We start from the raw sequence: 62,853 nt of genomic DNA on the forward strand, positions 1-62,853 counted from the left end.
TTGGGAAGAAAGGAGGGAGCAAAAAAGAAGAAAAAGAGTTATGATAAAATGATAAAGAGACGTCTGGGTTGCTTACTTCTGTAATAAGCCTAATTTTTTTTTCAAAATGACATCGTCTTTTTATCCTCTTGCACCCTATCAAAATATCCCACTGATGTCTCCTGTAATTTATTCAATATCATTATGCAGGTTTTGTTTTAAGAAAGGCCTTGCATGACTGACACTTTTTGTTATTTTTATATAATGTTACCATTGCTAAATGTATCTTAATTCTAATAAATCTCCCACCATATTTTATACAGTAAAGAAAGCAATATCTAATTGATGATAATAATACTATATACAGTAGCGGACCGTGACCCGGAGGAGACAAAGCATTGGGGGGGGGGGCACTGTATTGTTTGTGAACAATGCTGTGCCCCCCCCCCCAATGCTTTGTCTCCTCCGGGTCACGGTCCGCCACTGACTATATATGATATATGATATGTCATCTATATATTGTTTATGAAAATAAGGGAACAAAATAGGACCGATTCACCGTGGCGCCATTGAAGAATCCCCTAAAACCATCCGTCAGAACGGTTGGATTCTTCCAAAGCCATATTGTTGTAAATTATGCCAATAACATGTAACTGAATTATTAACGTATTCCTGCATTTCCCCCCTCAGATTTTGATAAAAGCCAAGTTAGCAAACCGCCGGGTGAAGGTAATTGGAAGCGGTCATTCTATGAATCGTCTAGCTTGTACCGATGGATACATGATCGACTTACAGGAATTCGACAAAGTTATCAATGTAAGTTGATTTCGTTGTGGTATCGATTTCAAAATTAATAAAAGCAAAGTAATGTAACATTAAAAATAAAACATTTCATTACACACTGTTCGAAAATTTATTCTTAAAATTAAAAAAGCTCCTGCAGCAGAATCTCCAGAACACCTGTAATCTTACCAGATTGCGTAATCTTACATTATATCATGTAAAATTACAGGAAATCGGTATTTGGTGTATGGAACCTTACCAATTTAAATAAAACACCCCTTTCCCCTTTTTAAAGAGACCTGTTCTGTTAAATTGCAAAAAATTCCTGTTTTATGAATTTACAGAATGATTCTGTTATTGCTTTCTGCAAAATCTTCTTTTTTTCTGTAAAATCAGGGTTTTTCTAACAGTGCATGATTTCACACATGCAAACCTCACACGTACTCTCACACACAAAAATATATGAAAAATATGATATTTTGTAAACAATGTTGTGTTATTTATTAAATACATACTGTGACCTTCGTATGAATTTGAGGGTATATCCAGCTTTATTACATGTATGTGGATATTTTTTTCATAAAAAAATCTTAATCTCATGATGTGAAAAGATTTGAATTATAGGGCTTTTAAATTATTCTATATTTAGTACTCTGGTCAAAGTACAACGTGAAATTTATTTCAAATCTAGTCTAGTGATTTACAATGAACAGTGTATTGGTTTTTTTTATAGCTTATTTCATCGGCATGCCTAATGGCTCATGGTTTTTTTGTTGTTGGAAGGAACTCGTCCACGTTAGCCTTTTTTACAGAAAAATAAACTACAAATATGTTAAATTCCTAACTTTTTCTTCAAACTAAATTCAAACAACCCCCTTGGATTTTAAACCTTAAATACAATTGTTTTTCAGAAGAAAAGGAATGCATATGTTTTGTTTAAAAAATAACCCCATTTTTATGTATTTGTAACTTTTCATTGAACATCTCTTTTCGAATATTTAAAGACATTCCCAATTAAAAGAAAAGTAGTTAACTTACATTTTGAAATTTCCATATTCTAGACAACTATCTATATAACCGTTGTCAAAGATAGTTAAACCTTTGGCTTATAACCACCTCATATTATCCTGTGCAATTTTGTTGCACAGAACAATTGTTGGACTCGCCAGGACTTCACCTCTTACACGACATTGCTTTAGTTCACTTCCAGAATTGCAAAGGCCTCTGAAATCTCCGAATATGTATATTGTTAGGTTTTCAAAAGGCTTTTGAACATGTTCAATGAGCTGTTCATTCAAATTTTATTATAACATCACTATCATGACTATGGTGTAAACATATGAGAACCCTTTACTGCATTGGTTTGAAAAATTGTGACAGAAAATGATAAACTTATATTGATGTCTCTTCTTAGATTAGAAAATATTTATCGGAGTACCTTACGGCTGTTTGCTAGGCCATTTACTTTTTTTTTCATTTTTTAAATTTGTATTAGCGATTGACAACATGTTTAAGTAAAAGTTTACACATTATACTTTTTTGCAGAAAATAAACATCTATTTTGTCTGGTTATACAATAAATGGATGGAACTTCTTAAAAACGGTTAAATACTAAATCTAGATCTGAACGTTATTTATTTCAAATAAGTCAACATCGGAGCGGCAAACATGTTATGATTCAATCTTATATATTCATTTTGAAAAAGGAGGAAAGGAAAAAATACTATTATTCAATCTCAGAGATTTTCGGTTATTTTTTGTTTTGTTTATAAATGAAAAACATGATTTAAGAAATGCATATGGCGCTTGTAATTGGTTCATTAAAACAGACTTTCCAAAATTGCCATTAATCATACTTCAATGATATGATATTAAATAAAAGTCTTGCAATAATATAACTGTTGTAATAATCTTTAGGGGTATGAGATTCATTGAAATCGATTAATATTCATGCAGGAAAGTGAAATAACTAATACTTCCGCAAGATCAGTTTCAGTTCATTTCTTTATTATATAAAAAAATATGTATAGACAAACTTTAATTTATATCAACAAAATAAAGTTTGTATAATAATTATTTCCTTTACATTTACTTCCTCAAACGGGCTATGATTAATTTGGGAAAACGAATTTCTGATTTAGTTCATTTAACTTATGAATGTGATAACTATCATTAAAATGGAATATACACTGTTGGTCATAAAGGTGGAATAAAATATTTTTGAATAAAAATCGACAGTTTTGTTGGTATTTGAAAGGCTACGCGTAGACAAAATGGTAATTGAGTATTCACATAATGTTTCCCCATTACACAGGTGACATTATAGCATGATAAATTTTGATTACGTAATATATTCTTTTGTTGTAGACTATAAAAGCCTATGCATATGATATTCTGTCCCTTTCCCTGATTTAGCACTGTGTATAAGAAGGTTGCATTTTTTCGAGTTCCTTGTACCGTTTGAAATAAAAATCGGTAGAGACGTTCCCTGGACTATGCCTGGTCCAACGGCAACAGCAACACGCGAGAGAGTGGTAGCACTGCGACAAGAGGGCTACAAGCAGACTGATATCGCAGAAGTCCTAGGGATATCACAGAGTGCAGTCTCTAAGATCCTGAAACGTCAACGTGAGGCGGGGAATGTGCGGCCACGGAAATCTCCAGGACGTCCCAGATTGACCACAAGACGAGATGATCGCCAATTGTTGAATTTCAGCCGCAGAAACCGGAAATTGCCCATGAGCCGTCTTCGTCGCTTGTAGAGGAGATATCATGGGATCAACGTTTCCCGGTCGCAGATAATCGCAGATTGCTCCAACATGGTTACCAAGCACGACGGTTGACCAAATGTCCACGCCTGTCTGTTCGCCACAGAGTTGCTCGTCTTCATTTGGCTAGGGAGCACAGAAGGCTTCATCCAGGACATTGGCAACATGTGGTCTTCACGGACGAGAGCCGGTTCATCCTTGACTGAAAGGATGGGAGACTACGAGTTCGTCGATTAGCCGGGGAAAACCTTCGCGATGAATGTATCCACGAGACGACTCAAGGCGGAGGCGGCTCAGTGATGATATGGGCCGGCATCCATTATGGAGGGAAAACGCCACTGGTGGTTCCGGACGAAAACGTCAACGCCGCCGCCTACAGGGATATCTTGGAGTTCCACTGTCTTCCCTATGCAAGACGAGTGTATGGGCACAATTTCCGACTGCAGGATGACAACGCTAGACCGCACAGGGCCGCTGCAGTAAGGGAATTCCTGGAGGCAGAGGGCGTCGTACAGTTGCCATGGCCAGCTTGTTCGCCGGATATGGACCCCATGGAGCATGCATGGGATGCCCTAGGCCGAGCCATCAACGACAGAGAGGTCATTCCTCAAAATCTGCAGGAGTTGGCAGATGCTCTGAGGGAAGAATGGGACGCTATGCCTGTTGACGTCATCAACAAGCTATAGTGGACAGCATGCCACGACGTCTGCATGCGCTGGTTCGTGCCAGGGGTGGACATACCCGTTACTAGTGACTGAGTAAGAACAATGACTCAAGTTTGATGCAAATTTGTCCATGAAATCACAAAAAAGAAGTCATCTGGAAAACTGAGAGAGATTGAAAATAAATATATCATGATCCTTTAATTTACTGTATATTGTCGTCATTGGTGTTCTATGCTCATGACATCCATCGCTTAGGACATAAACTTGTAAATATCACTGTCAAACGTGTGTAAAAGGCAGAATAATAAAGTAAAGTGGTTATTATGCACCATAAATGCCATATTCAAATCATTTTTTAATAATTACGCTGTGAAAATTTGGTGAAAAAAAATATTCCACCTTTATGACCAACAGAACAACGATTTGATATGCTGGATTCCAAATTGGAATCATTTATCTTACGATATTCATTTTTCCTTCTCCAATTGTTTCAAATGTTTCTCCTGTTTTGTGGGACCCCATGTCATTGATCATCCTCCTAAAATTCTTCATAATGTGAAATAAAAACAGAATAGATGACCGTTATTTCATATGCGTTCTTTGTTTATATGTAGTTCTTTTTTAAATTTATTTCAGGTAGATTCTCAAAATTTGACAATATGTGTGGAGGCTGGGATAAAGCTCACCCGTCTATGCGAAGATGTCTTACCAAAACAAGGCCTTGCTTTGTCTGTGTAAGTAGATCATTAATTCAGAGTTGTGTTGAATCTTTTAGTAGAAGTATGATTTTTCACTATTTAGTGTTATCTAGCAGAAATAAAAGCGAGAAGATAGATGTGATAACAATAATAATAGAAAGTCAAAAAGGGGCCTAAGCTTTCGATCCTAGCAGAATCTTCGTCGGAGGCAAATTGCCTCCGACGAAGATTCTGCTAGGATCGAAAGCTTGGGCCCCTTTTTGACTTTCTAATTTACTCCATTGGCTCTCTTTTATTAGATAAGCAGTTTTCAGCAGCTTATTTTTGCCAACAATAATAATAGTAAGTAAATAAAACAAATGAAATAATGAACAAACAAAAAAATAATTCAATTTCATGCCCTACACTTGTTACAAAAACCCATGCTTCCTGGCACAGAAGTTCTTCAAGTCAAATACATATCGGAAGTGTCTGCATGCTAATATATGATTTTTGTTTTTCCTTGGTCGATTGTTTATAATATTAAGGTCCCCATTCCACAGAGGGGAGACCTTTAAAGTATCTTTGAAAGACCAATAATTGGCAAGGTGCTACATCAGTCTCCAAGATCACTGAAATTTGGCATTTCTGTGGAATGGCTCCAAAAGAAATCTAAAAGAATGATTGATACTTCTTGCCTTACTTGACTTCGACTAGTCCTATAGACTAATAAATATTTCAATGGTCTGTTAGAGATATTTTTGTGCATCAAGTGATCTTTCATAATTCTTTCCATGGGCTTTTCCTTGTCTTTCAATAATCTGTCACGGTTCTTTCAGTGATCTCCGCAAAAATCTTGAGAGACTGTCGAAAGATCATGGAAAGACTTACAAGAACATTGAAAGTTCAATCAAGATCCTTGAAAGACTACTGAAAGACCACAAAAAACATTTTCTTGAAAGATCGCTGAAAGATTGTTTTGAACCATTTAAAAAAGTTTTTGGAATCATGAGGACCACGAAGACAATACTGAAATATTCATCAGGAATCGTTAAAGACCTCGGAGATCTTTGAATGTTCGTTGAAAGACACTTGAAAGATCAAGCAAGTTTCATGGTCTTACAGTAGTCTTTCAGAGGTCTTGCTCTCTTTGAAATGGGGAACTCAAAGACCCTTCTCCTCAAAACTAACAAGAATTTACAGACTAGGTTTTCTGTAAAAAGCTACATGTAGGATTGTAATTTCGTCTTCAAATAATGAATTGATGGAAATTATCTTAAAGATTTATTTTGCATGTCGCTGTCAAAGTTTGAAGTTGTAATATCAAATAATGATCGAGGTACAAGAATTTCGTTCACACTAATTTTACCGACTGTTTGGGATATTTAGAAGTTTTACCTAGATTGTATATGGTGCTCAACTGATGTTTCAGGAAACCCAACACTTCATCCATTGTTTTACTCCTTCTAAAGCTCTCACTGAATTTTCTCCCAGATTGAAGCAAGTACTTTGGTTTATTGCTTATCAATTTTGACAAGTTTCTTATCATTTCAAGGCTTGCAAATAGTTCCAACCTTGATAAAAACAATTCTCCAAATTTACTTTGGTCGTCTTACTGGGTATTGGGGAGTTTTCGCTTCCAGTCCCCGACGCACGACGGAGTCAAGGACATAGATAATGTGATGTCAAAGACCCTTTATGACAAAGCACTATCGAAAAATGGTATATAACAACAGCAGTTTTGTTCTGGAGCTAGACTCTGCACAAACGACAAATTTAGCATTTTTCGTCAGCTCGAAGACCTAGAACGAAATCGCTGTTCGGCTTCACAAATATGCCTACCTTCCAGTTCTTCATTTGGCGGACATCTTCAATACATTTGCTGTGTTTAACGTCCGTCCCCGTTGCAATTGCAAAAACTACCCATTGGGTTGGAGGGTCACAAATACAACAAAAATCAAATTTTGTTAACGCGGACCTCCCTTATAGTAACAAATGTCTATTCATGCAGGTTATCAGTTATTTCGGACCAGTCTCTCGGTGGAGCGATCTCTACATGCACACACGGCTCAGGTCTACATTTTGGGATAATGGCCTCTTACGTAAGAAAATTAGCTTATCTTAAGAGTGTAACACGACATTTGCTCCGGCGACAATTGCTCCGGGCTTTATTTCGTCTAAGATATAGGGTTAGGGTTATGGTTGAAATAGGGTTTTATGTCAGGATTATGATAGGGTATAGTGTTAAATACAGGGTTGAGTTTGGTCATTTTATTAAATGTGAGGAATTTGCAGCGGAGCAATTGTCGCCTGAGCAAATGTCATGGAACCCTTTAAATTTCTTTCTCTTTGAAAACAGTGAAATGTTTGCATTCCAATAATTTAATTAAACAAATGTGTTTTCACAGATTCCCTACCGTAGCTATCGCAAAGTTAATAAAGACTTCATGCCTGGATAATCGTCGATAATCGTCGACAAAACGGAGTGTTTAATAAGTCCGGCAGCTATCCTGTAGCTTAAACGCTTGCTTATATATAATAAAGTGAACTTCAAGCATTATTCAAAATAAGCAGAACATTGTTATTTCTTGACCATTTTATGTGATTAAGGTATTTTTGTGCTAAATTTATGATAAATCTCGAATTCGTGTTATTTGCTGTGATGCAGTGTATATTATTAAAGTACCCAAACACGTCTTACAATGTGCTATTTTACATTTTAAGTATTTAAATATGAATGTGAATTGCAAACCTGATATAAAGATAATAGATATGAAGATCATGACGTCATCTGGAGAGATAATTCGCTGCTCCAAGGATGAGAAGCCTGAGCTATTCAGTGCTGCGTGCTGCGGACTTGGGGCCCTCGGTGTCATCTTATCAGCCACTATCCAGTGCGAAAAGGCGTTCAACCTTCACGAGACGACAACGCCGATACGATTTGATGAGGTGAGTGGTTAAGGGGCTCTTAAAGGTCAAGTAAGTCCACCTCAGAAAAGTGTTGATTTGAATCAATAGAGAAAAATCAGACAAGCTCAATGCTGAAAATTTCATCAAAACCGGATGTAAAATAAGAAAGTTATGACATTTCAAATTTTCGCTTATTTTTAACAAAATAGTTATATGAACGAGCCAGTTACATCCAAATGAGAGAGTCGATGATGTCACTCACTCACTATTTATTTTGTTTTTTATTGTTTGAATTATACAATATTTCAATTTTACGAATTTGACGATTAGGACCTCCTTGCCTGAAGCACAAAATGTTAAAATAATGGAATTCCACGCGTTCAAGGAGGAATGAAACTTCATTTCACATGACAATGACGAGAAAATAATAATATTTCATATTTCATATAATAAAATACAAAAGAAATAGTGAGTGAGTGATGTCATCAGTTCCTCATTTGCATACCGACCGAGATGTGCATATAACGTTTTGTGAAATGAAGCGAAACTTTAAAATGCCATAACTTTCTTATTTTACATCCGATTTTGATGAAATTTTCAGTGTTATGCTTGTTGAATTTTTCTCTTTTTATTCAAATCAAGTTTTTGTGGGGGTGGACTTGTCCTTTAATAATGGGCATTGTTCCAATATGCGTGCCTTGCGATCTTCAGCAACATGTATACTGTAACCAACCTAACGCAGATGGTCGCAAACTGTGGCACGACCATGGAGCTAAGTATTCCTGGAAGAACAGCAAATTTGACGACATTGTGACCAAACTGTGTGGCCCGTATTCCGAAGTCGGGTTTTAATTAAACGTTGGCCTAAAGTTGTGGTCCGGGGGGGGGGGCTCAGAATATAACGCATAGTGGGTATGTCGCGGAGGGGACCCCCATTTTTACACTCAAATTTCCGTTCCAATGCATAGCATTTTTTTCTTATTGAGAAAAAGAACAAGAAAGCCGCTCCAAGCATAGCATTTTCTTCTTATCGAGAAAAAAAAAGAATTAAATCCGCTCCAAAGCTTCGCATATTTTCCGTTACGCCGTTCCGGTCGCATTGACATGATTGATCTGGTACAATGAGCCGCAATTTTGGTGGAAAGCGGCCGCAGAGCGCTGTCCGACCATCGCCTCTGCGGTAGCGCACCCGGCGTTCTTGCAGCCGGGCTAGCTGCATGCACGTTCCATAGGGACGCATACGCACTCACACGCAGGCGACCCGTTCCAAGGATCCCATTTTTCACAAACATTAGTAGTTCCGAAGCCCGTTCTGAGGACCCTTCTTTTTACAACAAGCCTGCTCCAAGGCCCCCGTTTTTTGTCTCGCCCGCGGCACATACCTACTACTTTTTGGGTCGAGGACCCCCCCCCCCCCCGGGGGGGGGGGGTGTGGTTTAACTATGGATATAGCCAATTGCAGCATAAGTCTCTAATGGAATAGGTTCAATGTGTCGGCTCAATTGCCTCTCAAATTGATCTTAACTGTCTAAGAAGGGTAAATAAGATATAACTAGGATAAAGCATAGTGAACATATTAAGAAACATACAATGTAAGCAAAATTTTGACGTTTTTGGCTGTTCTAATTAATTCTAGCACAGAGTTAAACCATGGTCTAGGTTTAACCTGACTTCAGAACACGGACTTACGGCTTTAGCCCATGGCATGTGCTACTAACCCAACTGCATAATAAAGCCATCGGCTGCGTGACTGAAGCCTAGAAGAAAAATAATGAACACAATGGTCTGAAGTTGGTTTTAATTTGAACTCTGGTCTAAAGTTGTGAATTAACTATGGACAGCCAATTGTGACTTTAATCTCTATACAGTAGAGTCTCAAATTATCAGCACATTTGGCACTTACACCATTACTAATTGTCTAGGAATGATCCACGAATTTTTTTTCACTATTAAAGAATCAGGGAAAAGCACATTAAACACAAGAAGCATACAGTGTAAACATATTTTTTCCCCATTTTTCGCATACCATAATTTTAGTGCAGAGTTAGGCCATGTTTAGTTAAACTGGACTAAACAAGACGGGCCAGTATCATTACGGAGTTTTCGCAGAACGAATTCAAGATCACAGCAGGGTTTAAATGTATTGAAAATGCAAATCGAATGGTGTTCGACAGTTTTTAGGTCTTTGTTGACATTTAGTGATCCGGAACAGCAGTTTCATACTAAATTTCGGAGCTGGGGTTGTGGTTAAACTATGGATATAGCCAATTGCAGCATAAGTCTCTAAGGGAATAGGTTCAATGTGTCGGCTCAATTGCCTCTCAAATTGATCTTAACTGTCTAAGAAGGGTAAATAAGATAGAACTAGGATAAAGCATAGTGAACATATTAAGAAACATACAATGTAAGCAAAATGTTTTTGGCTGTTCTAATTAATTCTAGCACAGAGTTAGACCATGGTCTAAGTTTAACCCGACTTCAGAACACGTACTTACGGCTTTAGCCCATGGCATGTGCTACTAACCCAACTGTATAATAAAGCCATCGGCTGCGTGACTGAAGCCTAAAAGAAAAATAATGAACACAATGGTCTGAAGTTGGTTTTAATTTGAACTCTGGTCTAAAGTTGTGAATTAACTATGGACAGCCAATTGTGACTTTAATCTCTATACAGTAGAGTCTCAAATTATCAGCACATTTGACACTTACACCATTACTAATTGTCTAGGAATGATCCACGAAATATATATTTTTTTCACTATTAAAGAATCAGGGAAAAGCACAAGAAGCATACAGTGTAAACATATTTTTTCCCAATTTTTCGCATACCATAATTTTAGTGCAGAGTTAGGCCATGTTTAGTTAAACTGGACTAAACAAGACGGGCCAGTATCATTACGGAGTTTTCGCAGAACGAATTCAAGATCACAGCAGGGTTTAAATGTATTGAAAATGCAAATCGAATGGTGTTCGACAGTTTTTAGGTCTTTGTCGACATTTGGTGATCCGGAACAGCAGTTTCATACTAAATTTCGGAGCTGACGAAAGATTAAAATATGTCGTTTGTCCATAGTCCGGACGAAACTTGTTTTGATTCACCAATTTTCGAAAAAAATATGTTGGATTATCTTTTTCATGAAGGGCCTTTTACAATATATTTTTTTAGATTCAGTCTTGAAAGCGTTCTGAATTGTGCGAAAACTCAACATCGTCACGTGTCCGGACGTAGAACCATCAAAGGACAAATTAGTTGACCTGCCAGTGGTACAACTATCATTGATTTAACTTTTAAAAAATCTTGCTGCGAGTCCTACTTATCACCTGTGTCTGTGATATGTTACAAAAATGAAGCCCAGAAAAAATCGCGTCTGATTATCATTATCAAGTGCTTTAAAAAAGAGAAATATAAAGTGACCAGATACACCATCTTAATTTCATTACATACACTTATGTGTTCTGTTATTATCGGTTCGATAAAAATTACACAAAATCTTCGATTATAACGTAACAAAAGCATTTTTTTGTGTGTACGTTTCAGAGTTTTTAGGTTGATAGAAAGGCATCCATGTACATATTTCATCTCTCCTTTGTTGTTTTGTTTAAATTACGTTAACTTATGCCTTTGATAATTCAGACGAAATCAGAAGTAATATCTGGAATAGAACATCTATATTTTTGAAAACACTTCTCTCCTTTGATTTCCATTTTTTTACCATTCATTCTCATCCTTTTTGTTGCAAGATGGTGTCCAAGATGGACGATTATCTCCAATCGGGAGATCACGTACAGTTCTTCTGGGTACCGAACACGGACCACGTTGTGATGTATTGTGCATTACGAACAGACGGACCCGCTACAGCGCCCCCTACGCCATCTTGGTTCTGGAACTCACTCGTCGCAAATCATCTCTTCCAATCCTTGTACTGGATTAGGTAAGTATTACCACGCCCAGTAGCGGACCGTGACCCGGAGGAGACAAAGCATTGGGGGGGGGGGGAACAATGCTGTGCCCCCCAATGCTTTGTCTCCTCCGGGTCACGGTCCGCCACTGACCACGCCATAGTTGACATCGAAGAGATTTACTTTTTATGCATTGGATTTGATGTACTGACGGTATGAAAATCTGTCGTTGCTCTTCTCCGTATTCTAACATGATCTGAATCAGTTTGTTATATATATATTAATAATCTTCGTGAATGTAACTAAGATGGAAAAGTAAAAATTATAAAATATTTCAATATTTTCTTCATTTTTTTATGTATATCATAATGGTATGTCATTTATTTCTTGTAGTGACTATTTTCAAAGAGCGATTCCTTGGATTAACTGGGCGTTTTACCAACTGTTCTTATCGCGTCTGTCGTCACGGGTGGGTGCCAGTCATCGGATGTTCACCCTCTTTGTACCAATGGGAGCGGCAAACGAATGGGCGGTACCACTGTGAGTGCATATTCTCATCGCGAACTAGTTTCCATTAACAAGCATACCAAGCATCCACTTCGAAGACGCCTTCTACAACGTTCAGAATGTATTGAAAATGCCTGTCATATGACAACGGACAGATTAGAGGTCATTGTCGAAAGCCTGGTGGACCGGGACATCACATCGTCTTTAGATTCGAACTAAATATGTGCAAATATGTCGCTTGTCCAGCGTCCAGGACGACACTGCTGTTTTGATTAACCGAATTTCGACAATTGAGGCTGCTTTGATAAAAGATTTTTAGCGTTAAAGAAAGCGTCTGCAAAGTGATTGCTAAAATGCCCTAATCCACTTTTCGCAACACCATGCAGTTACTGCTGCAGTCACATTTTCTCTACCATGTCTACGGCAGCCGTACGGCAAGTCGAAAACAGCCGTTTTATTCGTTTATATTCAAACCACCTATACGTAGCAGGTATAAAAAAATAATAATACAACGGTTGTTTTCGCTGTTTGGCCACCGTATATGGCGCGCCATTTGTTTCATAAAGGCGATAAACTCAGTTTATCGCCGAAAAACCTAGTTTATCAATCGAAAAACCTAGTTTTTCAATTGAAAAACTAAGTTTTTCGCCGATAAACTTAGTTTTTCGCCGATAAACTAAGTTTATCACTTGAAAAACTAAGATTATCAAGAAAAACTAAGTTTATCGCCGAAAAACTTAGTTTTTCGATTGAAAAACTAGGTTTTTCTTGATAAACTTAGTTTTTCAATTGAAAAACTAAGTTTATCGTCGAAAAACTAAGTTTTTCACTGATAAACTAAGTTTTTCAATGAAAAACTAGGTTTTTCAATGAAAAACTAGGTTTTTCAAGTGAAAAACTTAGTTTTTCTCGATAAACTTAGTTTTTCAAGCGATAAACTCAGTTTTTCATTTGATAAACAGAGTTATTTGATAAACTAAGTTTTTCAAGTGATAAACTAAGTTTTTCGAATTGAAAAACCTAGTTTATCGAATTGAAAAACCTAGTTTATCGAAATTGAAAAACCTAGTTTATCACTTGAAAAACCTAGTTTATCGCCGATAAACTAAGTTTTTCAAATCTGATAAACTAGGTTTTTCAATTTCGATAAACTAGGTTTTTCAATTCGATAAACTAGGTTTATCGCCTTTATGGGACAAATGGCGTCCCATAAGGACGCCATTTGTCCCATAAAGGCGATAAACTCAGTTTATCGCCGAAAAACCTAGTTTATCGAAATTGAAAAACTAGGTTTTTCGATTCGATAAACTAGGTTTTTCGATTTGAAAAACTAGGTTTTTCAAGTGATAAACTAGGTTTTTCAATTTCGATAAACTAGGTTTTTCGATTCGAAAAACTAGGTTTTTCGATTCGATAAACTAGGTTTTTCGATTCGATAAACTAAGTTTTTCGATTCGATAAACTAGGTTTTTCAATTTCGATAATCAGGGTTATTCACTGTAAGCCAGTAGTGGGCGCCATTCGACCCTGGACATGGAGAATATTGGAAGGCTCTAAGTTTGATTTTGAGTTTTTCCCCCCTTTTTACCGGACCGGAGAACAAGATATGATTCTGTATATTTAATAGAAAAGATTATGAGCAAGATTCAAGAAATTAGCCAGCGACCTTATTTGTTGAGGGATAGGAATCCTAACGTTAACCCAATCTTCGTCGGTGACTCGAGCCGGTGCAATGAACAAGGTACGTGTGAGTGGGTCATACGGTACCAGCGCCTGAGCAGAGCAGCCCGGGGCGTCGTCGGGCGAAAGTTCGGTCGAAAACGTTGCTACAGCTACTGTCGGTGAGCCGAAACAGCCAAGCCGGAGTCCGCAGAATTGGTAAAGCCTATGGATAAGATTATAGAAAAACTAGACCTACGGTACTGAATACTAAATATCACTACCATGAGAAAGGGTATGGCCATGGATGAATTTCGTTAGTCATTGACTGCAAGGGCAATGCTCGCCAAAAAAAGCTTAAGTTAAGACAGATCTGACACAAATAATTCTGGATCTATAACTTAGAGTTTCACGATAGAAAAATGAGCTTGCTCATATATGGCGTTGAGAAAAAAAAGATGAGAAAGTGCTACAGCTAGGTGGTGAGAAATGCGATTCAAGAGTTGGGTTTCTCAAAGCATTGACCTGTCGAAGGAAGAGTCAGAGACAGAGAAAATGTTCAAATACTAATGCCCACACGGCCACAGGTTGCCAAGCCCAAGAAGATCTACATGTACACATGGTCATGGAAGTGAGCAGAATGTCGGCCGTGGTCACGACCCAATCATAATGCATTTTGGGGCCATGATGGATTGAGATCGTGTTTTGACCTCATAGTCATATCAGCAAAAAAGCATGTTTACATTCAACGACCCGTGATTGTGAAGGCCAGACAGCCCCTCGTCATAGCGTCCATTTTGTTACGGATCTGCCAGCATCGCTCAAAAAAGCGCTTCTTGTTCGAGCAACAGGTATATCGTTTGAGGAAAAGTGAGAACAAAACTACGAGCATCAGGCTTATTGGTACAAATCTCCAGCTACATAGTACATGTATGATGTAGAGTACAAAGAGAAGGGATCATCTTCACCATGGCATGCAGTGATTAATTGAGATAATTGGTCGATATTATCAGAATAATTCCATAACAAAGGATTACGAGAAAGTTTGACAGTGAAGTCTGCGATTCTCAAATTATCTATTATTTCACTCGTGTTCCTGTGATGAGAAAGAAAAGGAATCCACTTATTCATCTACAAAGTTATTTTACAAGAATAATCATCAAAATCATCAATACATTGTGTTTATCAATAGGAGTGTGCTATAAATGGGTGATTTTTGGTTTTACTGTGCCAACAGTTGTTGTCTCGCCTGCATAGAAAACGAGACTATAGGCGCCGTTTTCCGATGGCGTCGGCGTCAACATCAAATCTTAACCCAAGGTTAAGTTTTTGAAATGACATAACTTCAAAAAGTATATGGACCTAGTTCATGAAACTTGGACATAAGGTTAATCAAGTATTACTGAACATCCTGCCTGAGTATCAGGTCACATGACCAAGGTCAAAGGTCATTTAGGGTCAATGAACTTTGGCAGGTTGGGGATATTTGTTGAATTACCATCATAACTTTGAAAATTTATGGATCTACAATGTAGTTCATGAAACTTGGGCATTAGGTTAATCAAGTACCACCAAATATCCTGTGCGAGTTTCAGGTCACATGAACATGGTCAAAGGTCATTTAAGGCCAATGAACTTTGGCCGTATTGGGGGGTATTTGTTGAATTACCATCCTAGCTCTGAAAGTTTATGGATCTAGTTCATAAAACTTGGGATATAAGAGTAATCAAGTATCACTGAACATCCCCTGTGAGTTTCAGGACACAAAACTAAGGTCAAAAGTCAGTTTAAGGTCAATAAACTTAGGCCATGTTGGGGTAATTGTTGAATTGCCATCATTACTTTGAAAGCTTATGGATAGAGTGAATGAAATGTGGACATGGGTGTAGTTGACAAGTTTTATTCACCGTCCAAATGTCATTTATAGTCAATGAACGTGGTATAATGTCATTATATGAATGGTGTTTTTGTGAATGATTATTTTATAGTAGTTTTCAAAGTTAGCACTGCTGCTATATTAAATCGCGTAATGCAGGCTAGACTGCCAGAAGCACTCCAATTGTTTCGTATTCCTTTAACCTTATCTCAACATGAAATGACAATATTATTTGTCTCTGGTCACGGTGGTCCGAGAAAAAAGTGTGCCGGGCCCAAATCTAAAGTGGCCGCCAAAATCCCCCCAAATCACAGTTTTGGCCACAACTTCTTTCTTGGTGGTCATTTTATCTGGTTTTGGTGTCTATTCATGTTTTTTGGGGGGGCAGGCAATTTGTTTTTCCTAAAATTAGTTCTTTTAAACTATTATTTGTAAAGTTAAGAGGTGATTTAACTTAAATTTGCAAATTTTTAGACCCTTTTTTAAGCAAAATTAGGTTCCATCGTCTTGTGGTTCTTGGATATTAGATGACACCAGTTGACCAGTAGTAAGCAGCTTCATATAGCTATATTGCTTTTATTCCTCTAAATTGAGTTTAAGACGGATATTTGCGAAATACATCTTATCAAATAAAAAAATGTAATTTACGGTATCCATAGGGGTGGCACGGTGTACAATATATGGTACATACTGTACACTGCATACATATCCATGCATTGACCACCATGGCATACAACTAGGACTTTATATATATACCAGTGGCATGCATGTAGTAGTGAGCTTCTGATGTTTAGAATTAGATTGTGACTTGTGAATTTGATTGCTTGTTAGCTGATGAACATGATGTAACCCGATGATGAACATAAATTGCATGTAAACATCATGTAGTGTACGTACATACATGTACATCATATTTTCAGCCACATCTTCATTTGGCAGCTTGTTTTTACCTGGTATTCTAATCCTATATTATGGAGTCAGGTATACCACATGTGGTAATGCTGGTCAATGGCTTTCAGGATTCCATGCAAGTTACCATTGGATGGCAAAGTTACCATAATCAGAAAGCCAGTGTAAGTGCCATAATAGGGGGGGGGGGTGACTTTAATCCATTGTTAAAGATATTTTCCTCCCCCCCCTGAATGAGCATAATTGACAAAATATGTCTTCAATCTGAGACAAAACATACAGTATCTTCAATTTCTCAATAAATCATTTAGTATCACACTATAGTTTATATACAGACCTTGTCATGATGGTCAATGCATGAATATACATGAATGCAGTGTAGTATGTACAATACAATGTATACTGTATAGCCCCTATGGATAATACAATTTTTTTTATCAATAATATATTTTTCGCAAATATCCGTAAAAACCAAAGTAGAAGAATAAGAGCAAATAGCTATTTGAAATTATTTGCTATTATGGAACTGGTATCGTCCAATATCCAAGAACCACAAGAAACCTAATTTTGGGCTGAAAAGGGTATTGTATGTGTAAATGTAGGTAAAATCACCTTTTAACTCCAAAATTAATGGTTTTTAAGTAATCATTTCAGGTTAAACAAATTGCCTGCTCCCCCCCCAAAAAAAAACCCAACATATTATATGTGGGCAAAACTTTGATTGGGGGGGGGGGGGGGTTGGCAGCCATTTTGGATTTTGGCCTGGCACACTTTTTCTCGGACCCGAGGCAAAAAATATTTGTCATTTCATGTTGAGATACATTACAAGGAATAGATCAAAACTGTTGCCATATTAAAATGTCAAAAAAAGTATTTTTGATCCATGTATAGCCCACTCCTATGATCAAAGGGGTTTTGCTACTGAAGATTTTAAAGGCAAAGTTTTAAATGTTAAAGGAAACTTAGATGATGAAAAATTGTCTGAGATTTTCTTATTTTTATGTCACGACCTGTCCTTTGGTAAATAGGAATTGTGTTGATATCTCAACATGTCTCTCTTTCGTTTAAGTTGAAACTGATAACTGACAATTTATATTTCATACATATTATTTAATTTTTGGTTTCTTACAAGAAACAAAAAATAAGGTATTGTTTTATGACTTTCATATGAAAGATCTGCCATTATCATAATATTACTACACATGTATTTGTTATTTACACGACTGTTTCCAAGTTGTTGGGGCTCCTGGCTGGTTCCATTATCAATTGGCCTCATGAAGATGAAAGTGGTTAGGGTATTTGAATGAAAATACATATAAATCAAGGATTTTGACAGGATACACTTTTCCAATAATTTTATGGTGCATATTATTTATGTAGACATATGGTGCTATTCATTGAGCGGCTTAAACATGTACCATCGTTATCCTTGAGAAATTATGTTCAATGGAAAACAAATATTTCTCTTTTTTGCTTTTGTTATTGTTTCTGTGTTTCTCAGAGTAGTCAGGATAGTGATGTATGTCTTAAACAAATCCCCGAAGGATTGATGAAAAAAAAGCTGTACTTTACAATACATTTTTGTTTGTAAAAGCATCATCCTTTTTGTAAGAACTCATACATCTGGTGTAAGGAAACATTAAGAGCTATAGCTTGATGTATGTAGCCACTTCTTCAATTATTTTGTTTGTGTTTATACTTTGATAATAACTAATCTATTCCAAGTCCATTGTGAATTGAACATCTTGGCCTATAGGGTATTATAGAGCTCAATACTGCCCTGGTTACTGTACATGATTGTATATTGTCTTTGTAGACGTTTTTTGATAAATACTAGGAAAAGCTATTAGGAGACTAGGAGTGGTTTTTTCTTTTGTTTTTGTTGTTAAGTTGTACTTTGTTATGTTTTCTTTCACAAGTTTTTGATGGAAAGTATGTGATTGGTCAGGATCAACACTTCAAGAAAAAATCTATAGGTTTTTATTATCTATTGAGATACATGTTGGGTTCGTTTTATAACCATTGATTTGTAAAGATGTTCAGACAGAACTTAGAAAGTTTACAGAGAATTCATTTTAAAACCACTCCATGCTTTGTGTTTTTTTTTTCAGAGTGTGACTTGTTACTTATGGCAATGTTGTTTTTGTAAAACAAAAGAAAAATTTGTTCTCTCATTTAAGTATTTTTTAAAGGAACAAAGCTAAAATAGAAGCTTGATATTATTTATCTTTTCTGTATAATGACTCATTGCATTAATTTACACCTGGCATAAGAAGTAAATTTGAGATTTGGTCATGGCCAAATTTGGGGTATTGTTGAATTACCATCATAACTTTGAAAGTTTTTTGGTCTAGTTCATAAAACTTGGACATAAGAGTAATCAAGTATCACTGAACATCCTGTGCAAATTTCAGGTCACATGACCAAGTTCAAAGGTTAATGAACTTAGGCCATAATCTATTGAATTACCATAACTTCTGAAGTTTTTGGATCTGTTTCAAGAAACTTAGACATAAGAGTAATCATGTACCACTACACATCCTGTGCGAATTTCACGTCACATGACCAAAGTCAAAGGTCTAGAGTCAATGAACTTTGGCCATATGGGGGTATCTGTTGAATTACCATCATAACTTTGAGAGCTTTATGGATCTGATTCATGAAACTTGGACATACATGTAAGAGTAACCAAATATCACTGAATGTCTTGTGTGAGGTACAGGTCACATGACCTCTCAAAGTTTATAGATATAGTGTATAAAATGTGGATATAGGGGTAATCAAGTATCTCTGACAAGTTTTAGATCACATGATCAAGGTCAAATGTCAACGTAGTATTGTATCATTATACATGAATGGTGTTTTTGTGAATAATTATTTCATAGTATGTTTCAGAGTGTGAATCGTTTGATGCGAGTGAGACTGCCAGAGGCGCTCCACTTGTTTTTTCATGGAATGATTACCAAGATATTGACTGATTATGTTGATTTATTAATAATTTATTGAAAAATATGAATGTTTGATTGATCACATTACACATTGATTATGAGTAGACTTATTGATAAATTGTTTAATAAATGATTGATATGTAAAACTTGATGCACCACTCCCGATTTTCATTATTTATCATTAAATCAACATTGTGCTCTTGACTTTCTTACGCACATGTAATAGCAATCTGTCTGTCAACAGGAGGGGAGGGAGGGGGCTAAATGTTCTCTTAACCCTTATTCCATCAACCTAATTCTCCCACTAAGTGCCATCTCACCACTCCCTATTATCCCGACCCCCATGAAGATCCACATGATATAGTTAAAATGCTGCCCAGAAAAGTACAATTTGTGTTCACTCATGCATTGAAGTTCAATTTAATAATTTATGAAATTTACTTGAACAACCAAACTGGTCATGATTGATCATTAATTCATCACAACACCCTTAATTTTTCAGGTTTCAATTAAAGGATTTGCCTCTCAGAACTGGCAGAAATTGTAAGGCTAATTCATGCCCAGCCTTATTTTCATACCCTTTCTTTAAAGAACAAGTCCATCCCAACAAATAGTGGATTGAATAAAAAGAGAAATATCAAACAAGTATAACACTGAAAATTTCATCAAAATCGGATGTAAAAAAAGAAAGTTTTGACATTTTAAATCTTTGCTTAATTTCACAAAACAGTTATGCACATGCTGGTCAGTATGCAAATGAGGAGACTGATGACATAATCCACTCACTATTTCTTTTGTATTTTATTATGTGAAATATGGAATATTCTATTTTTCTCCTCTTTGTCAAGTGAAACAACGATTAATTCCTCCCTGAACATGTAGAATTAGCATTATTTAATACTATATTGTTCAGACATGTTGGTCCTTATTGTCAAATCTATAAAAAAATAAAATATTGTATAATTCAAACAATATAAAACAAAAGAAATAGTGAGGGGCACCATCGGCCGTCTCATTTGAGTTGTGCATAACACTGTGTTGTGAAAAATAAGCAAAACTTTAAAATGTCATAACTTTCTTATTTTACATCCGATTTTGATGAAATCTTCAGCGTTTAGCAAGTTTGATTTTTCTCTATTTACTCAAATCAACATAGTGGGGAGTGCTCGCTAAACACTTATGGGTGTCTTTGAAGGTTGACTTTATTGGCTTTCCCCCCCCCCCCAAAGTGATATATTTTTTTGTTTGGCAGCCATTTCAAAGGTGTATAGTTTTTTTTTGGACGCACTGACTGTATAGGAGCTTCCATCAAATAGATATTACTATTGTATCAATGTCAGGGTCGTATGTAGGGGGTGCAAAAAGGGAAAAGGGGCGCGGATAAAGAAATTGAAAAAAATGAAAAGGTAAAAGAATAACAGTGCTGAAAAGGGATACCTCTTGTTATTACCATGGTAATGCAGTTTCCAACACATTTAGAAAATTAATCTTGCATGTCTTTATGCAGGGATGAATATTCATGCCACTTTTTGATTGATGTTAATCATACTAATTCTCTAAAAATTCCAACAAACAGAAATATTCCTTTTTTAACGCAAATCTTGCTGCCGGTTTGCATTTTGATATTTTACTTTTCATTAATTCTCACAAATAGTTCTGAAATACATTATTCTCTGGTTCTATTGTCAAAGCTTTTCAATACGCGCTGATTTGATAAGGGAGATATAAATCATCTTCATAGATTTCTACTAGTAATCATTGAAATGTCCTTTTTGGGTGAGAATATAATATAAAGTCAAGTCATATAAAGTATAATCTCAAGCATGGTAAAAAATAATATGACATATACTTAGTACTACATGTAGTTTCTATGTATGAAATCACAGATGAAATAATCGTGAAGATGATGATCAAGATGTGGTGATGAGGATAATGATGTGGGTGAAGATGATAATTATAGACTGGTGATGGTGATGAGGTGGGTGGTGATGATGAGGATAGTGATAGTAATGGTGTCGATGATGGTGATGATGAAGCCATATGAAACATAAATAATAAGAGAAAGAAAAGAGAGAAGATTTTCAGTATTATGTCAGAATCTATCAAAACGTAAAATTATGTAATGAAAATATAGAAAAGTTTGCTTGCTCACAATTAAAAAAAAAAAATACTGGCACAATCTGCCATATCTTGTCCCTCTCAAAATCTTTGGCTCATTACGCCAATGATAATTTATTTGGTGGTGATAATGAAAGTAATTATATTAATAATGATGGTGATTATGATGGTCATGATAGTGACGATGATCATGATGGTGTGGTGATGGCAATGATATTGATGAAGTTGATGATGATCACTCCCTTTTCATCTCCAACCATTTTCACATCTCCAGCTTTCATCTCAATCCTTCCTCTCATCTCTAACCTCTCCTCATGTCAACCCTTCCACATCGTTTCCATCCACCTCATCTCCCTGCTCGTCTCTTGTAACCCACTCATCTCTAAACTTTATCATCTCCATCCCTCCCACATCATCTCCATCCATCCTTGCATCATCCCCATTCCTCCTCTCATCATCTCCATCCACTCGTCGTCCCCACCCTTAAACTCCATCACTCATCATCATGGCCATCCCACCTTTCATCATCTCCACCACCCCCCCCCCCCCCATTTAATCTTCATCTCTCCAATCATTTCCATCTGATTACCAGGTGACCCAACATTTGCTCCTGCGATAATTGCCCCAGGATTAATTCTGTCTTCGAGGGTCAGGGTTGCAATAGGGTTTCATGGTAGGTTTAGGGGTTGAAGCTGAATAGTGTGTGGAATTTACAGCGGAGCAATTGTCGCCAGAGCAAATGTCATGGAACTCATTACCACATCTCTCATTAAAGGTTGAATATTAAGCGGGATAAAGAATACTTCATAGTGAAATAACCCAATATTCAAAATACTTCTTTGGAGTAAAGTGGTTTTATTAAGTAACAATAAGATAAACTTAATCAGATGTACAGTTACATTGTAACACATATTGAACTGAGGTGTATATAAAATACATGTATATTATATCCCACAAAAATCAAATCCTGGTTCAAAACTTAAAGGGATGGTCCGGGCTGAAAATATTTATATCTTAATACATAGAGTATAATTCACTGAGCAAAATGCCGAAAATTTCATCAAAATCGGATAACAAATAATAAAGTTATTGAAGTTTAAAGTTTAGCAATATTTTGTGAAAAAAGTTGTCATGAATATTCATTAGGTGGGCTGATGATGTCACATCTCCACTTTCTGTTGTCTTATGTTATTACATAAAATCATATTTTTTTCATTATTTCATACTTGTCTGAATGTCTCCCTTATAATGAAATAAGTTGCAGCAATAAATATTTAATGCACTATTCAGTTGACAATCCAATTTTTCTAGTTCTTGGAGGAAAAAAAATTGAATAAACCTAATTTCATATAATAAAATACAAAAGAACAAGTGGAGATGTGACATCATCAGCCCACCTAATGAATATTCATGACGACTGTTTTCACAAAATATTGCTAAACTTCAAAATTCAATAACTTTGTTATTTGTTATCCGATTTTGATGAAATTTTCTGCATTTTGCTCAGTGAATTCTACTCTATTTATTAAGCTACACATACTTTCAGCCCAGACCATCCCCTTAGATAGCATTACATTACCAGATACATTATTATGATGATGAATATGACAATAGCATAGTAATATCATAATTCCAGTTGGGAACAATATCCTCTGTTTTGGTGTCTATGTAAAGCTAACAATAAGGACAATCTTAAAATTACAATAGTGGCCAATTCAATTAACATTTATCAAACAATTGCACTTTGTTTCAGGAATATACATCCTGTTATAAATTACTAAATTCATATTTGGTTACCAATACCATGTCAATTACATAAACCCCAACTTACCTGGAGGGATTTTCAGCCATCCCTCATCATTGTTTGTCATAAACAAAAACTTGCCAGACAGGGTTTGCGATTCAGGCGGCCTCAAAATAGTTGGAATGATAAGAATGATATAGAGTACTGACAATATTATAGCGATATCAAATATTTTGAAGCTCTGCAGTCTGCACCTCTTTTGCTACTGAAACAAATCAAACCATTTCAATCTTCACTTTGTCTTCAATTTAGAAGCAAATAATTTTTTTAAATATATTAAAGTTAAGATAATCGCAACTCATTCAATCTTAACATGAAAGTTCACTTGGACAAAACAAGTCTGCTATGCAGGTGAGACAAAAAAATTGGTGAAGGTTTGAGGAAAATCTGTTAAATATTAAAAAATTTATTAGAATTCTAAGCTTAGCCTTTGGATTTGTGGCGTCACACACACGAGCAGCTGCCAAATAAAGTTATGTAATATAAAATGCATGAATTTCATTTTTTAATGGTTCCAGAGGACATATTTTTGTTATTTTGTGTTTTCTTTTCATGTTTGGGTGTAAAATGATTGGTCCTTTGATATAGAAAAGGTATAGAAAAAAAAATTCATTATGTAGAAATGCTGCCCGAATATGACGTTACAACTCAAATAATTGAAATTCAAATAACTTTTTAATTCTTTGATGGATTTTCCTCAAAACTTAGGCAATATTTTTATTATTTTTTTCTTCTGTTTTAACAATAAACTTTTTGTCAGCGTGAACTTCCCCTTTAAACCCACTTGAACGATACTTGGTATCATTTGGAAGATTTATAAAACAGATATTACACATGAATTAAACCTAAATAGACTGGGCTATTTCGATGCCTAAGAAGACTGTGGGGGGGGGGGGGGGGCTGATTCAGCCCCCCTCCTTATGATCTCGGCCGTTGATCGCGACGAAACTTGGCACCCGCGTTACCAATGGCATAATATACAAAACTACAGGATCAAACTCTGTGAAAAATCTCATTGCTAATTAATTATGCTAATTTATGCATGAAATCAGAATTTTGCTTTAATTAACTAAATAATGCCCCTAAAATGCTAATTTTTGGTACACAGACACTTAATATTAATCTGTTCAAATGTACTAACAAAAAATTTCAAAATCACATTAATTTTTTCATGTATTTAACTGTTTTCAAAATTTCTTATGTATTTCTTTGTTTTTGGACTTTATGTTTTTTATTGTTTTTTCAATGGAAATTGTCGGGGACTTTATTTGGACCATAAATAAGATGGAATTAATTGATTTCAATCAGTAAATGGAAAAATTATACATTTATGAATTTCGGCTAAAAACTCTATTTGCATTGGATTTGTACACAAATTTACGTTTTTGTGCAATTTTGGGTCTGCATGCACTTATGAAATGATGCGTAATTTTGGAACCCCCGTATCCAAAATATCCGTGAGTACTGAGTAGATGTCTGGGGGGGGGGGTAAATGTCCAGGGGGTAGATGTCCGGGGGGTAGATGTCCGGGGGGTAAATGTCCGGGGGGTAAATGTCCGGGGGTAAATGTCCGGGGGTAGATGTCCGGGGGGTAAATGTCCGGGGGTAATTGTCCGGGGGGTAGATGTCCGGGGGGTAAATGTTCAGGGGTAGATGTCCTAGGGGGTAGATGTCTTAAGGGGGTGGATGTCCGGGGGGTGGATGTCCGGGTGGTGGATGTCCGGGGGGTGGATGCCCAGGGGGTAGATGTTCGGATACGATACAATATATATATAAAAAAAGTTAATTTTTCATTCAATTCGATTGTTCTTTCTTTCTTTTAAAGAATTTGGAAATACATGTACCAAAAATAAGAGTTGAACTTTGATATACCTGCATGAACTGCATAAAAAATTATTTATTGTATCTATGAAGCTGTATTACCTCATCGATCAAAGGACTGCCCAAGTCATTGGAATTCGGTACTCTTTCTTTTAATGAAAGAAATGGAAAATCCGTCTTGTTGAATATGAAACCTCTTCTCGTCCATGGTGTAGGTTGGTACCAGCCCAAGTGCTTGTATCCTCCAGGAGACCCGTTGTTTACAACTTTTAAATGGAAGTTTCATTAAAGCTGCGACAGTAACAAGTAAACAAATGAGAGACGTGTTTTTTATATCGAAAAGCAAGTTTTTAGATTTTGATAAGGCAAGTTAAGTTTTTCAATTTTAGTAGAATACATTTCTTTTTTCAATGACATATTCTTTCATATTGAGAAACTAAGTGTTTCAATTTTGATTATAATCATGATTACATTCTATGTCAGTTGTGCATCCCCATCCTGCTCCTACAAACTTAGAAAACACTAAAAATTTGTAATTATGTATACGAACAAAAATAAACAATGAAGACAATTTCCTACAAAACTGTAAACTTCATCATGATAACGTCAATACTGAGAATTGTTCACCCCTGTGCATTTTGTGTATTTTTTGTAGCCTTGCACAATTTGCAGATATGACCCATATGCCCCTATAAAACATACCTTTGTTAAGTCAGGTGGCTTGTTGACGAAAAGGAACTATTACGGATGGCAAATTCCTCTTGGGATTGTATAAGTACAACAATCAACTGAGCTGGCCTCCGAAGAACCAATGTAACTGTGTTTATTCAATCTAGGAGGTTAAAAGAAAAAGAGGGAAAAAACATCCTCAGTTTCATGACCATAAATATATCCCTGAAATTGTAGTTTACATAACTTTCTATATCATCATGAACCTACATGTAATGCATATTTGACTCTACAGTCTGAATTAAATGGACTTGACAAATAAATTGAATATTGTTGGTAAAAATAATCTTCTATGTCTGAACAGGTGTCTGCAGCAGTTAAAAAATGATGCATATTTGTTGCATTTAACTCTGCCAAAGACAAATCTAAACGTCTGAAAGAAGACTAATGTTTGCATTTCAACTGGGCGTTGTGGCGTGCGCCTGTAATCCAAGCTACGTGGGGAAGTTACAATTTGATGCAGAAGTTCGAGGTTCGAATCCTGGTCACGTCTTTCGGATGGTGACGTTAAAGGTCGGTCCCAGACGTAAATAATCATATCTGATTGATACACGTCTGACAAAAACTCAAATACACACACACACACTATCTGTGCAGTTTCCACATATAAAAACAAAACATTCTAATGCTAGGTGCATAATTTATCCTTTTTCTGAAATAATTGTTTTTCCTAATTTTGGAAATCCTTTTCTCTCACAAAACCTTACTTTTGGTTAAAACAATATCTGCTATCAAAAATATCAACTAATTCAAATAGTCACTCTCAATGGGACGGTTCGCCGATGAATATTCATTAGATTGTGGTCGTGTGCACGTGTGTGTGTACAATACCGAGTGTAAAAAACAAAGAAAGTTTTCAAATGGTGTGTGTGTGTATAACACAACGCAGGAGTTTATTTTACAGAGAATGAGAAGTATAGTGCAGAAAATTAAAGTGTACAATGAAGTTTTACAGAGGAGGAAATAATATAAATACATATGGAAGACAATGCAAGATAAAGTGAGGCAAGTACAGTGATTTTTTTTTCTCAAAAGTATTAGTAGTAGAGGAAATCATGGGGAAAAAATATATTATAGAGGACAATGTAACATGAGATGAGGCAAGTCTGCAATGAGGTTTTTTTTTCAAAGGAGGAGATAATACAAATATATATCTAGAGGACAATGTAAGATGAGATGAGGCAATTAAGTGTACAGTGAGGTTTTAACAAAGAATGTATAACTAGGATAAGATAAAAAGAGGACAATGTAAGATGAGCTGTGGTAAGTGTACAGTGAGGTTTTTTCAAAAGAGGAGATGATAAAAAAATACCGGTATGTAGAGGACAATGTAAGATGAGGCACGTGTACATTGAGGTTTTATCAAATAATGTATAATGATGATGTAGACTGTAGAGGACAATGTAAGATGAGCTCTCACTGTACACTTGCCTTGAGCCCTTGATCATCTCATCTTACATTGTCCTCCATATTTGTATTATCTCCTCTTGAAAAAACCCTCACTGCACACAAGTTTGCCTTATCTCATCTTACATTGTCCTCAATAATATATTTGTATTATTTCCTCTACTAATACTTTTGAAAAAACAACATCACTGTACTTGCCTTACCTCATCTTGCACTGTCCTCCATATATTTATATTATTTCCTCTTCTGTAAAACTTCATTGTACGCTTTTATTTTCTGCACTATACTACTCATTCTCTGTTAAATAAACCCCTATCCCTACGTTGTTTTATACACACTCACCATTTGAAAACTCTCGTTATTTACACTCGGTATAGTATACACACACACACCCATGCACGTGATCCAATGAATATTCATCGGCGAACCGTCCCATTGAGAGTGACGTAGGAGCTGGACATTTCATCGCCCTTTGTTGTCATCAAAAGTGGCTACCAGAAAATACAAGCATTGAACCTAGCCGCTTGTAATGGGCACTTAATACATGCGTTAAAACTTTCACTTGACTCGTGCACTTTCCGTTCCAAATTTTCACATTTGTATGTTACATATATATAGATCCTATTTATCTCATACTTTACTCACTTTCTTGGTGGAAAGTACCATGACTCAGAAAGTCAGGAATGAAACATAATGGTGTAATTTGCCTGAAAAACTACAGCGAAACAGCTAAAATCATGCCTGCTGCACATGCCTGCTGGCCTGAAGCAGGCCTGGGCCTAGACAGCTGGCAGCCGTCTGTTTCGAGGAGTTTTTAAACATTTTTTTATTTTTTTTATTTCTCCTCGTACACAGACGGCTCGCTAGCGTGCAGCCACCATTAGGGGACTTGCAATGCAAAATCCCCCCGTCGGGGCTCTTCAATTTTTGTCTTTAATGAATAAAATTTTTGAAAATTAACGCGACCAAAATGCAAATTAATATTCCCTCTTGGCATTAATTGCCAAAAAACAGAGAAAAATCAAGTTAAAAGGAACAAAAACAGTGACTTACCTCGGCTGTCGCGCAAATTCACTTCCCCGTTTTATCCGCTCTTAAGTACATAAACATATGGCCAGTGAGTCCCCTGTACAGATCGCGCTAGAACTTCGGTCTCTGTATTTGGTGAGTGAAGCCAACGGAGTTCAGCTGAACGACCAACATAACAGAGACTGAAGCTTTTGGTCTAGCCTGGGCCCAGGAGTCCAAAGTGCATTTAAACATAGACATGGGACTAGGGTAGATTGTGGTCTCAATAACTTGGAAAGAAAATTGTGAAAACAGAAATTATGCACTTACCATGATTATATGGATGAAGCCAGGTCAATCGTGTGGCAGTATCCTGACATCGAGGTACAGACTGGAATCTCAAAAAAACGAAAAGTTATCTCCTGCTACCCCAGTCTCGATCAGCCATTTTGTTATGAATTTTGAAAAAAATTAGGAGATGTATCACGAGGTATTCTGTCCCGTGAGTATGGGTAAATACACGGTGAGCTCTGACCTGGGACTCACTGGGAGAACTTCTCGTTTTTTTGAGGTTCCAACTTCCAGTCCGTGCCTCGATGTCAGGATACTACATGTACCACTCGATAGACCTTCATCCATCGTGGTAAGTGCATAATTTCTGTTTTCACAATTTATCTTGCTAGATTAATAGATATAGCGAACATCCTGTGAGTATGGGTAAATACACGGTGAGCTCCTGGGCGCCGGCCCGCGAAGCATGCCGGCGCTCCCGGGCCTGGGTATGATCAATGATACTTTCACTGTGTTGAAAATGAAATACATCTTCCGTGCTTTTTTCTTCTTGCTGTGCTGGATAACCTCAATGGTAACACTTAACAGGCACTCGCGCTCATGCCTAAGTTACAACATTAGCATCGAGTCACCATGGACAAAAGTTCTTCTTACTTAGGTCTTAGCTATCAATATCATACTCAAAGCAGCAGAATCGTAATCGTACCCAGGCAGCAGGGAGAATCCACACCGCGGCCGGGCAGCTTCGCGGGTGTGGGCTCTCTGCCTCTGGGTTAGCAACCAAGCGGCACGGAAAGCATCGAACCATCATCTTCTCCGTTGTTCTCCCCCGATATTCGGGGCAGGGATCAGCGGTATCCGCTACTCAGGTTGGGGTGTCAGGTTTGTTAACACCATGAAAGCCGACAACCATGGCTGCCGTTGTATTATAAAAAAATATATAATTGGAACTTACCTTGGCTTTAGTTTCAGTTATCCAGCAGTACAGTTGGCGTTGATGAATTTGACGTCCAAAACTAACTTCAGACGTGGTAAAAGTGGTAAAATACTGTGTTTCTTGTAATAATCGCAATGGCAGCTTTGTTTGCCGTGTAAATGCATGCAGTACGTGCGCGCGCGCGCGCCCGCTCACAAATTCGATAAACTGAGTTTTTCAATTTCGATAAACTAGGTTTTTCAATTCGAAAAACTTAGTTTATCGAAATCGAAAAACCTAGTTTATCGGCGAAAAACTAAGTTTATCGGCGATAAACTAGGTTTTTCGATTCGATAAACTTAGTTTTTCGATTTCGATAAACTAGGTTTTTCAATTCGAAAAACTTAGTTTATCGAAATTGAAAAACCTAGTTTATCGGCGAAAAACCTAGTTTATCGCCTTTATGAGACAAATGGCGTTCTTAGAAAAACTCAGTTTATCACTTGAAAAACCTAGTTTATCGCCTTTATGGGACAAATGGCGTTCTTAGAAAAACTCAGTTTATCAGATTCGAAAAACTTAGTTTATCAGAATTGAAAAACTAAGTTTATCACTTGAAAAACCTAGTTTTTCGCCGATAAACTAAGTTTATCACTTGAAAAACTCAGTTTATCTAGAAAAACTCAGTTTATCAGTCGAAAAACTAAGTTTTTCAAGAAACTCTGCTTTTCACTTGAAAAACCTAGTTTTTCATTGAAAAACTTAGTTTTTCATTGAAAAACTTAGTTTATCGGTGAAAAACTTAGTTTTTCGCCGATAAACTTAGTTTTTCAATTGATAAACTAGGTTTATCAAATAGGTTTATCAAAAAAACCTAGTTTTTCAATTGAAAAACTAAGTTTTTCGGCGATAAACTTAGTTTTTCTTGATAAACTTAGTTTTTCAAGTGATAAACTTAGTTTATCGGCGAAAAACTAAGTTTATCGGCGAAAAACTTAGTTTTTCAATTGAAAAACTAGGTTTTTCGATTGATAAACTAGGTTTTTCGGCGATAAACTGAGTTTATCGCCTTTATGAAACAGATGGCGCGCCATAACCGTAGGGGAAAATGTGACTGTGTCATAATAGTGTTCTCAACATGGCATGGTTTCCACAACCTGTACATGTAAAGTGATATTGTTGCTATAGGAACGCTCCCATTGGGATAAAATGCTTCGCGCCAAAATAGAACCAGTGGAGAACTGCTTACACATGAGCTTGCAATGCATGTAATTATGAATAATACGTTGATGCATATCTTAACATGTTCAGCATTGATACCATACGATCGACGTTATAGAGAACCTAGGTTTGAACAGTGAAATAATTTGCCCTCAACAATAGTGTATACTGTAAAATAATATTGGGTAAAAATGCTTCATGAAGGTAATTATGTGTCCAACCAGCATTGGGCATTTCTTTTGGGTATTTTTATTTATCCAGTATAATGAAACTTTTGCCCATTCTATAGTAATTGCTGCTTATTGTTTAACCTTTAATACTGGTAATATGCTTCCCGCAATGGGCAAAATATTGTCCCATATTCGTTGGACACATAATTACCCTCGTGCTGGTTAAAATTTTACCCAATATTTTTTTTACAGTGTAGAAGACGTTTAAGAAAACCGTATAGGAATTTTTAACAATGACAAGAAGCAAAATATTTATCCTAAGGTTTAGTGTAAAGTATTTTCTTTATTATTGTTATTATATTGTCACTTCATCATTATCATCATCACTTGTATAATCATTATTATTATTAGCATTACTATTATCATTAGTAGTAGTAGTAGTAGTAGTAGTAGTAGTAGTAGTAGCAGCAGCAGCAGCAGCAGCAGCAGGCGTAGTAATGTAGTAGTAATGTCATCATTATCATCATTATCAGAATTTATTATCATTACACTCGTCTGTATACTTTCTAGGGAAAGGGCAGCCGACGTTCTTCGTGAACTCAAACGACTAGCCGATGCGGGGAAATTCTACGCCCACTTCCCCTTGAGCGTCCGTTTCGCCAAGCCAGATGACATCATGCTCAGCCCATCATACAAAAGAAATATGTGTTTCATCAATCCCTTCTTTAACATGCAAGTATTTAGTTATCAGTATGTTTAAATTATGGTGTGGCGAAGCCAAGGGACCCGGGTGGTATGGGCGTCTCCTATCTGTGTGTGTTTTGGTCAAGCGATGAATAAATGAGTAAAAGGATAAGAATAGGATGTAAAACGGATTTAACACAAAGGAGGTTTTGAAGGTAAAGGGCTGGATCGTGAAACTGTATAATACTCTATTTTTCATTCAATTCAATCGAATTCCAGGGCAGCCAAATCGACGGAGAAGGGCAAGAATATGTATCAGACACGTCGTTTTAGTAGTAACGCATTATACTATCACGCCATAAACTGGTGCAGATTAGAAAAGAGGGAATAGAAGTAATCAGTGACTACATTGAGGATCCATAATCTTAAAATTGTTGGGGATTTCAGTAGTTTATTTCCTCCCTGCCTTGCTTATTTAGTGGTATTTGTATTTGTATCTATACATTTTAATGGGGGAGGGGTGAAATTTGTACCTTTCATTATAAATAATATTACACTCTTAAAAACGTTGGGCAACATACGGTCCACACAACAATTGGTTAAAACTTTATCAAATTCTGAGTAGCTTTAAACCAATAATGTGTGCTTTTGGTGAAAACTACACAGTATTGGTTGAAAACTACCCAGAGTTGGATAATGTTTTAACCAATTGTTGTGTGGACCGTATGTTGCCCAACGTTTTTAAGAGTGTAAGCTTAAGTAATAACAAAATGTTGGCCTTTTCAATGATAAACCGATAACAATGCTCACAGCCTTTTTTATACATATATATATTTTTACTCATAATCACTTTACTTTCTCTACCATTAAACCCATATCAATAGACGCTATGGAAACAAATCACGCAATCTGTCAACATGGACGCATTTTGAAGATGTCGTTCGCAAGGCAGGAGGGATTCCACATTGGGGAAAGGTGAGTTACTTGGTTTACTTTACAGATAGTCTAAGAACACTTGGGCCAAACTAAACCCGCTGTTCAGGTGGTCTAATTTCCACTTCGTCTAACTCTTTTCAATTCAAGAAAATCTAGTGTGGAAACAGTTCATCTGCCTACAAAGTTAAAATAAAACATTGATCAAAACCGGTTCAAGCCGATTAAACTGTACATCAGATGAAATGTTAAATGGACTAAATAGCAATGAAATCGAGTGGTAAGTAGTAGAACTGGATGTGGACGAACTATAGGATTAGATCATGTGGAATAAAACTCTTAAGGCCCGTATTCTGAAGTCAGGTTTAACTTAGACCATGGTCTAACTCTGTGCTAAAATTATGGGAAGCCAAAAGTGTCAACATTTTTATTACGTTGTATGTTTCTTATGTTTACTGTGCTCTTTCCTGATTCATCGATGGTGAAGAAAATAATCTATTTATACTTCTTAGACGATTATAAGTGATTTGAGAGTCAAATGAGCTAAAATATGATATATCTACTGTTAGTGATTTAAGTAACAATTGGCTATCCATACTTAAACCACAACTCTAAACCTGAGTTTAAGTTAAACCCGACTTCAGAATACGGGCCAAGGGGCAGTAAAACAAAAAAGCGGGAGTAAAAAATAAAACAGCGTTAGACAATAAGTGGCAATTTATCGTCAAGTCATATTCATGAAAAAAATAACTCAAAATTTAGCAAATAGAATAAAAAAGAACATGCGTCATTTCGTTAAAAATCCATAAAAAATCAAATGACCCGTCAAACAGTCCCCGAAGTAAACCCCTGCTAAATTGAATAGGGCCAAACTGAGTCAAATTAAAGACTTGATCGAGGCTAATGGCGCATGTTAGTAGACAAGAAGCTATTTAAAAGTGCGCATGGGGTGTATGGGTGGGTGACTGTGTGTGTGTATTTGCTATTTCACAATGACGCATTCCAACACATGTGACGTGACTCATCAATATGTATCATTTGACTCACACCAACATGATGACCCTCACCGAAAAAAAATAAATAGATACAATAAAAACTCACTTTATGTGAGTAACTTAAAACATGGAACGGTTATAGGTGATGATGTAACAGCCTGGTGCGGGATTTAACCCCGGGATTTAATTCACATATTATTCGTAAAGCAAACGGTCGTTTTGTTTTTAAGACTGGTTTAAATTCATCGTTAGGGACAAATTTCTTAGTTTTAGTTTTGCTCAGCTTCCAGGGACTGGGGATTACTTTTCATTGGGACTCAAATTCCCGGTATACCCAATTGAATTGCAATGTTCTTAATTATCCTGGACAACTCTTCTTTGGTTTTGTACTGACAAATTCAAAATCAACCGGTCTGTTGTAAGTGGTTTACTTGTAATTCGTCTAATGCCAATTCGTCCAATTGCCAACTCGTCTTCTACATGTATCATTCGGTCTACCATCAGTTCGTCCACTATCCACATGGTCTTATTGCCAATTTGTCCACTAACAATTTCGTCTAATAAACAGTTGGTCCAATAGATATTTAGTCCATATTCCATTTGGTATTATTGGACTGTGTTATTTGTGCAAAATGAATGGAAACGAAATAGATATTAGACCAACCGGTTACGAGACGAAAATGGTCATAGACGAAATGGTGATGAGACGAAGTGAAGATTGGACCAAATAGTTATTGGACGAAATGGTTGTTAGTCGAAATGTTGATGGACGGAATGGCATTAGACTAAATGCAAGTAGACCATGTGGAGAGTGGACGAGTCGGCAGTAGACGAATTGGCAAATTACCGTTGTATGTAACAGGCACAACACATTACTCGGTATCTTCAAATTTTCTCTCCTTTTTTTCCAGATTACTGCACCACTTGGTAGCTCCCAGTACAGGAAGCTCTTTCCTCTTTGGGATAGGTTTTGTGAGATTCGCAAGGAAATTGATCCTGATGGCATGTTCCTCAATGAATTCTTGGAGAAATGTTTCGAGGATTAGATTCCAATTACCATACATGGCTTGAAAAAAATTGTTACAGTCGCATCAACGAAACCGACTGCAAACAGGCCGATGGTATTTCATCGGAAATAACGCAATATTTTTTTTCCCGATATAGAGTCGATTTCACCAGTGCGACTTAGTAAATTTTGTCTACAATCTATTATCTGGATCTGATGAATTGCTCGGCCTACCTGAATTTGGATAATTTGAAGTTGATTTATTAATGGATTAATTAATCAGAGATTGCCATCTATTGGCACAGTGAGCCAAACATCAATATAGCTTAAGAGGACATTTTCTAATCAAAGATTCATATATTTTGTTTGCTCCATTCCTTAGTTTCGAGTACAAATACGTGGTTTCTTATTTTCATATTTTTTATTCTGGATCCTTCTGTGTATCTTTAAAATATTCAACAAAGTGGGTTTAATTTTTAAGAATGTATTGTCATATTCCTTATTCATTTTTACGAGCCGAGTTACATGTAGATTAAAACAAATTAATGAAATGTGTATGTTGAACTCAAATCAAGAGCTCATTTGAAAAGGGGTTAGATCCATTTTTCATCAAATTTGATTTTTTTTCTTCAAAATTTATAGAATTTTAGTAGCTGTATAAGATGATACCATAGAGAAGTTGAAATTCCCATTAAAAAGTGAACAAAAATGGCAAAGAAAAATCATTTATTTTTGCAAAAGGGGTTAGATCCATTTCAGTTTGTTTGCAAAAGGGGCTAGATCCACAAAGTATTTGTTTGAAGAAGAAATATTTAAACAAAAAAAAAGATACATGTAGGTAGATTTCTTGTATAACCAGTTTTATGTTCACATGGTAGGGTAGTATGGTAATTCAATCTCGCATATTAATGACAATATGGGAGATTTAAAAAACCTTGATTTACTCGGATGGTCTAAAGTGGATCTAATATAAACCCTTTTGCAAACAAACTCTGACTGTAGAGTTAAAATTGACTCCTCAGAAATAAGAATGTTAAACGATTCTATCCTTAGCTGCACCTGATGACTGAATTCCAACAAGTGTAAGTCAGTTCAAAGGCAGAAAGAAACCGACTCTAAACAGATAAGGCACACATGAATACCATAAGTGACTTTTATAGATTTTATTACTGCAAATGTATTCCACAATGCATACAAGAAAATCTTGAATCCAAATACAACTACAAAAAAGACGATTGTATTGTAGCATATAACTAATTTTTCAGCCTATATTCATAGCTCATCGTTTAAAATAACAGACCACAAATGTTAGTGTATATCTAGAATTCGTTAACGGTTTGATAGTTTTATATCAATTATCAATTAGTCAAGAGTATTTTTAACATAATCATTAACCCTAACTAGGCCGGGCTTTTTTTGGCTGTTCTGTGGCTGGGGGGGGGGGGGTGATTCAACCCCCCCCCCCCCCGAGATCTCGGCCGCCGATCGCGCGAGTGCCGCAAAAATTTGCACGCTGGTAGTGTGCGATGTAATCTACAAGGCTGTATGGTAAAATTTTCCAAAATAATGAGATTATATTTTATATGAATTAATTATGCTAATTCATGCATAAATCATAATTTTTGCTCTAATTCACTAAATAAAGCTCCTAGAATGCTAATTTTCGGTAAAAATATTCTTTGTAGCATTCTTAACAATGGCAATTGAAAAAAACTTCGGTTTGGAATTCAATTTCTTATGTATTTTATTGTTTTATGAATTTCTTATGTATTTCTTTGTTTTTTCACCAGATTTATTGCACAATCTTTTTGAAGCATATATATGCAAAAATCAATTGCTTTCAGCTGTTTAAAGTAAAAATAATCATATCTTTATGAATAAGATGAGAAAACTCAATTTGCATTGACTTTGTACACAAAATCACGTTTTGGAACAATTTTTGGTCTGACATGCACTTACAAAATGTTGTGTAATTTCAGAACCGCGTACCCGGGCGTTGTAAATTTGGTCTTAAAAGATGCACGAGACTTAAAAGTATAACCTCTGCGAGTGACGCAGTCAAAAGATTTCGCGCGGCGGAATGATCGCAGTAAATGTTGAGGGGGGGTTGATTCAACCCCCCCCGGCCATTTTAGGGTTAAGGTTGTTTTTACAAGATTTTGTGCCCGCGGCAAATTTACTACGCAAAAGGAAATTAAATGCGATTCGTTCTACAGTTAATGGCATAACTATTACCCATTGATTTGGTTGTAAAAACCAGTGGCGGCCGCACAGAAGCGTTGTTAGCGTAACAGAACGCTAACAGTAGGGCCAGTCACATCTTTCACGTGCGACCACCGCCTAGACGCATTGTTTCACTAACAGAGCACTAACAGTAGGCCTACCGGTATCTATCAACTCACAGAAGCTTAGCCGAATTCCTAATAATCTAACAATAAAAGGCCTAGCAGAAGCTAGCAGTGGCGCTAATGTTAATACAAATCACTAACAGTGACAAAGGGCACCAATAGTGACGATGTTAGTGAATAATTTCTCCCTTAATTTAAAACTTGTCTCCCTTTCTTATACCAAGTAATTCAAAATAGACCTCGACCGAATTAAAGGGGTATTCCGGCCGGGCCCACACAACAATATATGAATAAATGGAGTAAAATTAGATGAGCAAATTGCTGAAAATTCATCAAAATCTAATAAAAAAAGTGTTTTGTTTGTCTCACTTTACTGTTAAAACCGTATTAATTTCTTCAGCCTGGATTACCCCTTTAAGAATGGGTATATAGCGGGGGATGTTGATTAGTGCCAAGATATGATCCTTTTCATCAAGATTTTTAAGATATGTCTTTTTTTAAGTGTTTGAAGACATTTTTAAGAATATACCGTACATTAGAAAGAAGAACAATAGCTGATGAAAATGTATCGCATGATAATCAGCATTGGCAAATACTCTATTATGAGCATGATGAGTGAAGTCTGTTAAGAGCATTTTCAAACAAAAGAAACTGATGAAAAGTGGGATTGCATTTTTTTTTTTGGGGGGGGGTACAGAATCTCCATCGTAATATCATGATAGGCTGATTTTCTTGATCTTTATAAAGCTTATTCGATATTTAACAAAATTAAATCAGTAAATATATATTTACTACTTGCTGCCATTTCATGTTCAAAATGTAAAAATAAGGAAACGTTTGTAGGCCTATTCCTTTACCCTTTCCTAGATAATATTTTAAACTTGTAGGATGTGCATATAATCATAACTAAATCTTACTTAAATCTAGATCACTACGCACAATAGATTTTGCCTAATAAACTAAAATCCCCTAACAACACTCGCGCCTAACGGCGCCCTAACAGTGCTTTTTGTGCAGTCATTCTACCCATGTTGTAAACAGCTAATTTGTTAACAGATTGTGAGCGTTGATCCAACATTAGCCATCTCGGCGATCGACATTACCGGTTGTAACAGGGTCCTTTGTTAGCGCAGTGTTAGCGCAATGTTACGCTAACAGCGTTTCTGTGCGGCCGATACTGGCTGGTTGCCTTGATCAAATAAAATAAAGTTTACCCTGCAAAATAATATTACCCTCTTGATTTGTGTAAATTGTGATTTGTGTTATATCTAGGTTCCTGCGGAAGCGCTTAAATGGTGCATAGTATGCGCTATAAAGAACTAGGTATATTTATCATCATTAGTTGCATACACATATACTGTAGACTCGTTTGAAATGTTTCTTTTACTTTCTATCTCAGTTATAACAATATTATTACACTGCATTGTATCAGTACAAAACTTTTTACAACATTTATTAAGTATTTTGGCAATTTGCAGCGATTCTACTCATCAAGTCATACACCAAACAAGGTATAAATAAGCTTATAAAAATTACATCATTATTTCTTTGCGCATCTACTGTATACTCTAGTATGAATATCTATGAGATGGTGATGTGGACTCTAATCAAAATACTGCTAGGTTGTCCACTAGGCCGTTGCCAGTTTGCTCCCATTTATTTCGGCTGTGGCGCCTAGTGTCGCCAAAAAATGTGCCTACAATGGCGTGCAGTGGCTCAAACTACCTCCCAACTGGCGCGTGGTGGCTCGTATATGGCGCCAAAAAACTGAATTTGGCGCGACGAAAATTTCTAAATGTTTGAAATTTTTGTTTAAGACACTTTCAAAATTTCATTTTTTTTTTCGTCGCACCAAATTCAACATTTGGCGCGTAATAACGTGCCAGTTGGGATGCAGTTTGAGTCACTTGTTACCACTAGTCACCTTATTGACGACACGAGGCGCCACAGCCGCTTTGCATTGGCGCGAACTGGGCAGCGCAAATTGGCGCCGCCTAGTGGACTCCTAGCATATGATTGGCCGTAAAGTAACACGTGACTAAATTATTCATGAAGAATGTAATATGAACAATAGTGTTTACCTGTCCTTCGTAGTTCTTTCTAGTCAACCATTGAAATTCTGGTGTGAATAACGATGCTGCTAGCGCTCATCCGTGCATAAAACATGGACCTCAATATCACGAGTCGGTATTTTTGCTTCAATTGCGTGGCATTTTCAAACGACAATGCTCCACGTCATCATTAATCACGGAATGGACAATGCTTATTATTTAGCATGTGTTTGAGGATCGATAAATGGTGGCTGTAACTTTAAACTGAATCCAAAACACCCGGTTTTGCAGTGTGTGTTTCAACATCTTTATCAGACCTCAAACACCCAGTTATGTTAGACCCAATCTTCCAACACCCTTGATGATGTGCATTTACAAGAATATACCCTTATGGTCAGTCATAGCATGGAGCTACTACGTCCATGGTCATAGCGATTCCATTTGGGGTGAAACGCGAATTGGTCATGTTCGGCGAATATACATGCAACCTCCACAGGAAATGGCATTCGTGAACTATGTTTTCGATCAGGGAAGGTATTTGAGTTTACCTATGATGACGTCTAATAGGGCCATGTACAGTGTAAACGCATACGCACATAACGTGTGAGTGTGATATATTCTTGCCTACCAAACTAAGATTACAGGAACCGTGTCTGACGGTAAAATTTCAAACAACCCATACAAATTTGGTTTACGGGCAGATCTAAATTTATGTTTCCAGCTTGAAGAATACCATTTTGTCCATGAACTGAACTTTTTAACAATATGTTTCAAGTGAGCCAAACATGCCAAATGTAAATTACACTTGTCGTCTTAGTTTCTGATCAAACCGTTAGGATTTATTAAGAAAGAATATTAAAAAAATCCTGACAAATCATGACTACAGTAATGCGTACAGCCATGTACAAATTGTATGACTCTTTATACAGACCTCAAAACGCGCATTTAGCACGTTTAGAGGGAACTCCATTCGCCATGTTCGAATGGTACTCCGTCGAGAATGTATATTAGAATTCGCTCAAAACATGTAGTAGGTCCATGCTAAAAATGACGAATTCCTGTTTCGCCTGAAACGGGAATTTCTTAGACTGGTTCCTAGTATGCTCGTTTGTATTTCGAAAGAATATTTCGCTGACCCCGACAGCTGATGCTCACACGGAAGTAACAAGACGATCCTCTTCATCTGCATTCGTATTGTCTGCCTCTGGGATCGGCGAAGGGGGATCTAATGCCCCTCTTACTTCGTCATCCTATAAGAAAAGAACATTAATAAATATTAATGTAAAGAATTCAAAATTACGAACGAGCAAATGCTTCCTGGGTGAGTATTATCAAAAGCATTTGCCTCTCTTTTCTTGTGTAGACAATGAAGTAACAATTATGAAGAAGACCTGGTTAAGACGTCTTGCCTGTCATTAACCTTTCTTAATGTTTTAAAATGTAAAAATTTACTCCTCAGATACAATGATATAATTTTTTACGAAAGCCAGGGCTTAGATTACTTATCTTTACATGAACATATCTTATCATTAAATGACAATGCTACAGCTAACAATATTGTTATATTGAAACGATATTTTACACATGAAAGAAATTAATTCATCAAATAAGTATTAACATATGAATAATAAAAAAATGATATGGATTAAAGTCAACACTAACAAGGTAGGCCTACTAACAGATGCCCCATAATAAGATTTTCACTGTCATCTACCGAGCAGTCTGTTAGGATTTCTTTTCAGACTAAATACATCAAACAAGACAGCTGGGTATTTATGTGTTGTTTTACATATTTTACATACTCCCGTCATTCTAATAATTTCAGAAGTTTTACCTAGTCTTGCACAAATAAAACGTTCGATGGAATCGAAACGGTTTTTACATTGGCTTCCGGAAGCTGTTGTATTGACCCTATAAACACGGGGCAACTTACTCGAAAGAAGCGTGACAGTACCTCACGCTTAGCGTCACTGTCCTTCCTTGCTAAATGCTGCTGTCGCCGAAGTGCCTGCACCGCAGTCGAACCCCATCGGGCAAAGGAAGGGCTGCGGTCACCATCGCCGCCACCGGTACCGACGCCAGGATTGGTGTCTGTGCTGCCGCCTTGCCAGCTGCCACCTCGTTCCCTCGGCTGAGACTGAAGTTCAAGTGATTCACGGGGCCGGTCCGAGGGTGGGTAAGGATTACTATTTCAGTTTGTAAAATGTAAGTGTGAAAGGTTATTCTGTGATATTTGTGCATAAGGTAAAAAAGGGTTTCATAATGACCAGTGATACCTCGGTCACATTTACTCCACGGCGGCCGTACGGTGAGTCGAAAACAGCCGTTTTATTAATTTTTATTCAAACCACCTATATAGCTGGTACAAAAATTGTTAAAACGGCTGTTTTCGACTCGCCGTACGGCCGCCGTAGAGTAAATGTATATATATATTATATAGGTATAAGGCAGCCACCTCAAACCCAACATGCTTAAGTCACCAGAAAGGATTTTTATTATTATTATTATTCTATCCCAAATAGTAATTTTGTTTTCATAATGTATTTTGACATGTGGATAAATCGCAGCTTAGTTGGCTTCATGAGAATTATCATGTACACGACATGACAATCTTGATCAGACTTAATCAGAAAGGAAATCAACAATTTCTGCATACAAATGGCTTTCCTTTGGTGATAAAAGAATCGAAACCAGAGTTGACAATCCCGTTAACTACTGTACGAACGGTCCATATGGAGTCTTACTTTGTTTGAAATAATAATGTTACAAATTTGTTTTTAATATTTTGCATTGCATTATCTTATACTTTTATCACTGGTGTATTGATGGGAGCTTCGGGAACGTGCGGAAACTACCCCCAAAAATAATAATTATGATAATGATAATAATTTATAATTTTAATAATAAAATATATAACATGTCATCATCAGTGTAATATGTCAAAATCTATCACAAAATATTGATTCACCATTTTAAAATCAGTTTGTCAGTCGATTCGCACCGCAATCTTTTTTTTTTTGTAGAAATTTTGCCCCACACCCCATGTTCCTTGTTGTGCACCCTCAACGTTTCTCTCACATTACGTCATTGATTTCCAATACGGTTATGGATGAAATAGACTGCGATTAATGAATCATTGTCCATAACCCTTATTTACCTTCCGTGTGAAGATGGACTATGGATGTGAGAGGGCGCCTGCGACCGTCTAGAACTTGTCCTTGGCGGTAAATATCTTCTGTAAACGCTGTACTTCGTAGATCTTTGAAGTCCATGTGGAGACACATTAAAGCCCATTGACGAGCGCCTCTCCGCTAATATCTCTGTGATCTCCCCATCGAGTGTACAGAAGAAGACGAAGAAGAAAGCCCCCTGAATAAAAGGAAATGGACGATTCGATCACATTTACTTCATAAATCTGGTACCTTTCTTTCTCAATTCTAAGGAAATGTAGAGATCCAGGAAAAAAAAGGATTGTTTAGAACACAGACGCTTTCTGGAACGTAGGAAATCTATTGTCCAGTCTTTCCTGACAATGCATTCTTGGTTGAAAATCGGTGAATCAAGATTACAGCCGTGTCGTCCGTGACTCTGGACGACATATTTTCCAATTCTTTGTCAGCTCAAGATTTTATGACGACCAGCTGTCCCCGTTCACCTATTTTCGACAAAGACCTCTCGGCTACTACACGAATATTAACGGGCATTAGCAATTTATTTACTATGTTGTAGAATCCGCCCCCGTTGCAACTGTCAAACCTCGTTAATATCTTAATAAGAAAAAAAGATAAGAGGATAAATGTCAGCGTGTGCATACGTTCCTGCCTTAGAGACACATTTTGAGGAAAATATACATGAAACTGCATTAACCAATAAAATTAAAATTTGTCACTCAATATGATAATCATGATCACAAGTATTTCCAGAAACTAAAATCTTCCCATCGTACTTAATCAATTGATAATGATTTTAAGGAGAATAGTCAGTTTGTCATCAAGAAATTTGGGATTATGACGTCGCTAATTCACAGAGCGCGCGCGCCAAAATGGCGTTGTGTCGTGCGTCGGGGGGGGGTTACTAACGGTTGCAGAGTCATTTGAATGGTGTCATGAAAGTTCGGTCCACGATGTAAAAAATTATATGCGTCAATACAAAGTCCATCACATATAATCCAAATCTTACCTGTAGTATAGCAAACATAGCGAAGAGGATCTGTGGTATGATACTGTACAAATCCACTGAGATTATTGCAAAAGCCCATGCTATGGCCATGAGAACAACTTGTATCCAACAGCCTTTGCAGTGATTACTGTTGAGAAGATATAGGGTTGGGAAAAAGTTTGAAAAGTTAAGGTTTTTAAATAGGGAATGTGTTAAGATAGTTAAGGGACAATAAAGGTTATTTTGCAGACCCCCAAAATCATCACGGCCAATTAAAAATGGTCGTATTACAGTTTTCTGTTCATCGCCTTACCAGTCTCTCTCATTCTTTCCTCTGTCCTTATTGTCATATCGATACCTTTTGACTATGCTTTGTGAAATAATCTGTCTTTTGCCCTCTGTAAAAGAATGTATATCCCCCCGCTCTCATTCTAGAGCTGAACTCGTCTATCGTCCTTATATCATCATGTAGTCTTCTTGTCTCCTATAGTAAGCACTTAATATTCAAATAGTTATTTCTACTTCCTTTGGTACACCAACCCCTCTCGCCATTTGGCTGTTCTTGGCCATCTTTTCGTGTGTTTTTTTCAACTCAATTTTATAGCCAATTTGTTAGAAGAAATATTTACCTGATTACTTTATTAGCTTCCTTGTCTTTTGAATACGAGCTCTCCATGATGTCTTTGCCCGTGTATACCAATACGAATACTGTGATCTGTGAAAATTGGTAACATGAAAGGTTTAAGGTTGATTAAAACAAAAGTTTATCACCCGTGTATGAAAAACACAGTATGTTCGCAGGGTGTCCACACTTCACAGTGTGTTCAGGTTGTGTACCATGCGAATATCTCATTCACACTGTTTAAATGCTAAAAAATAGATACATGTGAACATAATTTCCTATTATATACAAACATATTCAGTGTGAGGTTTACAAAGTGTTTTTAAATAGACTCAGTGATGGGATAAACAGTGTTAAAAATGATTATTTTAACAGTTTTGAAGTGATTTCATATTGTGAATACACAATGTTCTTTTCAACAGAGACAGAACATTGCTAACTTATATGTGAACACTATCATAAAGACGGTAATGTGTCCAAAATAATTTGATGTGATTCTGTGTATGATATATTCTTGGATGGACGAAGGATTCATTGAGATGAGGTATGACAACGACCTTTCCTCTCCAAATTTAAAGCAAATTTATCTCTAAATAATGATCGTTTAATTACAATTTACAAATGACGATTGCAAATACCATACTGATTATCAGAATTTAGTGTAACGTATATGTGATATTGCCACACTAAAAGTTTGATGTATTTACATACAATGGATGATGAATACAAGTAGATACATAAATATATAGCTTTGTCATTCAACTTACGGCCCAGAAGCCTCCTGCGGGTCCAGCAAAAAGCCATATATGATCAAAGTTGATAAAACATCTATAACGACAAGCAAACGAAAAACAGAAGAGTTTGTGATAGCAAAGCTAAACGCACAATAGGACGATAAACTTTTGAATATAATTGAAGGGAGAAAAAAAACATCAAAAGTTTAGAATTATACATAGCTCGCCAAACGTAGTCAACCTTACTCCACATAACATTTTGTAAATAAAACAGAATCGCGAGGAGAGATTCATAGAAAAAATGAAATGATATTCATAATTTTGATAGTTTATCCTCGGTAGTCTAATCCATTTTCAACTTAAATGGGCGTGGTGTTTTTTGATATTGTGATATTGGATACCATCATGAATAGACATAACGTATTTTTTGTCTGGTTGGTCCTTGGTGTGGACCTATTTTATGCCATCCAGTCGGTTCTACCTAGCATTTGAGTAAGAGACTCCATCAGGGCTACAAATTGTCGCCATTACTGTTTAAATATATTGCCCGATTTAACGATTGGCCTAATTGCATAAATGAGTAGTAGATATAAAGCACTAGAATAGAAATTGGATAATATTCACAAAACTGCAATACCCTGTATGTGGTATACTAGGGTCATGTTTAGACTAAAAACAACCACAAAACAACAGTTTGCCTATTTCAAGAAGAAAAAAAAGTAATGGCCTGATGTTGCTATAATTACACTCTACTTTTAAATATGATTTAAATTAAATCTTTTAAATATTCAAAATAAATCCAAAACTATTGTAAATGGTGACCAGCTGAAAATCTGATTAGTTCTTAATCCTAAGCATTTATTTTTAAATATAATCATATATTTAAAGGTTGATCCAATTCACGATCAAGATCTATTGAATTCTCGTGCACAGTTAATAACATGGACTCTAATGGAGGCAGCTGAAATGATAAAAATGACATGCTACTAAAAAAAACCGCGGAATTATGAAGAATCTTTGCACTTACACATCAGGAGAGAAGTATGTTTCCCACTTGCTTTGTACAAGAGAAAAGACTAAGACGGCGGGAACGACTGTAAAATAAAAATAAACTGTTTTAGTTCGTTATTTCTCAGTAATTTTATCGAGTCATTTTCACGTGATCGTAAGTTTATTGCAGACAAATCACTGTATTACCTGTGATATGCAAACTAACTGTGACAGAGGTGCTGATAGAATTATGCATTCACTGTGTGATTAGACTAGGTGAGTCAACATATAATGTCATGCTTCCGAACAATTAAAGCAAATACGAACCAGCAGCAGTGTATAGAAAAGCCTCAACGTCCTCAACTACTCAAATCTGGCCAGGTGCTTGACCCATAATGCTGCATTCTGAGCAGTGTAGTATAGTCTTGTTATAAAAGACCCATTTGAATGATATCCCGTAATCTATCCCTTTCACATGCCAATGGAAGTTACCAAGTAGCTATAAACAAGTAATTTTACCAACACACCATGACTTATCAGTTTTCTATACAAATGAAAATATAGGCTAATTTATTCTCTGTATCATTGATAGAGGAGGCGCGATAGCTCAGTCGGTAAAGCGGGGGTATCGGATTCCGGTGATCCCGGTGATTCCCACTTGGTGCGCTAGTGCACTTTGGTAAGGCATTAATCCACATTACCAGGTCCCTCGAAAAATACCTTAAGCCGTCGGTCCTCTGATTGCTTGCTTACAAACATGCATTCTTTCTTAGCAATCAGGTAAGAAAAAATCACCACCACCACCACCGTAGTTATCTCAAAAAATATATATTAAGACTATTTATATAACACGAAGACAATCAGAGACAACGCACAGTGCGGGTCGCTTCGCTCCCACTTTGACGAAATACTTACACCATCCGATGACGTAATAGCGCAACATTGGCCTTTGCTGTTGTGTGTCGGCGTGGATGGAGTTTGCTACTTCGATATAAAGATTAAAAGCCTCGTTGCATATCCAACAAAATGAAGTGGTGAAGAAGAAGTGTATCGAAATAGCAAATATCTTGCAAACCGTCTGTAAACAAACAAAAAATAAATGGAGAAAATATTCCATCATATTAGATGACATTGTTGATTTATTCTCGTAAGATTAAAGCTGTGGTTTATAGAAGTAGAAGTGCGTGGTAATATCGTAGGGTATATTTTTTTTATTGTCTTATGTCTGTTGCATATAAGTTTAAATGGATGTATATAAACAAAAAAGGTATAGGTCTATCAAGGTTACGAAATGAATGATATATGGCTGAAAAGTGCTATTCGTGAAATGGCTCTGTGGTATACTGTATATATATATATATATATATTACAGTATGTGGTTCCCCTGTATGGTACGGGAAACAATGCCTTTAAAAATGATTTCGTTACTGAAAAAAAGAAGGTTGTTACAAATAAATGCCAAGTGTTTTACTAAATCAAAGAATAACTAACCAAAGTGTAGAGAAAGGAACAAAGGTTATCTTCCATGCACTTAATCATGCTTGTTAGATAGATTACCACAAAAACATGGCGCTTGGGATGAAAAGGTGGCTGTTCAAAACACTTACAGCATTTTCTTGTCTCGTAATACCGATCATAAAAAGAAGATGAAGAACTATGAGTGAGCCTGCCAAGTTGCGATGTACCGCGACTGTGTCGGTTGTACACCTGCAAGAAAGGACAAGAATATCGCACCGTCTCAAAACTATCATCTGGCCACCGCAATGTAGGCTGTAAACTGTGCTGTGCCCCGTAGCTTAAAAGGTATTATTATGGTAACTTTGCCATCCAATAGTAACTATCATGGTAATGCTGATCACCAACCAATCAAAATCAAGGATTCCATACAAGTTACCGTTGGATGGCCATAATGGTAACTTTTATGTAACGGGGTCTTGATATGACTTTTTTTTAATATGAAAGCTACGTCTGGCTGTCCGCTTCATAAAGACTTAATATAGGTACTGAACCTGTTGCAATTACTTTGAAAACCATCATTGTGATTACATGTAGCTGCTGAGCCCCATTAGCATTTTAGCTGCCATAATAACTGTAGTTCTTTCTGAAACGGAACTCTGGTCTTTTTTAATTGCGGCTTGCGGATGCCACTCCCAAACAGTGCACATTATGCCACGTAAGTCGCGTATGCAATATTGAAGTTCATGAAGGTACATAATTATATGAATTTCATTTATAAATCATTCATACCTTGCTATGAAATTTAAAGTACCACTGTTGTAATTATGATGATTATTTGCAGTATCTCATTGCCATCATCTGTCAATCTGCAGAATTGATATTATTATCATTGCTGGTCATTCCTTTCGACATTACATTCTATATTTGGAATCATACCTCTATTCATCATGGTTAGTAACGAACCTGAGATAAAAGAATACTGAGAGCGAGATAATGAGCATGGTGATGAGAACCAGTATTCCAATGTACCCAGCAGCTGTCATCACAAAACGGGGTGGGTCTCCCGGGTCCCACTAAAATGACACAAAACAATTAATTCAAAATATTATGTAAAATTATTATGTTTTAATATTTAATTTTGTTGTAATAAATTATATGACAAGAAGAAGTCTATAAACAGCGTTCATTAATATTAAAGCCACTCTGGATGTTCTGTAAAAGGTTAAAATGTGTTAATCAAAGTAATAGTTTTCTATTATTACAGTCTTTCAAAAGCTTAGGGATCATTAAACTACTTTTCGTCGGTTCATTCTTGTTAGGAATTAGTTTTTCTTTATATTTTTTCTAGTTTATCACCCCTTCTGTATTTTTTTTGTCTTTCAAGTTTTCACAATGCTTTTGTTCTTTAAGCGTTTGGTTGGATCATAATATTATGATTATTGCTGTAACGACACGTAGTTCAATTATTAAAAAAATGTTTTTATATCTCAAGTAGATAGCAAGTTCATTTAACCACCTACCATCTTCCTCCCCCTGTCTATATCTCCATTTTTATCAGTATCTCTGATTCTCTACACTAATGAGCCATACGCCTGTTTGCTGTCACAGATAACACTTTATTTATTTCCAACTCTATTTGTATCTTCTGTAGATAGCAAACCTAAGTAACCACCCTCATCATATATATATATATATACATTATTAACAGTTATGTATTATGTATTATATATACATTATTAACAGTTGATTTCAAGATAGAGTGATTTGGGAGGCCATTGTCACCTCCTTTTATCGTAATTTATTTTCTTGATATATTATAAGCCTTTATCCTTTCTATTCTTGCATTTTCATGATTGTGGTGGCGTCATAATAAGTGATTGTTACGTAACAATGATATCCTCACGCGATAATTTTTACAGCCTGCGCCTCCAATATGCTTTTTTTATTATTATGATGATGGTGATGCTGTTTTGTGCGCGGTTCCATGATTACCACAATCATGAATGTTATTATTTCAGTTCTTGTCTCTGTGAGCTTTATTGTATCCCTGAGGAAGACGTATGTTTAACGTCGAAAATTTGGAATTCAAAATAAACTGTTGGAACAAAGTACAATGCATTACCACTTTGCCTCATTAATATATATATATATATATATATATATATATCAAACCTATTCCGTCTCATAAATCTGTTTTTCCCACAATCGTGAATATAAAGCCCAACATGTTTGTATGGATTGCCCAAATCGACAACTATATATATATATATATATATATATATATATATATATATATATATATATATATATATATATATATATATATGGAATGGCGGCTTGTCATTGTTCGAAACCCACCTTCACCCGACAAAGGAAATTATAATTGGTATAGTGTCGAAAATTTGTCTATCTGACGGTCAATCGGATCGGGGTCGCCCTAGCCACTAACCCGTCTCTGTGGTCTAGTGGTTAAGGCACCGGCGTTCAAAGCTGGGGGCCCGGGTTCGATTCCCGGCAGAGACATTTTTTCGGCATTACCAATTTTTCCAAAGGGTAGATAGCTCTGGGGAACCTTGATTTAAGCTACGCCTACCATTGTTCTCTTCATCCATTTCTTTACAATATTTAAATAAAAAGAGTTGCCAAAGCTGTTGTACATGTATAACTCTACACATTTGTATACGTTCCCCCTACGTGTACTGTATCAAAGCAATAGCTTTGATCCAGCTGAAGCATGGCGGCTTGTCATTGTTCGAAACCCACCTTCACCCGACAAAGGAAATTATAATTGGTATAGTGTCGAAAATTTGTCTATCTGACGGTCAATCGGATCGGGGTCGCCCTAGCCACTAACCCGTCTCTGTGGTCTAGTGGTTAAGGCACCGGCGTTCAAAGCTGGGGGCCCGGGTTCGATTCCCGGCAGAGACATTTTTTCGGCATTACCAATTTTTCCAAAGGGTAGATAGCTCTGGGGAACCTTGATTTAAGCTACGCCTACCATTGTTCTCTTCATCCATTTCTTTACAATATATATATATATATATATATATATATATATATATATCATTGCTCATTCTGAGGCATGGTGTATGAAGTTATTACGTTATCTACAGACTCATAAAGTAACCTTTTGAGAGTTCGTACTTTATTTCTGAATTCAAAATGCTGAACGAAAGCAATACCGTGTCTTGAAATGCGAAATATATTTATAACACGATTTGTTTTCTGAAAATAATCATAAATATGAACGACTTACGTTGATGTTATACATGTCTGTGGTGACTGCAAAAGTGCCGAGCTGGTCATAGAAGCACGTTGCGAATTCACCCTCGGATATATTTGTGAGCTCAGATAGGCGCCAACGCCAATTATTAGATCTTACCAAAAAAGGAATACAAAAAGACAATATAAACAACATAGGAATAGAAAAAAGTGTCTAAACAAAAAGAGACAAAACTTGAAAAACAATATTAAGCAGAAAGTTTATTCGATTATAATATGAATAATCAGTATTGATTCAGACCCTTAAAAGAAGCAGGAGAACAATACGTTATTGTTTTAATAATACAATTTAATGATAAGAAATAGCATTTTGCAGCATTAAGTTTTTAAAATCAAATGTGAGCACACTTAAAAAAAATGCAAAGGCACTTCGATCTATACTTACCCACCACTTATGTCGATCGCAACACATTCTGGATTTGAAATATTAAATGACTGAAACAAATAAAAATAAAGGGGGATTATAAAGTTAATCCAACATGTTTTAGGTTTGAAATGACTTAGCTCAGAATCAGTAAAGGAATACCAGATTTGTACAATGAATACCATAAGCATGATAAGTAGAAGCACAGTGTATACATGTATGTTTTCAATTGATTAAGGTTTTTTAATTTTCAATACAGGAGATGAAAGTACATACCACAGCTTAGCATTTATTTTATTTGTAAATGAAGAGTATGAAATATATATCTGCTTACCAAATACGTTTTCACCATTAGGTTGATTTAACAGGTATATTTTCGGGTAGACAATTTTGTAACGTAAAAAAGGGTAATTACAAAAAAAAGCCCCCCAAAAATATGAAAATATGACGTCATTACTTTTATAATGAATGATGCTCGATGTTTTGAATACCAGTTTGCCTGATTCAATATTGTTATGTCAGGCGACCTCCAAAAAGCTTCATTTAGATTTTTTAGATTTCATTTAGATTTAAGTACAAAAGATATTATCAGCACATGCTCAGATTGTATCTACAAACTGACTTCATTCGTATCGACCTCAGGTCGGAGTACCAGTCTGTATACGATCTTCATGAACTAAACATTTCAATCAGAATGAAATTACCAACTACATGTTAATTTTAAAGTATAGCAGAAAGTGATTTTCATAGAAACATGGAATAAATACATACATCGGTGAATTTGAAATTGACTTCGATGGGGTCGGTGAGATTAGCGAATGCATCATGGACGTCTATTTCCGCGAAGACACCCGTTGTTATGACAACCGAGTTAACGTTGTCATCCTTATGCCTGTGCTCTTTTTCCTTGTCACGGTAGTACTTGACAATAACTTGACTGCATAAAGTGAAACAACACACAAATTGACGATCTGTTGCATGATAACAGTTTCACAAATGAAAAAAACCCCAAGAATTTGATAAATCTTAAATTAACATTTTAAATATTTTCACAAAAATTAGATTATTTTGTTGGAATTTACTTATTTCGGAAGTTACATGAACGTGTCACAGTTGTGGCTACATGCGACCAGTCGGGTATCATATTTCAAGAAATATTGCAATCTGCCATCAACTATTAATGCTTTCTCCTGCAAAATTAAACGATGTGTCTGTTCACATAATTCAACCAGAGGCAGTGAAATGTAACCAGTACAAAAGCATATTTACGTTTGTTACTGACCAGTAATTTAGGTAACAATCTTTGTCTATAATTTGCAAAAAAAGCATATGACCAACATATTTTATCCCTGCGTCATCAAACTTGGCTTCCAATGGAATTCATTAGATGGTACTCAATTTTTTTTTGCATCCATGTTAATGTCACTTACTCAGGGTGATTTGGTAAATATCTTGCAATTTTCTCATATCGGACGTAAAAGACGGCCATTCTGGTTTCTGTTTGAAAACGGAACAGAAAAAAACAGAGATGATAATAAATTAATAATGATATCAGCCCATTGGCTTATTGATACATGGCGAATTAATGAGTATTTTTCCCTAAAGTGGATTTGAAAAAGAGAGTTTCCAATGGCAATTTAAAGAACGAAATCAACATTTTATGTTGCTTACAATAATCAATCATAAATTAGACTCGGTTTTTTTGTTCATTGATTTGTTTTGGCTCTTCTTAATTATCCCCAACCCATCATGCCTCTCCCCAATGGTAACATAATCGAATTTTGAAACATACAGAAACAAGGAGTCACTTAAAAGATTTGTATGATTACCTCATGCACCAAGTTCCATAATATGAGAAACTCCTCCTCCCCCTCTACCTTTCCAAGAATAACACGTTCTCAAGAATAGTTGATCGCATCTTTTCGCCTTTTTTCATTTCAATCATAAGCATACAAACGTAGAGATAAAAGGATTCATGTTTGAACCCGAAATGCAACATCAAACGTCCTTTTAGGGGTGCAATCTTGTGTCATATGTTGCAAAACGTGCCTGTTTGCCGATATGTTTGCGTTCAAAAGATGCAAACGTGCACCCCTCCTAAAGGGTACAATGCTGCATGCTCAAATGGTGCAAAATGAAGTAAGGTGCACCCACAAATTTGCAAAAAGCTTTTTGAGTGCACGTTGCCCCCCAAAAAAAGAAGTTCCAAGTATTGCTATTGATGGATTCATAATCTAAGTGTGTAAGCATACCTTGAAGATCAGTGTGCAAGTTATCAAAGAGTGTCTCTGGTATAAGAGCCCTCCCTTCCTCGGGGTTCATAGAAGACATACTACGCTTGGTGATATCAGGAAAAAAAGATCCCGCAAACTCGGAAGGCCGCACTGTTTCAACGTAAATGGCTGAAATATAATAATAAAACAATTATTGATATAAGTTGGAAATAGTAGGCCTAATATTAACGGTGATGATTATTGTGCTTATGGTGATGATGATGGTGATGTAGATGATGAAGGAAAATGTATTACTCCAAGCAAAGAAAAGAGAGAAGGATGTAATATAATACTGTCTTCTGAATATTATGTCAAAATCTATCACTGAAATTGGATATTTGTAAATTTTTGCTAGCTCGCTATTTTAAAATAGATTTTGCTCTATACCATGTATACGCCATATCTAGCCCCTTCAAAAGTTCTGGCTCATTACTGAACCCAAACAACATAGTGACATAAATAAACTGGTAACAAAGTTATGCTTTCGAAGAGAATGGGTACGCAAGAACACCCAGAACCCCACCCCCATACACATCTCCATTATACAGCCCTATATTTTGAAGAAACTGTCTGGAAAGTAGTAAAGCTCACCGATATTTTGCCGGTCGAAAGCCTTCTGTCCCTCTTCCTCATTGATGTCTCCTCGCTTAATGTGACGGAGAAAACTGCGAGCAAAGAGATTGACGAACTTCTCCATGACGTTTAAAAGTTCGACCGCTTGAGCCCCTCGAGGGAGTGTGGCGTTCCAGGCGACGTCGTTACGCTGGTCGATGATGTTGTCGACGGTGTCCGTTACCCACTGTGAAAGATTGAAACAAGACGCCGATCATTTTGAGCTTCGAAACAAAAAAGCTCTTTTTTTCTTTCAGGTATTCGCTATGGGATCATTTGCGTTTTTTTTCTATAGCGGCTTTCTTACACTAACCGTTATTTGTCTATGACGACGATTGCTAATGAAAAAGCCGCTTGCGTAAATCCAACGGGAAAGACGCGGCTCTGACTGTTAGAAAGGTGCCTTTATAAATTTACATGCTCCGTTACACAATCACAAATGTTTTATTAACATCTAAAACACATGTTATTCTCAACAAATGTAATTTCCCAAGCCTCCCAATTTTTCTAGTGACAACGTTTTGGGTATGCATATTGAAATGCTGTAATAGGTGTTCTTGCAGTTATGGTTCCGTCTCTTTTTTCACTGCATTCCTGACAGTGCCCATCCTTTCACTTTTTCCAAGAATATTTGAAGTATATATAGTTCTATAAAAAAACGATGATATAATGCTAGGACAGACATGTTTAATGAGGATTGAAATGTTATGAAAGCTGGTCGCCATGCTAGCTTTAAAGGAGTCATGCAATTTACATTTAGATCTAATTTGAGTTGTAAGATCAGATTGATTAACATTAACTTTGAATGTTAATCACTTGTTAATTAAACCGTGTTTTTAGAATATTATCTTTATAATATTGAGGGGGACATGGCTAATACAGGCTTAAAATGAAGGAAACAATCTCAAAGGACGCACTAAAAGGATAAACTTCATTTTAATCACCCTGACGAATTTGTTAGTCTCCTCAATCCATGGATAAGCCGGTCTCCTTGCATTTTTGTTGAACTTCAACATATTATCGGTCCATTTGTAACTAGAGAGCGCCCTCGCCTGAGCATCTACGATCAGTTGTAAACACGTGATGCTGGTCGATAGGTCAGACGGGTTTGTCTTCTTCGATGACGTCGAGTTGTAAAGGCGCTCCAGGTACGTGAGGATGTTGAGGTCTGAAATGTTGCTCTCAATCTGTAATGCAGAACAGTTTAATTATGTTAAATTTTCATGATTTTATCAGGGAAGAAGGCTACTTCATTTATGGCCAAGTACTAGTTTGATCTAAAGTCTACTGATTCAGTGCAAGGAACAGACAGTGTATGTCTTTATCATAAAATGCCAACCCTTTCTTGGAGAGCATCAGGTTGCACGTTGAACTCAATCAGTATTTCTTTGCTAAGAATATAATACGTTCTCCATTTAACAAATTCTGCTGCTTCTTACAATATCTATGAAATAAAGGCATCCCGGTGTGAAAGAAAAACTTACTTATAGAAGTCATTTGTTCTCAATTAAATGGTATGTCTATTACAGAGGTGACCGACTTTAACCCTCTCTTTGTTGAACTCATTTATTTCATTTCTTCTCCTTTGTCTTATTTTATCCACCTTTAATTTATCCACCTTTCATAGGGCGCGACTGCCCTGTTCCACGTGATACCACCTTGGTGTGCATGCAACTAATATTGATGATCACTGCATGTTTCTTAATTCATTTGTTTTTAATTAAACAGATCAATTAAACAATCGGAATACCTAAGTTCACACTTATCTAATTACAATCCCATTGTTTAATGAAAAGGTGTACATATCAAGATTAGCGCTTTAACACAGTGGCCTATCGAACAGTGATCCTTTGTGTGTATGTGTGTATGTGTGTTTGTGTACGAACCTCTTGTTTTAGATCCCGAAGGTCTGATGAAACACACGTCGAGAAGTTAGTCTCCATCCAAATACCAATGTTTTCTTCTTGCATACACATTCGATTTGCTTCTCCTTCAAACAATATATATAGGAGAGAAAGATCAAATGAGTATTCATCAGAAAACAAAGCTCATACGCCAGCATGATATCTAAAAGTATTTTGACAATTAAAATAAAACAATTTTCTAACTCCAAAATCATGGTAAAGTGAGTCTAAATTACGGAGAATGACAAAGTAGACCTACATGACTTGTGATCAGAGGTACATGTATACCAGAGGGATTTTTTCATCGCAGCACCGAATTAAGACAAATCAAATACACACAAACATGAAAAAATTATGGAAATAAGACATCTAAATGCATAATAACTTTAAAGTTTAACGACTTTCTCATTGTACATGCTCTTTTGAGGAAGCATTATATGAATATATTTTTCCTTTAGAAAATTCATTCAAACTTCCTGTTCGGAAGGACAATAACCTTTAAAACCATCTGTGGTAAAACTGGAACTCACCTGACGATATGCCAGGACATGGTCTTGTTGAGTTATGCCCTGTAGGAGTGCGAGGCCACAAGGTGTTCTTGGCATACTCTTGGTTGCACTGAGGACCTGTTGATACAAAAATATGAATTACATTGCATAAATATCTTGTCCGGGGCAAATAATGAGATGATCATTATCCAGCGGTCACTAGTATGTAGGGGAAAAAATGCCACCCTTACCATTCCTACCAAAGGTGACATTATAATTACATCTAAAATGCATTTTACTCAAAGTTATGAGCTAACGGATCTTGGAATAACATCAATCTACATTAACGAAAGTATTGGCCACTATAGGCAAGCCAGATTGTGTTTTCTATAGCAGCTAGTCATCAATCTCGTTTGACGTTTACCAAGTATTTTAAGTGAGATTGTTATTTTGCCCAGCACAATCATGACAACCAATATAGTTAAACGTACCATTCGTTTCACTGCAATGACTATCACAAGCTTCAGCTTTGTTGACCAGACATTCATCTGAAAGAATAAAAAAAACATCAAACGGGAAAATGTAGTCATTTTACAAGATGAATACACTTTTGATATCAGGCAAACAACATTCCCTGGACTATCATTATATCAATGCTAAAGGTTGTACAAGCTGATGTTATTTTTTTTTAATTCAAACTATGGTTGACGTAGATCATGAGTTGACAGAGTCATACTCCCATAAATCTGGTATAAATAAATTAATCCTCCAAAATAATTGCATTTTCTTTCGTTCTTCTATATTTTCACTAGGGCTGTGGTCACGCACATCCCCCAAACTATCATTTCAAAAGGACATGATATCATGGCTGATATGATTCATCTTTTACAACCAGAATCTATATCCGCCATTATCTAAACTTGTTGAATACCGGTAATTTACTTCACATAGCCAATGGCTCCATACATAATTTCATCTAAGATTGTATAATTAAATGATAATAATAACGAATGATGATAGTGTGTGCACAAATTATATATTTTGGGATAAAATATAGAGTTCAAGGAAGGATATTTTACCGAACACTCCAGAGGGCCACCGAAGTTTGGAGGTTCCCCTCGTGCCACTCCTGAAGTCCACCCATTCGGCTACGTTCCCACAGTAGGTGAATGTGCAATCATTGGCTATCGTCTGGATATACGTCACATTCAGTATCTCATTCCATAAGTGCACGTGACTCAGCTGGCCCAGGAAACCAAGGCTGTGATTGGTCAAATGATGTATCATGTGACCTATTGTCAGATCACCACCGGCTTTGAGGTGATCAGCGATGGGAAGTTGGTTGTTACCTCCCCTCCGGATGCCATTCTTGTAGAGGGTCCACGATCCATCTGGAAGTGGGTAAATAATATGATATTCTATTATTTTAATTATTCATGAAACTGCCCAATAGACACTGAAGGGCCATGGGCAGACAAAAATTCCTGGGGTCAAATCATTGTAAACTCTCAATAGCTCGCCTTCCCAAAGCCTTTTGCCGGAAAGTTCGACACCACAGGAACTGCCATTCGAAATTTATCTTGTGCCAAATATAATTATAGACAGAATAGAAGCAGTGCTGTCATTATGATTTATCACAGCAGCTACTATGAAATCATTTCTTGTACTTTCAATAGACCATAATTTATTGTTACAGCCCCATTTTCCCCTTGCCCGTGTCCCCACCCTTAAAATATCGCGTTGCTATAATCATGAGTTTGACTTCAAATCCAAGGATTTTATTTTTCTTTAACGATGAAACTGCACATATCTTGTAAACATTGTTGACCGGAATAAGCGATTTCCATAACTTGCCCTCAAAACTTAATACATTGTCTTAGGCAAATTTTCACCAAGAGACTATGAATATTTTGTGACCAAACGATGTTCTGTACTTCTGATACCTTTATCCCATGTGACTGTGTTGACTAGAATAAGTGATTTATATGGGCGTGTCCTGGATTCATTGCCTTAAGAGCTGGAAAAATGCATCAAGAACATGTTAAGACAATATATCACCAGTCTGTATATACACATTTTCTGTTTTTGTTTATGGTAACTCATGTAGGAACTCGACAGGGCAGCTTTTGCTGGTAAACGCCAAGCTGGTATATAACCAATTACCTAGAAAACATTTTACGTCTAGTTTTATCAGTTACAGTGGCTGGTCTCATAGACGACAGATATTACTCTCGGGGCTTTTTATCAAAGTGAAGACAATGGAAGAGTGGGGATTCGAACTCACAACCTTGCGATTATGAGTCAAATGATCTAACAACTAGACCACACGACCCATTTTGTGGCCAAACAATATTCTGTAGTTCTGCATGGATTGTTATCTTACCTCTATCCCAGGTGACTGCTACATGGACCCACCTGCCGACCTCAAGACCCCAGTTCCTTGCTCTCTGCGGCCTGTTCCCGCCAATACCGATGATGAAATCGTTGCCGATGTTGATGTGGAACTGATTCTCCATCCCGACGGAGTAAGCCATCAGAATGGGTTCATGCCTGGTAACCTGAATGCACGCAAATTGGGACCAAAGGGGAACACTTCTGATAAGCATATGTATCACTTACATCACAATTCTGTTTTATTGGATTTTGCTCTGATTTTTATGATTTTTACTGTCTTTTCCGTGATTCACTTATTTTCCGTATAGCGGACAAATGAATATGACAAATACGTTCGTTCTCATAAACCTGGTGGGTGTTTCACAAAGCTGTTTGTAAAGTTACGCACAACTTTACGCACGACTAGAACATGTTCTTAGGTCATAAATCAATTCTACAGGGAAATCACATAGCACAAGTAAGGATCACCAGTCAGTGCGTAAAGTCATTCGTATTTTACGTACAGCTTTATGAAACACCCACCTGTAGTTGGTCCATGTTCTAATACAGGAAAATACTTACATTTTGTTCTACATTGATCCAGGCAGTGACTGTGAATGCTTCAAAGAGAGGCATATTCTTGCCAAGGATGATGGCGTAACTCGAAAGATCCTGCCTGAAGTCCAGGCGTGAATCCACCGATTCAGCTTTTGGATCATTACAAGAGAAATAAATAAGAATTAATATTCATTCAAACAGAGATTACAGATAAGCATTATCAATGGCGGTATATCAGTTTTATCTCTATGTCAGCAAGTAAGGATGACACGAAAATAAATGGTTTTAAGGGGGTACCCAGATATTCAATATGAATCAATTAAATGTATTTCTTTAATGCAAAAAATATCTAAAACAATTTAGACATTTTTTCCGAAAGTATCCCCTAAAAATGAATAAAATAGTAAAGATGCAATAGTAGTTTTTGAGAGATGTTCAACATCTTTTAATGATATTTTATTACACAAAAATGCCTAAAAGAGAATTTGTACTGATATCTAAAAATTGTCAAAAAAAAAGTGCATGAAAAAGATATTTAAGAAATCTGGCGCGGCACAATGGTTGCCTGTCTCACGACCATCTGGGCAAAACGAATTTTTGGAGTATGTCTGTTCAAGATGTCTATTTCGAACAATAAATCGTGGATTTTCATATTTCGTATTTTCATATTACTTCACCAATTTCAATGACAATGTTATTATCATACTTGCTAGAAAATACAATAATCAACTAAGTTTTTGCGACACCTAGTTTACCTCTCTTTTTTAGATAGGGGCCTACCCCAAGATGAATTGATTTATCTCACTGTTGTTGTTTTTTCCATAATTCATACCATGTTATTGTAGATTAGCATTCATTCACAACTTGTTCGATGCAAACATAAATATAATAAAAAATATATATAGATTATATATATAGAATATATATAAGTGCAAAAATAACAACCTTCCAACATGCTTATACATAAGACAAACTACGTGATACTTACTCATGCAAATATTGCTATTCCACTCAAACCCGGTCCCACATTCGCACCAATACCCGGCTGGGGTGTCTGCGCAAGTCGGATACTTGTAAAATCCTGCATTGCATTGTAGCTTTCGTAAGGCCACAGCTGTTGAGAGATTGGAGAAATGATATGTTGAATGATATGCATAGACAATTTACATTCATATACATCAAAACGCATGTGGTTAATGATATTACGTTGGAAATGGGACGAATTTTCACGAGAATGAAGGGTGATTTAAAACATTGCAAGATTCATTTAGTATAGAGAGGTTTTTTTTATCACTACGTGAACTTTACTTAAATATATGAATCAAATAATTTGGTATTTAAGGGTAGAGAATTGGTAGTCAAAGTACTAGGCTGGCTTTTCCATTCATGAAAATTGTCATTGTTACTTGAAGTTCAGTATCACTGACATGATATTTTCACTTATCTGTTTCCGTAAAAAAGCGAGTAGTTGTCATGATTTTCCGTTTGACTCTGAAGGAAATATAGGAATTTCGAGCCACCTTCGTGACAACTTAATGACAATTCCCCCCCCCCCCTCCCACAACAAAGGCAGATACTTTCATACAGACATAACACATTGACAGCCATGGAAACAGTCAAGTATCACTTACCAAATGCTGAAGACTGATGAATAAAGGCAGATATTGAGGCCAGCAATAGAACAATCACTCTCCACATTTTCTCTTTTCACAGCTAAAACTATAGATTTGCCGCCTGTAGTAAACACACAATCGGTGACCTTTCCAAGAGGTTTTCCTGTTTGGTGTAACACAGCGGATGCTTCACTTGAAGGAAGGTTACCTGTGTAAGAAACAAGCCGAACTTTAACTGTAAAATTAGCTAATTAAAACCTTTAATTGGCGATAAGCTTCCTTTCAGTAATCTCTCTCTCCCTCTCTTCATATCTATCTCTCTCTGTATATTTTGTCCGTCTCCTCTTTTTGTATCTACCTAGCTGATTTTTTATATAAAACAGAGAAGAGTTGCAATTAAAATGATTTTCGAGGAAATTCAAGCAGTTGCAATCGTATTGGTATCGAACCTTTAATCTCGAGCTATCGATATATCAGCAACCATTCATCCCGTTGAAATGTAATAGTTCATAATTCAATCAATCCACCACTGCAACAAACTATTCTGGATACCAAAAGCAGTGGGAGATATAAACAGGAACAACTCTTGTATGGCTCGCGCCTTGTATACATTATATTATACATCTAATGTCATAAAACGAGTCCACATTACTGAGGTCGTTAGTACGAATTATCCACAATGACCAAATTAGAGCTCCAGCAGTACATACTGTTAAAGCTTTTTAGACGGTGTCGAGTGTGAGTTATTGTAATTTTTCCATATAGGTACCTCCATGATCTTACTACACACGATAAAAAAAAAAAGACTTGTGTCCGAATTAACAGATTAGTTGGCTACGATTTTGTTTCGCAACATTATGAAAACCACTTTGTTTGATTTAGTCTTATCTCAAAAGAACGAATTGTCATAATACTTTATTTTATGTCAGTAAGACCATGAGCAGATATGGATGTTAGGCAAATATAATTCCTGGTCATGTGCATGCCCTCAACCAATCATGTGATTCGCTTTGATTCCAACCATGTTTAATATAAAAATTGCTATACACTGAACTCCATCTTTGCATTGTGAATCTTGAGATGTGTGTGATGTATGTATGAAACCGTGGTTTTCCAGTAGGTCCCCGGTATGTGTGCGGACCAATGGCAATGCCTTGCTGCTGTGAAGTAAGTGTTAAATGTAATTTAAGATCGACGGCGTATGCTACGTTTTGCCTCAGGTAGAAAGGGATCTTCTATTATAGGATCGATGTCGGGAGTACAGCCAAGGAAACTGTGGCACAGAGGATGAATAAACCAATTGAATAGAGATACAAAAATGTGTGAGAGTCATGCAGGGTTGAAGAACATTTGAGGGAGGAAGTATTTAGTAGAGTCACTGGGGAGGGAAAATTCAAAGACAAAAATTGACAAAGATGACTGTCTAGAGATAAACGCAAAGAGAAGCGCACATGCGCAGTTTTCATTTATTCTTTACACGGCCAATTATTCGAATTCAAAAATCATTGAATCGAGCACCGGATCTTGGGCACACTCAAACACCTACGCACGCACACACACCTCAAAGACAGAGAGTGAGTTACATTAAATAAAACATGAAATGATATTTTTAAAATGGTCATAAGAAATCAAATTACAGTTGAAAACTCCACAACCTTCCAAAAAAATGTTGCGGGTGTTTCCTCTTATTTATTTATTTTTTATTTTGTTCACATTAACGATGTATTTTTTTTATTATTATTCCTCCTCATTTTCTTTTTCTTTCTTTCGTTTCAAATAGAGAGAATCCACCCCTCCAAAGAGCGTAATATTGGTTCCCGACCCTAGCTGGATCTCGTCATTCCCATTAGTGATACATTTCTTCTTTTCTCTCTGCCTTTTTTATAGCCTTTGTCTTTTTCTTTATAGTGTTTGATGTACTATATATATATATATATATATATATATATTTAAGCTACGCCTACCAATGTTCTCTTCATCCATTTCTTTCACACAATATTTAAATAAAAGAGTTGCCAAAGCTGTTGTACATGTATAACTTCACACATTTGTATACTTTCTCCCATACGTGTACTGTATCAAAGCAATACCTTTGACCCAGCTGAGGCATGGCGGCTTGTCATTGTTCAAAATCCACCTTCACCCGACAAAGGAAATTAGAATTTGTATAGTGTCGAAAATCTGTCGGTCAATCGGATCGGGTCGCCCTTGCCACTAACCCGTCTATGTGGTCTAGTGGTTAAGGCACCGGCGTTCAAAGCTGGGGGCCCGGGTTCGATTCCCGGCAGAGACATTTTTTCGGCATCACCAATTTTTCCAAAGGGTAGATAGCTCTGGGGAA

General features: G+C 36.4%; 3 protein-coding genes and 1 long non-coding RNA gene across 7 annotated transcripts in view; 2 read left to right on the forward strand and 2 right to left on the reverse strand.

Annotated features, from left to right (window-relative positions):
- Positions 1 to 13,190, forward strand: part of LOC129281596 (L-gulonolactone oxidase-like) — a 13,983-nt gene extending 793 nt beyond the window's left edge. The window contains exons 2-7 of the mRNA XM_054917518.2: positions 670 to 795; positions 4,832 to 4,929; positions 6,884 to 6,974; positions 7,636 to 7,821; positions 11,524 to 11,714; positions 12,076 to 13,190. Coding sequence (XP_054773493.2) covers positions 670 to 795; positions 4,832 to 4,929; positions 6,884 to 6,974; positions 7,636 to 7,821; positions 11,524 to 11,714; positions 12,076 to 12,226 — 843 coding nt within the window. The 3' untranslated portion in view covers positions 12,227 to 13,190. The remainder of the gene's footprint in view (positions 1 to 669; positions 796 to 4,831; positions 4,930 to 6,883; positions 6,975 to 7,635; positions 7,822 to 11,523; positions 11,715 to 12,075) is intronic.
- Positions 13,191 to 24,782: 11,592 nt separating this feature from the next.
- On the reverse strand, positions 24,783 to 29,869 carry LOC135157470 (uncharacterized). Its single transcript, XR_010296456.1, has 3 exons — positions 29,715 to 29,869; positions 26,027 to 26,156; positions 24,783 to 25,615 (listed from the first exon to the last, which is right to left on the reverse strand). It is a non-coding gene; the product is annotated as an uncharacterized LOC135157470 (long non-coding RNA).
- On the forward strand, positions 28,984 to 35,908 carry LOC135157469 (L-gulonolactone oxidase-like). The gene is made up of 4 exons (XM_064113043.1): positions 28,984 to 29,111; positions 31,637 to 31,798; positions 32,635 to 32,725; positions 34,590 to 35,908. The coding sequence occupies exons 1-4, from the start codon at positions 29,065 to 29,067 to the stop codon at positions 34,722 to 34,724; spliced, it is 435 nt and encodes a 144-aa protein (XP_063969113.1). The 5' UTR covers positions 28,984 to 29,064; the 3' UTR covers positions 34,725 to 35,908.
- A 1,807-nt stretch (positions 35,909 to 37,715) lies between these two features.
- Positions 37,716 to 60,722, reverse strand: LOC129281353 (adhesion G protein-coupled receptor L1-like). 4 transcript variants are annotated; one of them, XR_010296455.1, is made up of 26 exons: positions 60,531 to 60,722; positions 59,888 to 60,013; positions 58,924 to 59,048; positions 58,352 to 58,526; positions 57,048 to 57,359; positions 56,460 to 56,516; positions 56,011 to 56,106; positions 55,463 to 55,566; positions 54,521 to 54,763; positions 53,556 to 53,763; positions 52,944 to 53,093; positions 52,122 to 52,188; positions 51,463 to 51,628; positions 50,713 to 50,762; positions 50,302 to 50,422; positions 48,009 to 48,118; positions 47,195 to 47,294; positions 46,503 to 46,665; positions 45,625 to 45,691; positions 44,631 to 44,691; positions 43,871 to 43,956; positions 43,263 to 43,389; positions 42,241 to 42,452; positions 41,017 to 41,269; positions 39,244 to 40,333; positions 37,716 to 38,706 (listed from the first exon to the last, which is right to left on the reverse strand). XR_010296455.1 is itself a non-coding variant. In XM_054917292.2 (25 exons), exons 1-25 carry the CDS (start codon positions 60,595 to 60,597, stop codon positions 40,235 to 40,237), a joined length of 3,345 nt encoding a protein of 1,114 aa, XP_054773267.2. In that variant the 5' UTR covers positions 60,598 to 60,722; the 3' UTR covers positions 37,716 to 40,234. The 4 variants fall into 4 exon arrangements, 1 of the variants encoding a protein (XP_054773267.2); XR_010296453.1 differs by having other exon boundaries at positions 39,000 to 40,333; XR_010296454.1 differs by having other exon boundaries at positions 37,716 to 38,799; positions 38,885 to 40,333.
- Between the last annotated feature and the right edge of the window lie 2,131 nt (positions 60,723 to 62,853).

Source organism: Lytechinus pictus, chromosome 18 (genome assembly GCF_037042905.1).
Source record: "Lytechinus pictus isolate F3 Inbred chromosome 18, Lp3.0, whole genome shotgun sequence".
In the NCBI taxonomy this organism is placed as follows: Eukaryota; Metazoa; Echinodermata; class Echinoidea; order Temnopleuroida; family Toxopneustidae; genus Lytechinus; species Lytechinus pictus.

Excerpts from the sequence above, each read along its gene's own strand:
- LOC129281353 (XM_054917292.2), bottom strand. The coding sequence starts at position 60,597 with ATGTGGAGAGTGATTGTTCTATTGCTGGCCTCAATATCTGCCTTTATT. Across the intron at positions 53,094-53,555 it reads TTTCGACCGGCAAAATATCG|CCATTTACGTTGAAACAGTG; the intron begins GTGAGCTTTACT and ends ATTATATTTCAG. Across the intron at positions 42,453-43,262 it reads CTATGTTTGCTATACTACAG|GGGGCTTTCTTCTTCGTCTT; the intron begins GTAAGATTTGGA and ends CCTTTTATTCAG.
- LOC135157469 (XM_064113043.1), top strand. The coding sequence starts at position 29,065 with ATGTCAGGATACTACATGTACCACTCGATAGACCTTCATCCATCGTG. Across the intron at positions 31,799-32,634 it reads ATCAATCCCTTCTTTAACAT|ACGCTATGGAAACAAATCAC; the intron begins GCAAGTATTTAG and ends CCATATCAATAG. Across the intron at positions 32,726-34,589 it reads GGATTCCACATTGGGGAAAG|ATTACTGCACCACTTGGTAG; the intron begins GTGAGTTACTTG and ends CTTTTTTTCCAG.